At 42.3% G+C, this 72,089-nt stretch overlaps 1 protein-coding gene across 1 annotated transcript; it reads left to right on the top strand.

The window, feature by feature from the left end:
- The first annotated feature begins 42,400 nt into the window (after positions 1-42,400).
- On the top strand, positions 42,401-57,828 carry LOC142303358 (uncharacterized). The gene is made up of 12 exons (XM_075344642.1): positions 42,401-42,538; positions 42,612-42,883; positions 44,837-44,899; positions 46,679-46,735; positions 50,818-50,862; positions 51,880-51,945; positions 52,128-52,160; positions 54,159-54,188; positions 54,279-54,329; positions 54,446-54,478; positions 56,608-56,696; positions 57,672-57,828. The coding sequence occupies exons 1-11, from the start codon at positions 42,469-42,471 to the stop codon at positions 56,659-56,661; spliced, it is 774 nt and encodes a 257-aa protein (XP_075200757.1). The 5' UTR covers positions 42,401-42,468; the 3' UTR covers positions 56,662-56,696; positions 57,672-57,828.
- The last annotated feature ends 14,261 nt before the right edge of the window (positions 57,829-72,089 follow it).

The raw sequence follows: 72,089 nt of genomic DNA, 5'->3' as shown, positions 1-72,089 counted from the left end.
GGAAATAACATATGTACATAGCCACAATAGTCATATCTTAGCTTTTGTATTGTAGCATCTAATGGGTCTGTACAAGCGTCAATTATGAAGGGCAAGGGAGGAGCAGAGTGTGGTGTGACCTCTTCTATTGTAATTGGGGCATCCTGTGTTATCCACTGTGTATAGTAATGTCATCAGTCATTGTTCTCCTGCCTCTAATAATGTGGAGACTTGTAAACCCATCCTGAATGAACAGGAAGTACAAGTCTAAAGCAGACCAAGTAACCGGTGTAAAATTAGCAGGATTATTATTTTTTGGTAAAGTTGATAATATGATAAAAAAAAAGTCATTTTTTTTAAATACATGTAACAAAAATCTGTTTTAAGCAATAGATCAGTTCTGACTATACACTCCCTTTAAGTGGCAGAAGAACCGCTGGGTCAGCTGATGCATCAATTTCCAAGTAAAACTGCAACCTTGTATAGCGTAAGCTCACACTCAGAAAATGTAATAATCACTGCTTCAGGCTTATTCTTTTAATTAAGACAGAATAGAGATAAGGCATACAGTAATATCTCAGAACAATGATAAACTCACAGTACCAGGAAAATAGACAGTAATATCTGAAAGTATTTATGTCACAGTATATAGGTAGAAAGTTATAAAAGTGAAAAAACACAGGAATGTCAGTCACACTCATGTCACAAAAGTGAAATTAACACCGTGACTAACAGTATATAATTAAAGCCTGTTTCACACGTCAGGGAAAAACACAGACGTTTTTAACTTACGTGTAAAAAACGCATATGTCCCTCCATGTGCCGTGATTCACAGCACAAGTGGGTTGTCCATGCACAATCCGTGATCCATGCTCCGTGATCCGTGATTGCACATGGACGTATACTCACCTGTCCCCGCTCCTGCTGTCCGTGGTGCTGAAGAGTCCTGCGGTGCTGCATTCGGCCGCCGCTCTCTGACTTCTGCATCTACTTCTGGGTCGGCTGTGCTGTGTATAATGAATATGCACAACAGTAATGAGCCAGCCAGGAAGCTGCAAAGAGCAGAGGCAGAACTCAACGTCGCTGGAAAAGGTGAGTTAAAAATGTTTTTTTATTTTCAATGTCCGTGTTTTTCTGGCACGTGTTTCACAGATCACACCATAGTGTGGTCCCTGGGACATCAGTGATGCCAGAAAAAAACAGACTTGTCTCCTTGCGGCAATCACCGACACACATGTACGCTGCACGGAGACACGGTCAGTGAAAAATCACTGATGTGTGCGCAGACCCATTGATTATAATGGATCTGCGTATGTCCGTGATTCTGGTACGTATAAAATCTAGCACATACGTACCAGAATCACTGACATCTGAAACAGGCTTAATATATACTGGACATTAATCATAATAATTATTTATTTTTAAAGCACCATAATTACAGGGTGCTGTACATGTGAAATTTCAATATGTAATTTTACAGGTATAATGTTATTATTATTATTATTATTATTATTTATTATTATAGCACCATTTATTCCATGGCGCTTTACAAGTGAAAGAGGGTATACGTACAACAATCATTAACAGTACAAAACAGACTGGTATAGGAGGAGAGAGGACCCTGCCCGCGAGGGCTCACAGTCTACAGGGAATGGGTGATGGTACAATAGGTGAGGACAGAGCTGGTTGCGCAGTGGTCTACTGGACTGAGGGCTATTGTAGCTTGTAGGCTTGGTGGAAGAGGTGGGTCTTGAGGTTCCTCTTGAAGCTTTCCACGGTAGGTGAGAGTCTGATGTGCTGAAGTAGAGCATTCCAGAGTATGGGGGATGCACGGGAGAAATTTTGTACGCGATTGTGGGAAGAGGAGATAAGAGAGGAGCAGAGAAGGAGATCTTGTGAGGATCTGAGGTTGCGTGCAGGTAGGTACCGGGAGACTAGGTCACAGATGTAGGGGGGAGACAGGTTGTGCATGGCTTTGTATGTCATTGTTAATGTTTTGAACTGGAGTTGTTGGGTGATGGGAAGCCAGTGAAGGGATTGGCAGAGTGGCAAGGCTGGGGAGTAGCAAGGGGAGAGGTGGATTAGGCGAGCCGCAGAGTTTAGGATAGATTGGAGGGGTGCCAGAGTGTTGGAAGGGAGGCCAGAGAGCAGGAGGTTGCAGTAGTCAAGGCGGGAGATGATGAGGGCATGTACAAAAATATATTACAAAACAGGAATAATAAAAGTCACACAAGTAATCATGCCATAACACAAAACTAGTGAACAAAGCACCATACTGTAAGGAATATTAAAAAAAGTGATGTGAACGTACAAAGATAATAATATAGTGATGTTACATTACAGTAAAGTGTCAAAAACACTGTGGTAAAGCTAAATGATAATGCACTCATATATATCAAGAATATATAATATATTGATAATATATTATCAATATATTATATTGATAGTATATCTATTTATAATATATAATATAATAATATCAAGAAACAAAGAATAAACCCTAAAATGTTGTTACAATGCAATGTAGCTGGGGCACAGGTGCTGGTGCAACCCACCAAAGTCCATAAAACTATTAAAAAAAAAACTTCATAGTCATGACAATTACATACTGTATATAGATTAACATATATAGATTTTTTTTATTATATAAGGTAAGATTTCTTTTTTTTTTCCATTGCTAATAAATTACTGCTTTTTTTTTTTAGGTGGGACATTACCTAGCATCTACAATCAAACTTTTTTTTATGCATCTGGGCTTTTTTCTCATTTTGCAAATATCTTTGTACAATTTCATGTTCTACATTAAAATTTGTAAAATCTGTGTGTTTACTTATTTAATGAGGTTGCATTGATAGAAATATGACATATCAAAAATTACTTTCTGTTATGGGTGACTATGTTGAAATGTAGCTGTTTGTAAGAGGGACAATATTTAATTTTTAAAATTAATAAAAGAAACCCAAAGCATACAAAAAATAACAATTCACGGTTTGATGTTTCCATCAACGTCAGGAATTTAGTTGTGACCAATAAAATAAAATGTTAATATAGTATAATTTAAATCTTTCCCAACCAGACAAAAGTTTATTTTTGTGTGCATTTTTTTGCTACTCTTCTTCCAAGAGCCATAATCTTTTTATATTTACATAGCCATATAAGCTCTTCTTTTTTGTTGGATAAATCATAGATTTCAATGACACCATTTGTTTTACCACATATTTCAGTGAAAAACACTGTAAATAATAGTAAAAAAAAGGAAAATAATTTCAAGAGTGGCAAACTGTTATCATGTAACAGGGTAAAGCAGTTCCCTGAAACAGAGAACATTGAAACAATGAAATGGCCAGAGTCCTGATCTAAACCCAATAGAAAACCTCTGGAAAATCCTTGGTGACAAAGTCATGGCCAATAAACCCACAACAGTCAAAGAACTGTGGAAGAGAATGGAGAAAGAGTGAACCAAAATCACACAAGAGCAGTGTGAGAGACTAGTGATGTTTTGTGGCTGCAGATGTGCTGAAGTCATTCAAAGTAAATGCCTGTACACTTCCTACTGATTGGTGACTGTTGTTACCTTCAGAAAATTTTGTATAACCTTTCTTTGTGCTACAGTCATTGTTGTTCTCTAATTATGATCATCACGTTTTGGGCAAAATAAAGGCTCTATGTTGATAAACTTTGGATCTTTTGTAAAACACTGTTCTAGTGGCATGGTGCACCCCTAACAAAAAAACCTTGAAATGCTGATCAACGTAGATTACATTATTTCTGAAAAAAGCAAGTGATCATACATAGTTCTCTACTTTTGATTTCAAGTGTACATAAAAAAATACTGGTATTAAGACAAGTAATATATTTCAAATTGTTGCAAGAGCTACTGTTTGTTAGTGGCCCTGTGCTCTGGCACGGAGCAGAGTATGCCTGTCTATATAGCATATAAGGCTGTTCATATTGCAGCAGCATTAAGGCCACAGTCAATGTGCCAACTACAGCCCAGTACATAGTGGGGCAGAAACACATGTTATTTTCACTAACTTAACTGATAATACAACTCAAGGGATAGTGCCACATTTACGTAATTTGTGTAGAGATGAAGTTCCCCTTCAATTTGGGAGATAGGTGCTACAAAGAAAAAAACAATGTAGTCAGCTCACCAGTCTTGCAGCGATGAGTAGATCCGGTCCACAGGAGCTCCACCCATGGATGGTAGGAGCTACCACCAATACAATGCTAAAAGGAGAAAAAATCCAGAGAAGGATTCACATCCAGGGATCCATAAGATCATGAGGAAGGTGCAGCAGCCGAAACCCGTTATCTTGTGAAACTACAGTACATTACACGAATTGCCAATCTTTTTGTACAGATTTTTATATACATGGAATAAAAGTTACATTTTACTTATCCCTGCATGTGGAGCCTTCGCTGGATGTTTTCTCCTTTCTGCATTGTATAGGTCCTACATAGGCACTAAGGGAAGAGTTATCAGATTTGTCAGTTTTTTTTGGGTTTTTTTTAAGATTAATAACAAGAAGGAAAAATGTAAAAAAAAAATCAATAGAACAAAAGGAAATACAAGTATAACAATATTACACATTTGAAATTGTACAAACACCCAATATGTATACTTAGAAATTAATGTGGGTCTTTTAGTTGACTTATGTTTCAGTGACCTATCAGTCAGAGACAGGAGGCAGCCAATGGGCAGGAAATACGCAGAGAGTCAGGGGAGCTGTAAAGGCTGTGCCCTCCCCACAGTACGTGCAACTCATTAACAATCAATTTCCACTAGGGATTTCTCTAAAACAGATTTCTACAAAAAAGGTAAAGATTTATTCCATCTGCAATAAAGAACCTCTATATTCCTGCCATTAGTTTGGGATGAATTAAAGTGCCCAGTTCAGTTTCAGATCTAAAGCATAAATCACTGTTAGAAATGTCCAAGGATTTTAATCTGACATGAGTGTAGTTCACTTTATGTAGGAACTCATTTTGGATAAAAGGGAACCTGTCATGTCCCCTATGTCCTCCAACCCAGCAGCATTCACATCTGTAAGACTAAATTCCCCACCTAACCAGCCCTGCATGTTATTCACTTAACTCCATATTTACAAAAACATTTATACCCTCCACTATAACTATGCTAATTTGGGCTTTGACTAGTCAATGGGTTAGTTTCCTCAGACTAGTTGGTCCTCATTCCATTTTATCACGCCCCTTTGAACGCGATAACATGATTTCCATGAGGCGGCGACTTTGCCAGCTCCTGGAAACCTCACGCATGTCTGCAGCTCATTTTGGCATTATTACTGCACTTCTGAAGCTGTCTGCATTCCAGCTCCAGACAGATGCACTACGCATGATCGTAACTGCAGAAGCTGTCCAATAATGCACAGTGTGCCTCCCTGAAGCTAGTACGCCTACACCAGACTTTAAGGCTATGTGCACACGCTGCGGATTTACCGTGGATTTTACTGCGGATTTTCTGCAGATTTGCTGCAGAAAATGTGCCTAACATTTCTGCAGTCATTCCCCAGCAAAACCTATGGGTATAAAAAATACTGTGTGCACACTGCGTTTTTTTATACCTGCGGATTTACCCGCGGAATTTCCGCTGCGGAATTAATGTGCATGTCACTTCTTTTCTGAAGATCCCTGTGATTTCACCATTAATTATTGGTAAAAACCCGCAGGGATCAACCTGCCGAAAAACCACAGAAATTGCACACCAAAACTGCGCCAAACCACGGCAAAACCGCATGCGGATTTCATTGCGGTTTTGGTGCAGTTTTTTACCGCAGGTGCCGGATTCTTTCAGAGGGTCCAATTATTCCTTAAGAAAAAGTCAGTTTCTAGTGCGCACAGGTGCAGAAATAAACTGTGCGTATGCACAAAATCTCCATGAGCTGACAATGGCTTTTGGATTCTAGCTCATGGAAATCATGTTATCACACCCACGGGGTGAGGCAACATGGAAAGAGGGTTGACTAATCTAGAGAAACTCACGCCTCATCGACTAGTCAAAGCCCTAATTATCATAGAAAAAGTGGAGCTTATAAAAAGAAAAAATTAACATTGAGTTAATTGAATAACATACAGTGCTGGTTAGGCAGGGAATTTAGTCATATAGATGTGAATGTTGCTGCATTGGAGGGCATGGGGGACCTGACAGGTATCTCTGGCTCAAGCTACAAAGTTAATTTTTCATGTGACTGCAAAGATGTTACAAGCACCAAATGTATTAAAGTGCTTGCACAATGGTTGATATATTTGGCTCATCTTGAGATATTACAATTCTGTTTACAAATGTTGATCCAGTTTTCAGTAACTACTTTTTTCAACCTCCTTCACTCCACATAGGAGTGAGTATGAAATTTTTTTGTGCACTATATTGAAAATTGTAAATACAAATAAGGATAAAAAAGAGAAAATGCAGTGGCCTTGCTTTTCATCAGCTCAAAATAAAATTGACAGATATAGGTAAATATAGCAGAAGCTTTGTACTTAATTGATTTAGCCATATATGAAAAACACTGATGAAACACTGATGGTAAAAGCTGACACATTCAGCAAAAACTGATGAAAATTGGATCTAAATCACTGATGACACTCTAACCATTTTTTTCATGCGTGAACAAACATGGACATCCGAATAAAGCCTAAGAGCTCCTGTACATAAGCATAGAAAACAGACGAGTGGAGTACAATAAAAATCACATTATACATGGACCAATGTTATTCTATAGGGCAGGTCCAATATGGAATCTTTTTCTCAGGCCGAATCAGACTAAAGGGGGCTTTACACGCTACGATATTGTTAATGTTTTATCGTTGGGGTCACGTTGTTAGTGACGCACATCTGGCGTCATTAACAATATCGCAGCGTGTGACACTTACCAGCGACCTTAAGCGACCTCGAAAATGGTGAAAATCGTTCACCATGGAGAGGTCGTCCCAAAGTCAAAAATGGGTAAGGGTTGTTTATCCAGGTGGTTCATCATCATCACTCCTGCGGCAGCACACATCACTGTGTGTGACACCGCAGGAGCGAGGAACGTCTCCTTACCTGCCTCCCGGCCACAGTGCAGAAGGAAAAGGTGGGCGGGATGTTTACATCACGCTCAGCTCCGCCCCTCCGCTTTGATTGGCCGGCCGCTTAGTGACATTGCAGTGACGTCGCTGTGATGCCGAACATCCCTCCCCCTTGAAGGAGGGATTGTTCGGCAGTCACAGCGACGACGCCGACCAGGTAAGTACGTGTGACGCTGCCGTAGCGATAATGTTCGCTACTACAGCGATCACAAACAATCGCATGCGCGACGGGGGCGGGTACTTACACGCTCGATATCGCTAGAAATTGCTAGCGATATCGCTACCGTGTAAAGCCCCCTTAAGAAAAAAATCCCAGTATGCTGTGATTGTCAGCAATGTTATAAAAAAATAGCCCAAGCTCTGAATATCTCATAGAGCACTGTTCATTTTATAATCCAAATATGGAAAGAGTGTGGCACAATATCTTCATGGTAAATACAGTACAGACCAAAAGTTTGGACACACCTTCTTATCTCTAGAACAACTGTTAGGCTGGAGTCACACTTGCGATTAACTAGCACGAGTGCAATGCGAGAAAATCTCGCATTGCACTCGGACCAATGTTAAGCAATGATGCAGCTCCATTCTGCTATTTTTTTTTCAGTCCAACTCGGACTGAAAAAAAAATCGAATCATACTGCGTTTTGTAGAGTTTCACGTGCGAGTCACTCCAATGAAAGTCTATGGGTGCGTGAAAAAAATGGATGTCACACGGACGGCACACACACCATCATAGTGACATGCGTTTTTCTAAATACATTTATCGCATGTTGCAGAAAACACTGGAAATGAGTGAGGTCTGTCGATGTCGGTCAATCTATATCTCTTCCAGTCAGTCTCCCTCTGTCTGTCTCTCTCTCTCTCAGTCGGTGTTTTGCTATATTTTTAGCACTAAGGTTCAGATACAGCTTTAAAGAAGGCAAATAATTAATTTTATTATAAAGGTTAATATAAAATACAAACTTAAAGGAAAAGTATGATATTGCGTACACTTTTGTATAATCAACATACAAAGGTTAAGTACAGTTAAATACTTACAATCACCAAGGAGTTTTGAACATCATCTGCCTGGAACATTAAGAATCAGAGAAGCACACCAAGGACAGAGGACTCCTGAAAATCCCAACACTGACCGGACGTCTCGGTACAGGTAACACGAGCTTCTGTCTGTGCTATATTTCATCTGATCTTAAATAGAGGTTTGTACAATAATTACAAACCTTAAAGTTAATGTGTTGTAGTCTTATTGATCCATGCCAGATACACCACACATCAGACAATGGGGTAATAAACCCACAGACATTCAAATCTCCCAAGAATACACATCAGGTATTTGAGCTAGGTAAATGGATATATTGTCTGTCTGTGTATATAGCAAACACATAAAACATCAGATTGTTGAACTAAATAAATCAGAGTTTCTATTTCAATGGATAGCAAACACACAAAACCATCAGATATTTGATGTAAGTAAATCATAAGGTTTCTGTTACAATGGTATATTGTCTGTCTGTATATTCAAGACAAACACACAGAAATCCTTAAGTATATACAAGATTTTGTAACCATGTACACTTTGTCTGTCTGATTAATCAATCTGTTATAGTTTAACCCCTTAACGACCCATGACGTACTATGTACGTCATGGATCGTGTGCCGGTAAGCCTCGCCCCCTGCCGCCGGCAGGCGGCGGCGAGACGCGCACATATCAGCTGTTATCAACAGCTGATATGTGTGCCTGCTAGCCGTGGGTGGAATCGCTTCCACCCGCGGCCATTAACCCCTTACATTTCGCTGCCAAAGTCTTGGCAGCGATATGTATATGGGCGCCGCCATGACAGTGACTTACCCCGCCCCCACCGGAAGTCACGTGACATGATCACGTGACTTTCGGCGGTTGCCATGGTAGCACAGGGTCATGTGATGACGCCTGTAGCTAACATGAGTCACTTCCTCTCAATGCCGGAATACAGCCGACATTGAAAGTGAAGCAGCAAATCTGCAGTTCTCAGCTCTGTAGCTGAGATCTGCAGATAGTGCAGAGCGATCGGATTGCTGATCGCAATAGCCCTGTAGGGGGACTAGTAAAATAAAAAAAAAAAGTAAAAAAAGTTTTAAAAAATTAAAAAAAAATAAAAAAAATAAAAGTTCAAATCACCCCCCTTTCACCCCATTGAAAATTAAAGGGTTAAAAAAATAAAAAATACACACATATTTGGTATCGCCACATTCAGAAATGCCCAATCTATCAAAATATAAAATCAGTGAATCTGATCAGTAAACGGCGTAGCGGCAAAAAAATTCCAAACGCCAAAATTACGTTTTTTGGTCGCCGCAAATTTTGCGCAAAATGCAATAACAGGCGATCAAAACGTAGCATCTGCACAAAAATGGTACCGTTAAGAACGTCAGGTCGAGACGCAAAAAATAAGCCATCACTGAGCCTCAGATCCTGAAAAATGAGAACGCTACGGGTTTTGGAAAATGGCGCAAAACGTGTGCCACGTTTTTTGGACAAGCTTGTGAATTTTTTTAACCCCTTAGATACAAGTAAACCTATACATGTTTGGTGTCTACAAACTCGCACCGACCTGAGGCATCATACCCATACATCAGTTTTACCATATAGTGATCACGGTGAATAAAATATCCCAAAAACTATTGTACAATCCCACTTTTTTTGCAATTTTTCCGCACTTGGAATTTTTTTGCCGTTTTCTAGTACACTATATGGTAAAACTTATGATTTCATTTAAAAGTACAACTCGTCCCGCAAAAAACAAGCCCTCATATGGCAAGATTGATGGAAAAATAAAAAAGCTACGCCTCTCGGAAGAAGGGGAGCAAAAAACAAAAACGCAAAAACGGAAAGTGCCCGGGGGCTGAAGGGGTTAACATAATGTATAGACTCAAAAAATAGCCATTTTTATATTTGCAATACATTCCACCCTTGGCTATTTTGAGCCATAGATTATTTATACAAGGTACCATATCCTAAGGGCATGGTTTTAGCAGATGATTGACATAAGGAAAGTGTACACTGTATACAACAACACAAAGCAATGCATTCACAAATTATAGCAAATATTACTGCTAATATATAACGAATATATCCAAAATCAGGTAACCAAGAAAATAGCCAATCCCACCATTTACCATCATCTTGTCTAATGTGATTAATATCAACATATAATTGATCTGTTTGGGATTGAAGATCTTTACTGTGATCAGATAGGTTAAAGCAACACATACCTTCAAATTCTTGACATCCATGATTATGGGCTAACAGTAAATAATCTATTGTTGCTCTATTTTGCAAAATAGCCTTTCGATAACTTTGTATATCTAGTAGAATGTCTTCCAGGGCTCTACTCGTGGTATTTATAAATTTAGCCACTAGACAAGACAATCGGCCTACTGTTTTAGCAGCATATGCTGCTACAGCGGGTGTCCCTACAATTATTATGGATAATCCTAGGATTTCTGATTCAGTTAACAGATTGACATCATAATTACAATCTTCAGGTAAACTTGAAAAGTCTCGTATTATACGGGGAGTTTTATGAGCTGGGAATAAGGGATACATCATTAAAGCTAACCTAGAAATAGCACATGGCCCACCAGTCATGTTAGCTGGAATGTAATTAAAGGTGATATTTCCACAGGAAAACATCCACCCTTTAGGCAATTTTACATGTTTTGTATATGATGGAGAGGTCACTATATTGTTACATTTCATATCTTTTCCTGCTGTTATACTTTTACAATTCTTATCTGAACGAGAGCCACAAATAATAGCAATCTCTCCATCCCCTATCTGTTTTTGTATTTTTAATTGTTGACATTTCCCTATTTTGTTTTTATCACAAGTCATTTGATAACATAAATCAGCTGGTGTAACACTTTGAGTCTTCAGGGTAATCATCTCTTCCGTTAGAGAAAGTTCTCCAGTGCAATCCACACAAGCATAATACGGATTGTATGTGAAATTTTTGGTCACATCTCCTTCTTCTATGTCCTTATCTTGAGTCGATATCCCGATCAGCTTTGTCCATAATTGTAAAGGGGTTGGTACTGCCACCATACAAGTTTCTAATATATTGGTAGCAGTAGCAGTCTTTGTCATATAAAATGGCTCGTGTTCATTAGCTGAGCCAGGTAAACCCATAGATTCTGTTTGGTTTCCCATAAGGCCACATTTTCCATGGTTGGTGTTTCTGTTTTCGGTCTGAAGATTGCTTGGCTACTGACGGATGTGGAGAGGACCATGGATATGGTGGCGCCAATGATGCAACATTTCCAGATTTTGATCTGATGGGACAAAAATACACATATTATTCTCTGAGATAACATCTGTCAGTTGGGACATGTTCCCACTTGTCTTGTCCGGGTTTCATAACTATCAACACATTGTCTGCCCCTTGAGCAGTGACTTCAGCAGGTTCTGGATGACCTTTCTCTCCCAATTGTTTCACCCAAATTTTTGCACCATTATTGATAGGATTTGAGGATCCAAAACATATTAGCATGTCATTGTCTCCGTTATTCATTAAAAGGATCCTAATTTCTCCCTGATAATCCTGATCTATCACTCCTCCCATAACCTGAACTCCTTTTAAAGCCAAACTTGATCTTGGGGCTATGAGATCAAAATGCTCTGATGGCATTTGCAAGCCTATAGCAGTCCTGACTGTCTTTACAACTCCTTTTTCCAATGGTAATTCCTCATGGGAGTATAGGTCTAATCCTGCTGCTTGTGGATTAGCTCTATGTGGTCCTAGAGCTCCCGATTCCAGTTCCCAATAGACTACTGTCTGTTCTGAGGGCATGGCCTTTAAAGGCAAGATCTGCAGATTTGGGGTAATCATTCGCATTAGTGGGGTTTCTTGTTCTCCAATTGGTCGGTTGTTAAGGATATGGAGAGCCTCATTCAAGCTTTTTCTCCACCCTTTATAGGTTCCACTGCCTAGTTTCTTTAATTGTTCTTTCAATAATACATTCATCCGTTTAACCAAACCGGCGGCCTGCGGATAATATGGAATATGAAAGATCCACTCAATATTATGTTTTGAGCAAAATCCTGAGACTTTCCTGTTTTTAAAATGACTTCCATTGTCACTTTGAATCTGTATTGGGATACCATAGTATAATATCATTGTTTCCAAAGTCTTAATAGTACTGTTGGCATTGGCCATTTTACAGGGACAAACCAGCATATACCCAGAATACGTATCCACCGCCGTGCATACGTATACACATCCTCCGTCTTGTGGAAGAGGGCCAATGTAGTCCATTTGCCAGATTTGCCTGGGAAGCTTTCCACGAGCTATCTGGCCTCTCACCACATGAGGGATTGGTCTCTGTTGTGAATGTTGACATACTGGACACTTTAGGATGGTTTCCTTTATCAAATCTAACCTGATGGGCACCCCTCTGGTCTTTGCCCATTGATAAGTAGCTTTTTCTCCCAGATGTCCACATTTCTGGTGTGCCCACTGAGTCAATCCAAGCAGCCCCTCAGTGGTATCAGTCTTTTCAGTGGATTCAGCAACTGATATTTTGGAATGTTCATCTGCTACGGAGTTGAAGAGTATTTCCAGGGTATCTGAAGCACAATGAGCATCAACATGAAACACAGTCACTTTAATACTTTGTACAATTTCCTAGATGTCTTGCCACAATTCTTTTCCCCATACTTCTTTGCTATATATTCTCCAATCATTTTGAGCCCAAGTTGGTAACCATGTGGTCAATCCATTTGATACTGACCAAGAGTCAGTATACAGATGACATTCACTCAATGACTCTTGCCTTAAAACACTGTAAATTGCATACAGTTCTGCATATTGACTACTCCTTCCTTCTCCAGTTGTCACCTGCATCCTGTTACTCAAAGGTTGATACCCTACTGCCTTCCACACCTGGTTATTACCTTGGTATCTAGCTGATCCATCTATAAACCATGCATGTTTTCTCTGTTCAGGACTCAACTGTTCAAAGGGGACCCCCCATTTTACCGGTGATTCTTGAATTGACTTCTTTGTCTCCTGCGACTGAAGTCCTGTAGGGAGTTTGCTTACCTTCTCATGTAATGTTGAGATCCCACTAACTCCCGGCTTTGCTCTGTCCTGAATGTACCATTTCCACTTTATTACTGATGATTCCTGGGCATGTCCTATGCGGTGAGTTTTTGGGGAGCTACATACCGACTGCATAATTGGAATCTCTGGCCTGATCGTTACCTCATGTCCTACTGTTAACTGTTCTGTGTCAATTAATGCCCAGTAACATGCCAATAGCTGGCATTCAAAGGGGGTGTAATGCTGGGCTGCATCAGGCAATTTTTTATTCCAGAAACCCAAAGGTACTTTATTTCTTCCCTGCTTTTGCCACAGACTCCAATTAGCATACATTTCTTGCACTGACACATTTAGTTCCATAGGTTCATCATCCAACACTGGCCACAAGTCCAGTGCCTTTTGCACTGCTTCTTGTGCCCTTTCAAATGCCATCTGTTGCTCCGTTCCCCATTCAAATTGATATTTCTTACGTGTAACTTTGTAAAGGGGTGTGAGAATCTGGCCAAGGTGTGGGATATGTTGCCTCCAAAATTCAAAGAGTCCTATAAACTGTTGTGTTTGTGTCTTGTCTTTAGGAATCGCAAAGTCAAGAATTTTTTGTCTAGCTTTTGGTGTCATTTCTCTATGTCCCTTGTTCCATTGGATACCAAGGAACTTCACTGTTTGTGCAGATCCCTGCAACTTGTTAGGATTAATCTCCCAGCCTTTACTTTTCATGTGTTCACAGAGTGCATCTAACTGATGTGCTACCTCTGCTTCAGTCTCCCCCTGTACCATGATGTCATCAATGTAATGGGATATTTGCATGTGTGATGGAAGGACAAAATCATCTAAATGTTCAGCTACCACCCGATGACAAATGGTGGGACTATGCAACCAACCCTGAGGAAGGCGTGTAAAGGTATTTTGTCTTCCCTTCCAGGTAAAAGCAAATTGATCCCAGTATTGCTTTGCAATTGGAATGAATTAGCTAAATCCAAAACACCATACCAGGTTCCTTTGTGTTTCTGTATTTGTTCAATTAGAGTGATTGTGTCAGGTACTGCAGCTGTGAGGGGAGGTGTGTGTTTGTTCAATTCCCTGTAATCCACAGTCATTCTCCATGAGCCATCACTCTTTTTCACTGGCCACACAGGATTGTTCCATTCAGTAGTTGTAGGCACAAGCACACCAGTCTATATTTGGAATACAGTCGGTCTCTCTGTCTCCCTGTCGTCAGTCTCTCTCTCTCTGTTGGTCTAACCCTCTCCCCCCCTCTCTCATACTCACCGATCCCCGATTACCAATGCGGCGCTGCACGGCTGTCACAAAGCTCCGGCGGCTTTTCCTCTTTTGAATAAGCCGGCCGCTCATTATTCCATCTAGTATTCACTGCTTTCCCCGCCCACCAACACCTATGATTGGTTGCAGTCAGACATGCCCCCACATTGAGTGACAGCTGTCTCACTGCAACCACTCACAGCTGCCAGTGGGCGAGTCTATATCGTACAGTAAATTAAATAATTAAATAATTTAAAAAAAAACGCGTGCGGTTCCCCCTAATTTTCATACCAGCCAGGGTAAAGCCATACGGAGGCTGGTATTGTCAGGATGGGGAGCGCCACATTATGGGGAGCCCCCAACCCTAAAAATATCAGCCAGCAGCCACCCGGAATTGCCGCATCCATTAGATACGACAGTCCCGAGACTGTACCCGGCTCATCCCGAATTGCCCTGGTGCGGTGGCAATCGAGGTAATAAGGAGTTAATGGCAGCAGCCCATAGCTGCCACTAAGTCCTAGGTTAATCATGGCAGGCGTCTCCCCGAGATACCTTCCATGATTAACCTGTAAGTTAAAGAAAATAAAAACATACGCCCAAAAATCCATTATTTGAAATAAATGACAAAAAAAACACCCTCTTTCACCACTTTATTCAAGTCCCCAAATACCCCTTCAGATCTGACGTAATCCACAGAGGTCTCACGACGCTTTCAGCTCTGCTACATAAGAAGCTGACAGAGAGTGGTCACAGACCACGACCGCTCTCTGTGAGCTCCCCGCAGCGACTGAAGTGAGTCGCGCTAGCAGCGATGATGTCACTCAAGTTACGCCAGGCCACAGATCTCAGCGGGGGGACATCAGCTGTGACTTCAGCTGGTAACCTCAGTGACGGCACCGCTGATAGCACAGATCACTTAAGTCACTCAGGGGATTTGCGGTCACCGGTGAGACCTTCACCGGTGACCGAAAATCAGGCCATGATACACAGACAGAGCTGCGGGATGACAATGAAGTCGGGTGAAGTTCATCCGACTTCATTCTGATCATGCGGCTCTGTCTGTGTCTGCTGTCAGCGACCATGTAGCAGAGCTGATGGCAGATGACATAGCTGCTGAGAATAAAAACGGATCCGATATGGATCACACACGGATTGCACATGGACTACAATCATGAGAAAAATCACAGAATCGCATTGCAGTTGCATTGCAGACGCATCAACACTCGGACAGAGCTCATGCTACTTTCTAGCATGAGAATCGGTCCGATTTTCCAATCGCAAGTGTGACTCCAGCCTTAAGGACTCTTCTCCACTGGCGTGTAAAAAATCACAGCGATACACGGCTCAAAATGTGAGTCGAGTATCCTGCGTGTGATCTGCGTGTGATCTGCATACGGTGTGTGTTTTTTTTCCTAACATAGCATCCGTATGACATGTGAGCGTCATGCGGGTGCGAGGTGAGTTTTTTGGCAAGCAGCATAGGACTGGCTACGGGAGAAATCTCCTGTAAAACCAGGCCTGACCGCGGTTACCTGCACTGCACTCCAGAGCTGTAACCTGAGCTCCAGCATTCTGCCTGATCTGTTTGCAGCTGTGCTGACCTGAACAGCAATCGCCTGGGAATCAATCACTCGGCGCTCGCTGTTCAGGCTGCACTCTGGAGCTCAGGTGACAGCTCCCGGGTTCAGTGCAGGTAACCGCGATCAGGACTGGTTTTACAGGAGATTTTTCCGGTAGCCAGTCTGACGCGGTATGCAAGTGTCAGGATCCATGTGACATGCGCATGCCACCCGGATTCTGACTTTTTTCTCACCCCCATAGGATTGCATGGGGGTGAGAGAGCTGAGAATCACATCAAATCGCAGCATGCTGCGATTTCAAGGAGAGCCCGTGTAGAGTCTGAAAAAGACGGGAAAATGGAGACTGCATCATATGAAACCCTTTGACAGATTGCAATCTGTTTTTCCATGTGATGGAATTTGGAGAAAAAAAACGCCAGTGGAGAAGAGCCCTAAGAGGAGACTCTGTGCAGCAGGCCTTCATGGTAAAATAGCTGCTAGGAAACCACTGCTAAGGACAGGCAACAAGCAGAAGAGACTTCTTTGGGCTAAAGAACACAAGGAATGCACATTAGACCAGTGGAAATCTGTGCGTTGGTCTGATGAGTCCAAATTTGAGATCTTTGCATCCAACCACCGTGTCTTGGTAGAAAAGGTGAACGGATGGACTCTACATGCCTGGTTCCCACCGTGAAACATGGAGGAGGAGGTGTGATGGTGCGGGGGTGCTTTGCTGGTGACACTGTTGGGGATTTATTTAAAATTGAAGGCATACTGAACCAGCATGCCTACCACAGCATCTTGCAGCGGTGTGCTATTCCATCCGGTTTGCGTTTAGATGGACCATCATTTATTTTTCAACAGGACAATGACCCAAAACACACCTCCAGGCTGTTTAAGGGCTATTTGACTAAGAAGGAGAGTGATGGGGTGCTACGCCAGATGACCTGGCCTTCACAGTCACCACACCTGAACCCAATCGAGATGGTTTGGAGTGAGCTGGACCGCAGTGTGAAGACAAAAGGGCCAACAAGTGCTAAGCATCTCTGGGAACTCCTTCAAGACTGTTGAAAGACCATTTCCGGTGACTACCTCTTGAAGCACATCAAGAGAATGTCAAGAGTGTGCAAAGCAGTAATCAAAGCAAAAGGTGGCTACTTTGAAGAACCTACAATATAAGACATATTTTCAGTTGTTTCACACTTTTTTAAGTATTCATTCCACATGTATTAATTCATAGTTTTGATGCCTTCAATGTGAATCTACAATTTTTAGAGTCATGAAAATAAAGAAAACTCTTTGAATAAGAAGGTGTGTCCAAACTTTTGGTCTGTACTGTATGTCCCTCATCCTTAGTCCCTTCATGGCAAATATATCTCCCATCTTGAGACACTTCATGGTAAATATGTCCCCAATCTGATTCCTGACCCCTTCCTGGTATAAATGTCATGCATTCTGGTTTATATGTCCCCCACCCTGGTATATAGGTTCCTCATCCTGGGCCACTTCCTGGCAAATATATGTTCAATTCTGGTATATATGACCTCCATCCTTTTATATATGTCCCCATCCAGGAGACCTTCTGGTATATATGTCCCCATCCTGGTATATATGTTCCTCATCTTGGACCCCTTCCTAGTAAATATGTTTTCCATTCTGGTATATATGTCCCCCATTTGGGTATATATGACCCACTACAGGCCCCCTTCTTATATATATATATCCACACCCTGGCATATATGTCCCCATCCTGGACCCCCTCCTGGTAAATATGTGTCCACTATAGTGGCATACATGTCTCCATCCTAGGCCCCTCCTGGTATATCTACCCCATCCTGGTAATATGTTCCCATCCTGTTATATAGCCCCCATCCTGGCATAGATGTACTTAAGCTGGGCCCCTTCCTAGTATATATTGTACGTCCTTATCCTGGGCCCCTTCCAGGTATATACAGTTCACATTCTGCTTCGAACTCATAAAAAACCCCTATTCTACTTTGTTTCCACCGCTGACATGTAAAGTAGCATCTTCCTCTGTAGATGGTACAGTGGCTGGTAGCTTACATCAGCATGTAAGCTATGGCGACACATGACTACCATTTACCCCCAGTCACAGGCACACTGACATCAGCTACCAGCTTTAGTTTTGTTGGCAGTGTGTATTGCAATGCATTTCAGCTGAATCTAGCTGAAGTAGTTACTGGGGAGGGCGGGCCTCTTCCACCTCCAAGCCCAGTCTCAACCTCTGTGACCATGATTATTACGCGCCTGCTCATGATTAGTGTTGAGCCACCCCCCTAGTGTTTGAGTTTGGTTCGGTTCGTCGAACGGCGCCTTAGTTCGGCGAACGTTCGACGATCGTTCGACGAACACCTTCGAACCCCATTGATAACAATGGCAGGCAAACAAAAACACATACAAACACATTATACATGTACACATACAGTTAATAAACATTGCCATTACACTTACAGGTCCCCGCGATGCATCCTGCACTCTGTCTCCCACCGCTTTTCCTTCCGATCATCGCTGCGCCCTCCCGGTAACCAGCACTGAATAAAGGACCTTCCGTGACTTCGTCATAGCATGTGACCAGTCACATGTCTATTATCTCATTGGCTACAGGCTGGTCACATGGCTAGACGTCATGCTAGGTCCTGCCAGTGCATCTCTCCGGTATGAGCATCTCCGTGTACCAGCAAGATGCTCTGGCACATGGTCCACTCCCTGTCCCTGTATGTCGGTGCTCTTTACAGAGTCAGCCCACATGCAAGTACTGGATGCCACCGCCGGTAAATAGTGGCACTGGGAATCACATGATCGGAGATCACCGTTGCTATAGAAACCCACCTGTCAGATTACTATTTCAATGGTGGCAGGGGTGACGTCACCGCTTACAATCCACAGCCTCTGCTCACTCACTGAGTGATTAGACTGCATCCATCCATCCCTCCATCCCTCCATCCCTCCATCCATCCCAAATGATTATGACTAAAGACCCAGCGTCTGAAACGCGTCAATCATAGGAAATTTTATCCTCACTATGTATTTTATCAATTAGGAATTAAAGATGTTTTTTTAATCTTTAACAATTTCTGTCTGCATGGACGTTTTGTGCCGGAGTACCTCCTCACTTTGATTGTCTACTACAGGGTCTGCCAGGGAATCAGTTATCCTGTTCGACAACAGGTGCAAAACCTGTATAGGGACTGGCTAGGATTGTAGGGCACAGCTGCAAAAGAGTGAAGGAGGTATCCCATCTATCCCCACACTAGCATTAGGGCCCACCATTGTTAAAGTGCACCGGTGTACCCCTTGTGTTGTTGTGTGTGGCATCGTACAGCATATCTTCTTGTCACCCCATGTGACAGTATATTTTATTGTCAGTCCGTTAAAGTGGCGTAATACTCTGTCAATATTGTTTTCAACAGTGACCTGGGAGTCAAACATGCATCAAGGCATCTTCCCCATGCTGTTCCCATCCCACTTCAGTGGTGTTTTTGTTTGTATATAAATAAGCGACTTCCAGGCCCCTCTCAGACCTCCCGAGGGTATGATGGATAAATACTCGAGTTTTCCATTTTTCATTATACTCTTTACTGTTTACTCGAGACGAGCACCCAAGCTTTAGAAATTGCTTGGCTCAGGTAACCTGAGAATTTTAGTACTTGTCCATCACTAATTGTTGTCTGACCCACTGGAAAGGGTGATATGTTAACCTCTTCGTGACACATGATGTACTGGGAATGTCATGGATCGTGTCAGGTTATTCCCTGCCTGCTGCCACCGAATGATTTGAACAGCTGGCATGTGCGGCTATCAAGCACAAGTGGACTCACTGCCCACTCATGTCTGTTAACCCCTTACAGCGCGCTGTGAAAATGTCACAGCGCGATGTAAGTGTTGGAGGCAGTAAGCGGTCACTTAGCCAGCTCCATCGGAACTTATGTGATGTGATCACGTGGATCCGATGGTTGCCATGGTAGCACAGGGTCATGTGATGACTCCTGTAGCTATCATGAGTCAGTTCCTCTTACAGCCGGCAGAGGGCCATGTGTCAGAGGAGAGCTACTTGTGTGCAGCTAAGAGGAATGCTGCTCTGATCTACAAGAAAGAATGAGTGATCAGTCTGATGATCGCTATATTCCCCTAGGGGGACTAATAATAAAATAATAATAAAAAATTAAAAAACAAATTAAGTTCCTAAAAGTTGAAATTACCTCCTATTTCCTCCAATGAAAAGTAAAGGGTTAAAAAAATAAAAAATATACACATATTTGGTATCGTCACGTTCAGAAATTCCCGATCTTTCAAAATATAAAATCAATTAATCTGATAGGTAAACAGTGTGGCGGCAAAAAAAATTCCAAACGCCAAATTTACGTTTTTTAGTCGCCACAAATTTTGTGCAATATGTGATAACAGGCGATTAAAAAATGGTACCATTAAAAAGGTCAGTGCAAGATGCAAAAAATAAGCAATCACTGAGCAATAGATCTGAAATATGAGAACGCTACAGATCACGGAAAATGGCCCAAAAAGTTCACCATTTTTTTGGACAAACTTCTCAATTTTTTAACCCCTTAGATAAAAATAAACCTATACATGTTTGGTGTCTACAACATGTCTGACATGAGGCAGCACTCCAACACATCAGTTTTACCATATAGTGAACACTGTGAATAAACTATCCCAATAATAATCATTCAATCAAACTTTTTTTGCCATTTTCCAGTACACTGTATGGTAAAACTTATGGTTTCATTTAAAAGTAGAAGTTGTCATGCAAAAAAATAAGCCCTCATATGGCAAGATTGACGGAAAAATAAAAAAGTTACAGCTCTCGGAAGAAGGGATAGCGAAAAAAAAAAATGGAAATTTGCCCGGGGGTAAAGGGGTTAAGGATCTTAGGCTATGTGCACACTTTGCGTTTTTTCATGCGTTTCCGCAGCGTTTTAATGCAAAAATGCATGCGCTTTGATTTCCAAGCAAAGACTATGGGAAATAGGGCTTTCTTGTGCGCACAATGCTGTTAAAAACGCAGTGTTTTAATTGCAGAAAATTTGTCAAAATCCCTGCGTTTAAAGAAGCAACATTTCAATTTTTTTTGCCATTTTGGCAGCATTTTGCTAACTTTAGAGTCAATGAGAACTTTCAAAACGCATCCTTAATCAAAATCCTAGCGTTTAACATGCTTTTTTGACAAATTAAATGCATGCGTTTTTGACATTATATTAAGGGCATGATATGTCCCTTTACACACACATATAGTCCGACAATTAAATTAATGAAAATCAACAATTTAACGTTATTTTATACATAAATATTAGAACACAGTTAGCATTTTAATAAAATTAGCTATTTTGTGTATGATTTTAATCATGATATTTGTTATCATTTTTTTCCTTTTTTTTCGTAGTTTTTGAATGTTTAAACTTTATTTAGTAGTGTATTTGTCTTCAAAACGCATGTGACTTTAAGCAATGAAAAAGCATGTAAAACGCGGTAAAAACGCGGCCAAAACGCGGTAAAAACGCGAGCGTATTTTTAGTGTTTTTGTGGTCAAAACCAAATTTGACAAAGACAATTTCTGCCAGAGGATGCGTTTAGAACTGCAACGAACTCGACGTAAAGTGCGCACACAGCCTATTACCTTAGTCTCTGATCTATTCCTCTACTGTGGGGGGAGGGGGAAGGTGCCTCATTGATTTCATCTGCCTAGGGCACCACAATACCTTTTCCTGGCTCTGTAAGAAAATGTTCTATTGCAGCTTTTTTCTGGAAGTGTATATTTAGTGCTACAAATTCTACACTTTTTTTTCTCAATTATCTTTAAAGAACTACTTTTAGGTGTCATGTGACCTGATCATTTCAATTTTTAAAACACTGTTGAAATATTAAGGACATCTGAGTCACAGCTTCATTCGACGACTATATTTGCAATCCAAATGTAATGGATCTCAAATACATTGTACATTAGTACAATATCTAAATCTCAGCTTTTCCTAAGTGAAGTGTTCACCAAATTTCATCTACCTTACTCAAGCAATGCAGTTCTTTCTTTTAATTCAGTATTCCCATTAAAAAATAACCTTTGCAAAAAGAAATAAGATAACAAAAGACTGCGTAGGTAGACGATAAATTCCTGGAACAATGCCTTCTAATGCATTAATAAAATAATCTTTTGCAAATATTTAAATAAGCAATATTTTACTATTAAGATTACAGATTCCATTGATTATTATATAAGAGGGATTTTCCGTGATATAAGAACAAAGCTGAAAAAAAAAATAAAGTAATAATGTATATTTTTATATATATGTATATATATATATATATATATATATATATATAAAAAATCTATATATATACATATTTAGATACATATATATATATGTATATATATATATATATATATATATAATGAGAAAACTTTCTGATCATGTACGATTCCTGTTCCCTTTTTGTTAGGTTTTATTCCTCATATTATCTTGTATTGTTACCACAGTTCCCAATTCCTCCTGCGTGGTGTTTCTATGCAGCAGCTATTCTGATCTAGAAATAGGTTATTTTTACTCACATCTAAAAACTAACTGATCGAGACCTAAAACATATACACACGTGGTCAAAATTGTTGGTACCCCTCGTTTAATGAAAGAAAAACCCACATTGTCACAGAAATAACTTTAATCTGACAAAAGTAATAATAAATAAAAAAATCTGTGAAAATGAACAAATGAACGTCAGACATTGCTTTTCTTCATCCACAGAATTTAAAAAAAAAAATAAAATTCATTAAATCGGCCTGGACAGAAATGATGGTCCCTTAACTTAATATTTTGTTGCACAACATTTTGAGGCAATCACTGCAATCAAACGATTCCTATAACTGTCAATGAGACTTCTGAACCTCTCGACAGGTATTTTGGCCTCCTCCTCAAGAGCAAACTGCTCCAGTTATCTCGTGTTTGAAGATTGCCTTTTCAAGACGGCATGTTTCAGCTCTTTCCAAAGATGCTCAATAGGATTTAGGTCAGGGCTCACAGAAGGCCACTTCAGAATAGTCCAATGTTTTCCTCTATTTGGCTGTGTGTTTTGGGTCATTATCCTGTTGCAAGACCGCTGACCTGTGACTGAGATCAAGCTTTCTGACACTGATCACATTTCTCTCTAGAATCCCTTGGTAGTCTTGAGATTTCATTGTACCCTGCACAGATTTAAGTCACCTTGTGCCGGATGCATCATAGCAGACCCAGAACATAACAGAGCTTCCTCCATGTTTTACAGTAGGGACAGTGTTCTTTTCTTGATATGTTTCATTTTTCCGTCTGTGAACATAGAGCTGCTGTGCCTTGCCAAAAAGTAAATTTTTTGTCTCATCTGTCCATAGGACATTCTCCCAGAAGCTTTGTGGCTTTTCAACATATAGTTTAGCAAATTCCAGTCTGGCTTTTTTATGTTTTTTTGGTTTTTTTTTTTAACAATGGTGTCTTCCTTTGTTGTCTCCCTTGAAGTCCACTTTGGCTCAAACAACAAAGGATGGTGAGATCTGACACTGATGTTTCTTAAGTTTGAAGTTCACCTTTAATCTTTTTAGACGTTTTTCAGGGTTCTTTTGTTACCATTTATATTATCTGTCTCTTTGATTTGTCATCAATTTTCCTCCTGCAGCCACACCCAGAGAGGTTGGCTACATGGATCCCATGGATCTTTAATTTCTGAATAATATGTGCAACTGTAGTCACAGGAACACCAAGCTGCTTGGAGATGGTCTTATAATTTTTACCTTTGACATGCGCATCTATAATTTTCTTTCTAATCTCCTGAGACAACTCTTTCCTTTGCTTCCTCTAGTCCATATTGAGTGTGGTACACACCATGTCACCAACAGCTCAGTGAGTATCTGTAGTCCTATATACAGGCCCACTGACTGATTACAAGATTGTAGACACCTGTGATACTAATTAGTGGATACACCTTGATTTAACATGTGGCTTTATTTTAAGGGGTACCATCAATTCTGTCCCGGTCTATTTCATGAGTTTTATTTTTTTAAAAAGTCTGTGGAAGCATGGTTGGAAAGCAATGTCTGACTTTCATTTTTTCCTTTTCATAGATTTTTTATTATTTATATAATTACTAGAGATGAGCGAGTACCGTAATATTCATAATCGCTACACTCATAACAAGTACTTTGTAATACTTGAGTATTTATTCCAAATACCAAGTACAATGAAAGTCAATGGGAAATGCAAGTCATTTTCTGCTGGACTCAACAGAGAGGTCTGGGGGCCTGAGGAAAAGGCTGAAATGGATAGGAAAGTGATGAAACTGAATGGGGAGAGCCTGGAGAATATGCCCTGCATGCATTTCTGGCTCACATGTGATTTCTAGAAACCCTTGAAGCCACACAGAAGAAGTTCTGTGTGGCTTCAGTCTATTGGTGCCCTTGCAGTGTATGTCACACTGACCTCGCCAGCCCTCGCCAGTGACTCACACAGCAGTGTGCAAGCAGCTGCGGGACGAAGAAGCGCTGACATCATGAGGTTAGCTGAGACCCGAGACTGTGACTAGCGGTGATGTCATGGGCTTATGGGACATTTCATGTGATAATGCGGCGGCCATGGAACTCAGTGACTAGCACCGCTGACCTCACAAGTTCATGAAGTCATGAATGACGAGTTCATGATGCGGTTGTCATATGGATGTGCATTGTTTAAACAATTAGCCCTATGGCCTGAGTCATGGTTGACGCAGGAAGTCCCCATCACAAGGGCCTCCAATGTCAATTAGTAGTTAAGCTGGAGTAGGAGTACTGTCCTGGTTTGCCTATTGCACAATGTGCATTGTGTTTATGTAGCGGGCGGGAAGGACGCTACCGCTGCTGGTCGCTCACTAACGCTCGGGTCCGGTGCTGCTGCGGCTGCTCGGTGGCTCGAGCGGTGGGCCGGATCTGGGGATTCGAGCGGCGCTCCTCGCTCGTGAGTGAAAGGGGTGGTTGGTTTGGGGATTTAGTCCGTGACGCCACCCACGGGTTGTGGAGAAGATGGGCACCACCGCCGCTGGTGACGGGGATCCCCGGGAGCGATGGTTGGGAGCAGCTGGGATGTTGTTTTCCCCCTCCGTGGGTAGGGGTCGGTGGTCCCAGGGCCCGGTGAGGTGACGGGGAGGCAGGATGGCTGGGATGCAGGGTTGCAGGGGCAGCGCAGCGCGGTGCCGGATGGCACTGGTGTACTCACTCAGGCAGTCAATGACAGAGTCTCTGGTAAACCAAACCGCTGGATGGACGGGTCCCGCAGCTGACTGTAGTGTCTCTCCTCGGACAGGTGATGGTGGCTGTCTTTCCCTGCACCTTGATGTTCTCAGTTGACTACTATGGATCTCCAATGGTAGTCCGCTCCCCGGTGGATGGATGCCGGAGGAGCCCGTTTGCCCGCAGGCGCTGGCCCTTGGGTCTCTAGCCTTAGGCGGTAGCTGTATACCCTCACGGTGTGGGCGGTTGCCATCTATCGGGTCTTTGGTTGTTAGGAATCCCCTGGGGTTCCGGTCACATTCGGATTTGACTATTGACTCCAAGCCTGGTCGGGGTCCGATGGCCCTGCCTGGGTGTGCTGGCTTCACTTCGCTCCCCGGTCGGTACCGGCGGGCCAACGCCCGACCCCGGTCCTACGGTTCCGCGTTGCTTCACCACTCCTGCAGACGTCCACCACCATCTGCCAACCTTGCTGTCAGTGCCTGGGCCACAAACCCAGACACCCAAGTGCTTGCTCCTCTCACTTCAAACTCCAGCACTGAACTGTCACTTTTCCCCGCCTCCAGGCCTGTGAACTCCTCGGTGGGTGGGGCCAACCGCTTGGCTCCGCCCCACCTGGTGTGGACATCAGACAATGGAGGGAGGCAACAAGGGTTTTTGTTTGGCTGGTGTCCCTGTCTGATGGGGGTGGGGGTGTTTGTGTGTTATCTGTGACGACCTGGCTAGTCCAGGGTGCCACATTTACAAAATTAACCCTATGGCCTGAGTCATGGTTGACGCAGGAAGTCCCATCACAAGGGCCTCCAATGACAAATAATAGTTAGGCTGGAGTAGGAGAACTGTCCTAGTTTGTCCACCACTGCACAATGTGCATGGTGTTTACAAAAATTAGCCCTATGGCCTGAGTCATGGTTGACGCAGGAAAGAAACGGCTTTGTGGCAAGGGGTGGATGTTAAGAGCAGAAATCAAAATGAACAATTTGGGGGAATTTAGTTTGGCTTGCTCTCATCTGGAGGGATTGCAAACTGTGGAAAAATCCAGTCCTTGTTGAATTTAATCATAGTAAGTTTGTCTGCATTATCCGTGGAGAGGCGTGAGCATCTATCATGGATGATTGCCCCAGCAGAACTGAAAACACGCACTGACATCACACTAGCATCACACTTAAGTACCCCTTGACCATGTTGTGTAGCTTCTCCCTCCTTGGTATTGTTACAGGCACAGATAGCCCTTGCTGATGTCCTGGTTTATTGAAAATAGCCCAGTTTGCACGCATTTTCCCCCAACCTCTGTTGGACCTGGTGTTGATGTCTCTCCCCATTAATCCTTGGTGTTGAAAGAGCCGGTAACTCTGCCGCCATCGTTGCCTGAGGGTGATGTTTTCATCAACTGATCTACAATAACCCTCTTCAAGGATTCCATTGTGCAACCCTTTGGTGTCTCCAAAAGGAGAGAAATAAATTTCTCATTGTACACTAGGTCCAGAAAGGTGGCCAACCAGTAAAGGTTGTTGGATAAAATGTGTATCAAGCGAGGGTCTTGCCACAAACACTTATACATGAACAGTGCATGTGGGCCAAGCTGCAAACAGGCAAAAGTTCAGTATCCCCACCAGGAGAATCAATACCCATCCTCTCTTCACTCTGACTCGCCTTCAACTCCTCTGCCTCCTCCTCTCCAGCCCATCCATGCTGGACAAACATGAAGCTGGGGTTGAGAGTCCTCTGTGTAGCATTGGGAATCCCCTGGGTAGAACACAAAAAAAGTCTTCTTCCTCCTCATCCTCCTCATCATCACCCAATGTTGCCTCAGAACATTGGCTGGGCTAAGTAGTATAACCCATTGGGAACTCTGGCTCCATAGCCACATGCTGGGCACTCAAAGCTTCCTCTTTGACATTATGCAGTGATTGTTTCACAGCAGTGGGATGGTTAAGCTGATAACAGCCTGATCATCAGTCACGAGCTTGGTGCAGTACTCAAAGTTCTCAAGAACCTCACAAATGTCAGAAATCCACATCCACTCAACAGTTGCTGTCTGTGGTAGCTGACTTTCAGTCTGACGGGCATGTTGGAGCTGGTATTCAGCCACTGCCCTCTGCTGCTCAGTAATCCTGCCAACATATAGAATGTTGAGTTCCACCGTGAGGGCAGGTCACACATGAGTCAGTCATTTGGCAAATTAAAGTTACTATTGGTGTGGGTAGGATGTGTGATTTTCCAGTTTGCGAGTTTGTCCCAGCCTCCACCAGGTTCACCCAGTTAGCCATGACAGATATGTAATGTCCCTGTCCACAACAATTTGTCCACATGTCTGTTGTTAGGTGAACCTTCCCGGTTACGGCATTTGTCAGAGCATGGTTGAGATTATTTAATACGTGCTTGTGTAACACGAGGACGGCACAACGGGTAAAATAGTGGCGGCTGGGAACACTGTATCTTGGAGCAGCCACAGCCAAGAGATCACAGAAATACTGTGTTCCCACAAGCCTAAATGGCAATATCTCCATGGCTAGCAATTTGGCAATGTGCGAGTTTAGGTTTTGTGCCTGTGGGTGCGTGGCTGGGTATTTACACTTCCTTTCCAAGATCTCAGGCACAGACAACTGGACGCTTCCCTGGGAAATGGATGTGGTTGATGTTTGCTGTGTTTGTGCAATTGCACCTTGTGGGCAGGATGTATGAACGCCTGCGTCCTGGAAGCAGATTGTGAAGGACGTAGCACAGGTGACATGGCAGTGGTTTGACCCGCAGACACAAATTTGGTACCCTGATGTTCAGCCTACCTACTCGGGTGATTGGCTGCCATGTGGTTCCGCATACTGATAGTGCTCAGGTTACTTTTGCCCTGGCTTCTGCTCAACTTGGTATGGCAGATGCTACAGATTACAATGGTTTTCTCTGAAGGACTTTTAAAAATAAACCTCCAGACAATGGCTGACTGCCCTCTTGCTCTGACTTGGGCCACAGTGAGGGTGCTGTTGGGAACACTTGACCCAGTTCTCACTGTGGGCAAACTACTACCCCTTGGTGCCTGTGTTGGTGCTGCATATCCATGTTCCTCTGTGTTACTGTGCTGGCTATGCATGTCAACGGTCCAGATCGGATCAGTGGACTCATCATCGACCACCTCGTCTTCCAGCTCATCCTCCTTCCCACTTGGCAACTGTATCTCATCATCATCAGCCTCCAACTCTGGAGAAAGTAAATCAGGTTCCTTAAAATGGCTTTCTTCTTGTTGTAGGTCCTCAAATACTTGCGTATCAATGCATGAAACTTCCTCATGTTCTCTTCCATGCTGCACGGCAAGAGGCCAGAGCCAACCAGTGGGTACGTACAAAACAGATCCTCAGAGTGGTCAAGATTGGGTTCATATGTCTCCTGTGACTGATGAAGGGGGGAGGAAGGAGGCCCAGCTTGAGGATTGGTTGCGCCAGCTTTCTGTGTATCCACAGTAGACTGTGTGGTTGTGGAAGATTGGTTGCTGTTTGACAAATGCGAAGAGGCCTTGTCTGCCATTTAAGACAGAATCTGCTCTCGCTCTTCTGGCTTCCACACTCGTTTACGTTCCAGACCGGGAAATTTGGCAAGGAACATATTGGATGCATGAAGCTTTTTCTGATCTGATACAGACTCAGTGCCTTGTCGCCCAGCACTGACAACACCATGCACACGTCCACGTCCCTTAACAGCTGCCTTTTTTGTCATTTTGGGTTTTGCTGACATATTTGCAGATGTTGATAGCCCGATAGCCCAAGCCAAGAATACTTTGACCCCAAAAATATTGTGCAGAATGTGCAAGTGAGTACTCTGTATCAGGAACCACAAAATGGTAGAGTCTTGTTTTGTATTTGCAAAAGACACTAGTAACATATGAATGTGGCTATAGCGGACGGACGGCACAAGTCAGGCTGTGAAACCCTGACTATTGTGGAAACAGGTCCAGATTCCCTATCTAATCAACAATCTCTGCCTCCCTGCTGTGACTTTGTTCACTCCTATCAGCTTTTAAAAGAGCTATTGTATTATGGACAGTACTATGAAGGTAGTGACACACACTGCTTTAAACACTCTCCATACTCTGAAATCTGTCCCTCTGAATGCTACACTGACCTATGCTGCAGGCAGCCCTGAAAAGGGCTTTTTGTGTTATTAAGAGGCCTACACTCTCCCTAGCAGCTTCTTGCTCTATCTCTACACTGATATTATACAGGCTTTGGGGGCAATGTCCGCAAAATGGCTGCAGAAGGTCTTCTATAGATCCTATGATGATGAGCGGCCAGACAATCACATTAACGCCACAACCAAGATGGCTGTGGCATTACTGTAATGGTTAATAAGCCCAGCATGTTTATTGGCTGCAAATCAGGCACTAAAATGGCTGAGCGGGACATCCAAATATAGCGAGGCGAATGCGCTATTAGTCGCAGTATAACAAATAGCCCGAGTACCTTACTATTCTGCAAATAGCGAATAGGGACGAATACACTTGCTCACCCCTAATTATTACCTTTGTGAGATTCAAGTTATTTCTGTGACCATTGTGGGTTTTTCTTTCATTAAACGAGGAGTACCAATAATTTTGACTATGTGTGTATGTGTTTGGATAATAAGAGATAGAGATATAATGAGTTGTTTTGCTTGACATGTAAACAGGAGAGCAACGTTAGTTGTTTCTTAAGTTCTTCTTAGACGGGGTAAAAATTGCAGGGACAATCACAATGTCATTCAAAACAGAGTGTGTAATAGCTGATATTGATCATAATATTGTTTTATTCTTGCGAAACTAGATGATGCTAAAAACGCTTGTGGCATAACATTTACTTACTGTAGCTAGCAACACTTAAATCCCCAAACCTTCGAAAATGAATCTATCGTAGATTTCTATAAGTAGTTTTGCTGTTAGACACCGTACCCTAAATTTGGGAAGAGTGATCCCGAACTGGATCTGCTACTGACTGGCAGTGATCTATGGAGTCTCGTTCTGAAAACGTTCTCAGAAGGCGGCTACAAACAAATTGATGGGCGTCGCGACACATTACACCCTTGGATTACATCAGGACTTCAAGGATTTTCTAAACTGAATAAATTGTTGAATCCGGGAGTGTGGGGATGTCTTTATTCCCCAAATGGATTACGTTGGAACTTTGAGGATTTTGTTTTATTTAATAAATTGGTCAACAAAGGAGTTTGGGGGAGTCTTTATTCAAATAAACTATTTTTTCCTGTGTGTTTGTGTTTTAAATCTGCACCTGCCAAGATAGTAATAGAGGTGTCTGATAGGCACATATCCATCTGGGCTTGATGCCAATTGTCAATTCACAGCTGACATTAACCCATACAAGTATTACCCGAATTGCCACCACACCAGGACAATCGGGAAGAGCTGGGCAAAGCACCAGAATTGGTGCGTGTAATGGATGTGCCACATCTGGGGTAGCGGCGGGCTGCTATTTTTTTTATATAATATCAGCCTACAGTTGTCTGCTTTAATTTGACTGGTTATCAAAAATTGGGGTGGACCCTATATTGTTTTCTTATATTATATAAATAAATCATTTAAAAAAACGTAATGGGATCCACCCTATTTTTAATAACAAGCCATAATAAAGCAGACAGCTGATGGTTGAAGCCCCCAGCTTTCTGCTTTACTTGCGCTGGTTATCAAAAATAGGGGAAAACCATGTCCTTTTTTTAATTTATTCCCTTTCCACATTTGTTTGTAGGACAATTGTACTGCACTTTTCTCCATTTTGCTTAATTTTACAGCCCCGTAACTATTACTATGACTATTTTACAGACATTTTACAGCACAGAAGTTCAGGTCCCCATTTACTTATATGGAGTTCGTAGTCCAGGGTCAAGGTCAGGTCCCGAACCTAAAATTTAATTAAAGTCCAGTTGACCCTGGAGAACTTGAACTTTCATGGTCTACTCATCTATATCCAAAAGTCAAAATATTTATGGTAAAATAGAAAGGAAAAAAAATATAAAAGGACGGATAATTTCAGGTGCCTCACACACCTGAGGAAGGGGACGGTCTGCCCCCGAAGTCACTAATTGGGCTGTTTGTGTATCCGAACACAGGCAGCTAGTCATAAACATAACCATTTCTGGGGGAGGATGGGAGGGATTTTTTTTTGGTGCCCACTATATCTGATCACGTGTTGTTACCCACAGTGTGAGCCGTTCAAACACTGCAAACAGCTCTCACTGGGCTGAGCACCGAGTACCCAAGCACGCATGAGGGGTTTTGCATACGTAAAGCACCCAAACTCTGCTTTTTTGGGAAAGTCTTTGGTATGAACACCGAACACTGAAACTTAGGTTCACTTATCTCTACTAATAAATACTATGGGCTTGTTTTCAGGCTAAGACTCCTTGGTTCAAGTAAAATAAATGTTAATGTTTCAGCATACTAAGGCTCTGTGCGCACTAGGCCGTTTTGCCCGCGGATTTACCCGTGGATTTGCTGCGGAAATTTCTTGAGAAATGTCTGCAATCTTTGTGCAGACATTTCCCAGGAAATCCTATGAGAAAAAAAAATAGCTGTGCGCACACTGCGGATTTTTCTCAAGAAATTTCCTTGAGAAAATTTTCTCGAGAAACTTTCTTGAGAAAAGGAGCATGTCCATTATTTTCCGCAGGTACCTGCGGAATACCCCCGGAATTTCACTCCATTCACTGTAATGTAATCGCGAAATTCCGGGGGTATACCGCAGGTAGCAAATGATGTGCTGTATACCCCTGGTATAGCCGCGATTTACCTGCGGTAATGGTCATCGCTGCCTGCGGTTTTGCAGGAAGCGATGTCATTATGCCAGGAAGAGGAAGCGGAGCAGAGTAAACACAGACGTCACACTCCCTGGACACCGTACAGAAGCACTTCCGTGCGACCTCCAGGTGCCCGTGCAGTCTGTGTCCCGCTCCAGCCTCGCGGCTGCCTGCACTGCAGTGTGTCAGTGTCTGCCCGCAGTGTCAGCAGCTTGTCACCCTGCAGTGTCAGTGTGTGCCCGCAGTATCGGCAGCTTGTCACGCTGCAGCGCAGGCAGACACTGACACAGGCAGACACTGACACTGCACTGCACGGTATCAGTGTCTGCCTGCAGTATCAGCAGCTTGGCACACGGCAGCGCAGGCAGACACTGACAACCTGCAGTGCTGGCAGCCGCGGGGATGACGATCACTGCTGTCAGGAGGTGAGATCATTACCTGCTGTGACGATCTCCTGCCTCCTGATGTCACCGCTGTCACTGCTGTCTATGCCCGTCTCGCGGGCGGCCCGAGACTGTCACTAGCGGTGACGTCACGGGCTCTCGCGATACTTCTGACAACGCGGCGGGCATAGAAGTCAGTGACAGCGCTGACGTCAGCAGTATAGGAGATGATCACAGCAGGTAATGATTTCATCTATGCTCCTGATGGCAGCACTCGGCATCCCCTGCAGTGACCTGGGCTATTGATGTTAGCTCAGGTCACTGCATTGCTCTCCCAGCCAATGGGGAACATTCTGTTCTTCATTGACTGGGACAGCGACTATGGTATGGAACGCCGTGCCCCCCACCTTATTGGATTACGCCGGATGTGGAATTGATTGTTCTTTTCAATAAATTGGTTAAAGAGGGAATGTTTTGGGGAGTGTTTTTTCAAATAAAACTTTTTTTGTTGTCTATTTTTTATTTCTTACTGACTGGGTTGGTGATGTCGGGTATCTGATAGACGCCTGACCTCACCAACCCCAGGGCTTGATGCCAGGTGACATTACACATCTGGCATCAACCCCATATATTACCTCGTTTGCCAACGCACCAGGGCAACGGGATGAGTTGGGGCGAAGCGCCAGGATTGGCACGTCTAATGGATGCGCCACTTCTGGGGCAGCTGCGGCCTGCTATTTTTAGGCTGGGGAGTGTCCAATAACAGTGGACCTCCCTAGTCTGAGAATACCAGACCACAGCTGTCCGCTTTACCTTGGCTGGTGATCCAATTTGGGGGGGACCCCACGATTTTTGTTTTAAATTATTTATTTAATGTAAAATAACAGCGTGGGGTTCCCTCTATTTTGGATTACCAGCCAAGGTGAAGCTGCCAGCTGTGGTTTGCAGGCTGCAGCCGTCTGCTTTACCCTATATGGAGATAAGGTATGCACACCAGTGACTATGCAAGGGGAATACATGTAATAGCAGAAACTGCTGTGTGAATACTGACATGAAAAATTCAATAGCTATATGTAAGAATGAAATGGGAAAAATGGAACCTGCATTACTGCCTTGAATATATGAATAAAGAGAAATTTAGCTACTGAATTGATCAATGCAATAAAGCCCCAACACTACGCCAAAGTATTTCTCTACGTTGGGGTCCCTAGCTTGTGTGTGTCCTATCATGCAGTTAAAAAACTTACCGTGTATGGGAAGCTGAGACCCAGGCTATATATACGTATCATGTGGATTGGCAATAGGTGTGAGTGGGGTGGGTTCACGAACGAAAAACTACTAACAAATAAGGAATAACGTTTGGAACTCCATTCTATGTCTGAACTGGGTGCAAAAACCTAAAAAAACATCACTATATGGAGATAAGGTATGCACACCAGTGACTATGCAAGGGGAATACATGTAATAGCAGAAACTGCTGTGTGAATACTGACATGAAAAATTCAATAGCTATATGTAAGAATGAAATGGGAAAAATGGAACCTGCATTACTGCCATGAATATATGAATAAAGAGAAATTTAGCTACTGAATTGATCAATGCAATAGAGCCCCAACACTGCGCCAAAGTATTTCTCTACGTTGGGGTCCCTAGCTTGTGTGTGTCCTCTCATGCAGTTAAAAAAAACTTACCGTGTATGGGAAGCTGAGACCCAGGCTATATATACGTATCATGTGGATTGGCAATAGGTGTGTTAGTAGTTTTTCGTTTGTGAACCCACCCCACTCACACCTATTGCCAATCCACATGATACGTATATATAGCCTGGGTCTCAGCTTCCCATACACGGTAAGTTTTTTTTAACTGCATGAGAGGACACACACAAGCTAGGGACCCCAACGTAGAGAAATACTTTGGCGCAGTGTTGGGGCTCTATTGCATTGATCAATTCAGTAGCTAAATTTCTCTTTATTCATATATTCATGGCAGTAATGCAGGTTCCATTTTTCCCATTTCATTCTTACATATAGCTAATGAATTTTTCATGTCAGTATTCACACAGCAGTTTCTGCTATTACATGTATTCCCCTTGCATAGTCACTGGTGTGCATACCTTATCTCCATATAGTGATTTTTTTTAGGTTTTTGCACCCAGTTCAGACATAGAATGGAGTTCCAAACGTTATTCCTTATTTGTCTGCTTTACCCTAGCTGGCTACAAAAGATGGGGGGACCTCACGTCAGTTTTTTTTTAATTATTTATTTATTTTATGGCTAAATACAAGGCTAAGCACCCTTTAGTGCCACATGAAAGTCACTAAAGGGTGACAGCTTAGAAAATGCAGGGAGGTGGGACATTATATAGGTCTTTCTCATCTATCTATCTATCTATCTATTCATCTATCCATCTTTCACTTTATCCATTATCTGTCTATCGATTATCTATATTATTTATGGCAAAACCACAGGGACCAACCTGCGGTAAATCCGCGGCAAATCCGCGGCAAATCCGCGGCAAATCCGCATACGTTTTTCCCGCGGATTTTTCCGCAGGTGCGGAAATCTTCAACTCCCAGAAGTTTCTCAAGAAATTTTCTTGAGAAAAATCACTTTTCTAGTGCGCACAGAGCCTAAAACATTTTGGAGAATAGTATTCTTTTAACTTTGTGGGAAGAGTTTAGGTAGGCTATTTCTTGTTTCAGCATGAGTGTACCCCAGTGCACAATACAAGATTCAAAAAAGCATGGTTGGAGAATTAGGTGTAAAAGAACTTTATAGTTTGCTATGAGACCTGACTTCAACCACAAAGAACATCTTTGTGATGAATTAGAAAAAAAACTGTGAGCCAGTACTTCTCATCCAGCACCAGTATCTAACTTTACAGATTCTTATCTAGATAAAATTGTCTAAAATCCTACTGACACACAACAAAATCTTGCAGAAAGCCTTATCAGAGTGAAAGTTTTTTAGCGCAAAATGGGTATCAATAGCATATTAATGCCAATCTACCTAGAATGACCACCTCTCCCCTGTCAGTGGCGTGAAACAGGACCACCACTCTGTGGAACAATGAAGGTTCCACTGGTGAGACCTTCTGTATATCTACTATACATGTTGTGAGGTAGCAGCGTTGCTTGGGCAAAAACGTGAGGCAGTGAGGCAGCAGCGTGTTCACACCAACAGTCTATTTATTGTTGCAGCATAAATAGATCCAATTTCCCACTGTCAAAGTCTCTTCCGGATCACAGCCGGTGCATATAGACAAATTCTTTGCATCAAAAAGTCTTGTTACCTTAGGACCCCGTTAACCGCAGGGATCTGTGTAAGGTTCTCCTAGGCTCACACTTTGGCCTGTGTTCACTCCACACAGAGCCAGCCCAGCTCACACAGCATGTGTTAGCTTCACCAAGCCTGGCTCTCAACTGAGACACACCCTGCTGTGCTCTGCATGATTTAAACGAAAATGCCGGACATGAGGATTGCTACAAAACCTGGACTGGGAGGAGGGATCTGTCTCCCTGTTACCCTTTGTGCTATACTCCCAGTAATAGCTATAGCAAACTCAGAGGGTTTCCAGACACATTCTGGGGGACACATAGCGGTCTTCAAATATTACCCCTGTCACTGCCTCACATATCCCCCCCCTCAGTTCAAACGGGCGGGGTTGAACATTCGCCAACATACAGGGGGCCCTGGAGAGGGCATCCGCATTGCCCTGCAACCTACCAGCCCGGTGTTCCACAGAAAAGTGAAAGTTCTGCAAGGAGAGAAACCACCTGGTGACTCTAGCATTTCTCTCCTTAGCATTCCTCATCCAGACCAAAGGGGAGTGGTCTGTCACCAGGCGAAAGTGTCGCCCCAGTAGGTAGTAGCGTAGGGATTCCAGAGCCCATTTTATGGCCAGGCACTCCTTCTCCACTATGCTATAGTTCTTCTCTGCCGGGGTGAGTTTTCTACTCAAATAGGTGACCGGGTGCTCTTCTCCATCTACCTCCTGGGACAGAACTGCACCCAGACCCACCTCAGAGGCATCTGCCTGTACTATAAACTCCTTTTGAAAGTCAGGGTTGGCAAGGACAGGCTGACCACATAGGACTACCTTTAGCGCCTGAAAGGCTTCCTCTCTTCGTGTATTCCAGTGGACCATGACCGACTTCTTCCCTTTTAAAAGATCGGACAAAGGCGACGACCTTCCAGCAAAATTGGGTATGAATCGTCGGTAATACCCCATTATACCCAGAAAGGCTCTTACCTGTCTTGTGGTAAGGGGACGAGGCCAGTTTTGAATGGCTTCGATTTTGTTTACTTGTGGCTTGATAACCCCTTGGCCTATCACATACCCCAAGTAACGGGCTTCTTTGAGACCCATAGCACATTTGCTTGGATTCGCCGTCAGACCAGCAGCTCTGAGCGAATCCACTACCGCTTGTACCTGAGATAAGTGGGTGCTCCAGTCACTGCTATAGATGATGATGTCATCCAAATATGCGGAGGCATATGGTTGATGGGGTTCTAACACTATGTCCATTAATCTCTGAAGCGTGGCCGGAGCCCAATGTAAACCAAATGGCAAGACGACATAGTGATAGAGCCCCCCTGGCGTGACAAAAGCGGTCTTTTCTTTTGCCTCCTCTGTCAGCGGCACCTGCCAGTAACCTTTAGTGAGATCGAGAGTCGTGAAGTACTGGGCCCGTCCCAGTCTCTCTATCAGCTCGTCGACCCTGGGCATGGGATACATATCAAATTTCGAAACCTCATTTAACTTTCGGAAGTCATTACAGAATCTTAAAGAACCGTCTGGTTTCGGGATCAGCACAATGGGACTGGCCCATTCGCTCGTGGATTTTTCAATAACCCCTAGTTGGAGCATCTTTTTTACCTCCTCCGCAATGGCTTGCCTACGAGCCTCTGGTACCCGGTATGGCCTCAGGCGTACCCTTACTTGAGGCTCGGTGACAATATCATGGTGGATTACGGTTGTTCGGCCGGGTAGGCTTGAGAACACATTTGTATTCCGCTGTACTAACCTCCGAGACTCCCGTCTCTGCTGTTTTGAGAGAGAATCCCCTATCCTCACTCCCAATTCATCATCAGGGGACTCCTCCTTTGTTGTTGTCAAGGCACCTGAAAAGGTTAGGTCCAACGTTACGTCAGCCACCATACATTCCCTGTCTTTCCACGCCTTCAGCAGGTTTACATGGTAGATTTGCTCTGGTTTTCTTCTACCTGGCTGATACACCTTATAGTTTACTTCCCCCACTTTCTCCCGGATCTCATAGGGACCTTGCCATTTGGCTAAGAACTTACTTTCTGCAGTAGGTATTAGGACTAAGACACGATCTCCCGGTTTAAAAGACCTGATGGAGGCCTTTCTATTATACTGAGTACTTTGGGCTGCCTGAGCATCCAGCAAATGCTCTTTAACAATGGGCATTATTGCCGTGATACGATCCTGCATACCCATAACGTATTCCACTGTGCTTTTGTGAGGGGTGGGCTCCTGTTCCCAAGTTTCCTTAACTATATCCAGCAGTCCCCGCGGATGTCTGCCATACAGTAACTCAAATGGCGAGAACCCGGTGGAAGATTGTGGGACCTCGCGGATAGCGAACATTAAATAGGGCAATAACATGTCCCAATCTTTCCCCTCTTTGGAGACCACCTTTTTCAACATAGCCTTCAGAGTTTTATTAAAACGTTCCACTAGACCATCAGTCTGGGGATGGTACACTGACGTGCGTAGCTGCTTGATCTGGAGGAGTTTGCACAGTTCCTTTGTAATTTTAGACATAAAGGGAGTGCCCTGATTGGTCAAGATTTCTTTGGGTAACCCCACGCGACAGAACATAGAAAACAACTCCCGAGCAATAAGCCTCGCCGAGGTGTGACGTAGTGGAATGGCCTCCGGATAACGTGTCGCGTAATCCATCACTACCAGGATGTGCTGGTGACCACGGGCTGATTTTACAATGGGTCCGATCAGATCCATAGCAATCCGCTCAAAAGGCATCTCTATAATGGGTAAAGGTATCAGAGGACTACGGAAACGGTGCGTTGGTGCGGTCAACTGACAAACTGGGCAGGACTCACAGAACCTCTTAATTTCTGTGCCGACCCCTGGCCAGTAAAACCGCTGAAACATGCGTTCCCGCGTTTTCTCTTCACCTAGGTGCCCACTCATTAGGTGGTTATGAGACAATTCCAAGGTCTGACGGCGGTACGGCTGAGGGACCACCAACTGTTCCACTATTTCCCCCCCGGATTGTATCAACCCGATAGAGCAACTCTCGCTTTAGAGCCATGTAGGGAGTTTCCAGCCTGGCACCAGGCCGCTGGGGTACCCCATCAATTACCTGTACATTTCCACGTCCAGGAGCCAATGTGGGGTCCCGGAGCTGTGCTGTTCCGAAATTATCTGGAGACACGTTCAACTCCGGGATTGCCTCGGGTGGCTCAACCTCTCCTGCCATTACCTCTAGGGGGAACCTGGCAGGGTTACACTCTGTCCCTATACTGGTGACCCCTACGGCAGGTATCCCTGAGTCGGGATCGTCCGGCTCAGGGCCTGGTTCAATCATACACCTCGGAGGGCTAGGTCGCCTCCCACATAATGTCCAGAACAGGGGCAAGTCTCTTCCCAAAATAACAGCATATGGAAGTCTTTTCATCACCCCCACTTCATGTTGAACCTCTCCACATGAGGTAGCAATGGTGACCCTTTCCATAGGGTATTCACGTAGGTCTCCATGAATACAAAGTACCCCTACTTTATGTCCCGTAGGGTTTTCCCCGGAGACCAAGGAGGCATGTACAAGAGTCACTACACTTCCTGAGTCCAACAAAGCCTCTGCTGTATAGCCATTAACACGTACTTTGCAGAGATGGGGCTCCTCACCCATAGCAACAGTGCTTACGGTACAACCAGTATGGGCATACATTGATACCCGGCGAGCGTACCGGCAGTCCATGGGTTCTGATGTGAGTGGGCACTGTGCCATCACATGCCCGAGCTGATGGCACCGCCAGCACATAACAGCAGAGGTGTCCCTGTTTCGGGTGTCTGACTTTGGGGAACCGGGACTCCGGCTGACCTTAGTCTGGGGTTTACTCTCTGCCAGGGCTGAAGACGGGGCAGCACCCGAGGAGGGACGGGAGTCTTTTACCAACTGTGAAGGGGGCGTATCCCTACGGAGTGCCCGCCGTGAAGCAGAGTCCCGGACCAACTCCTGGGTAGCTGTGTAGCGTTCCACCAAATTCACTAGCTGGTCTAGGGTACCGGGGTCCCCCTGTCCCACCCACCGTTGAATGGGGGCTGGCAAAGTCCGCACAAACCGTTCAATCACCACCCGCTCAATCATCTGTCCGGGGTTCAAGGTCTCCGGCTGCAGCCATTTTTTTACAAGGTCCAGTAAGACATGGGCCTGTGAGCGTGCAGGTTTTCCCTCCTCAAAGGACCACTGATTCACTCGTTGGGCCCGGAGATAAGTGTTAACCCCCATTCGTGCAAGGATCTCACCTTTCAGTGTGCCATAGTCCTTGGCATCCTCCGTGCTGAGATCCAGGTAGGCTTTTTGGGGTTCACCTACCAAGAACGGGGCCACGACATCAGTCCAACGGTCAATAGACAATTTCTCTCGCTCAGCGGTCCTCTCAAACACGGAGAGTAAGGCTTCTGGGTCATCCTCTGCACTCATCTTCGTAAGTGCCGCCCTTACTCTGTCCTGGGCCGCAGGAAGGACTGGATGACCTGGAGTTACCGCTGGGAGCGCTTCTCGCAGAGCAGAAAGCTGCTTAGTCAACAAGCTGTTTGTCTCCTGTTGCTGAACTAACACCCGCTGGAGCTGGACATTGGTTTGTTGCTGCTGAGCATTAGCCTGTTGCTGCTGAGCATTAGCCTGTTGCTGTTGTGCACTGGTTTGTGCAAAAGCCTGCTGTAGTTGAGCAGTAGACTGGGCCAGCTGCTTTACAAGATCCTCCATAGTGGCTGCTGAGTTAAACTGTAACTTTGCAGGCTTGATCATAAACATGTGAAAACTGGGTTGTTGCCCCTAGCAACCAGGCTGCAACGCCTGTAAGCTTCGTGGACCCGCCGATCCACCGCAAACAGTAAAAATGTTTTTTTGTTTGTTTTTTTTTCCGGGTAAGTACCTCTTAGGCCATTGCCCTTAGCAACCAGGCTGCCATGCCCGCATTCTCCACCATAATGTGAGGTAGCAGCGTTGCTTGGGCAAAAACATGAGGCAGTGAGGCAGCAGCGTGTTCACACCAACAGTCTATTTATTGTTGCAGCATAAATAGATCCAATTTCCCACTGTCAAAGTCTCTTCCGGATCACAGCCGGTGCATATAGACAAATTCTTTGCATCAAAAAGTCTTGTTACCTTAGGACCCCGTTAACCGCAGGGATCTGTGTAAGGTTCTCCTAGGCTCACACTCTTGGCCTGTGTTCACTCCACACAGAGCCAGCCCAGCTCACACAGCATGTGTTAGCTTCACCAAGCCTGGCTCTCAACTGAGACACACCCTGCTGTGCTCTGCATGATTTAAACGAAAATGCCGGACATGAGGATTGCTACAAAACCTGGACTGGGAGGAGGGATCTGTCTCCCTGTTACCCTTTGTGCTATACTCCCAGTAATAGCTATAGCAAACTCAGAGGGTTTCCAGACACATTCTGGGGGACACATAGCGGTCTTCAAATATTACCCCTGTCACTGCCTCACAATGTATAACATACATTGCAGTATCCATTTCATGACAGAGAACAGATGAGGAAGGCTTTGTTCAGACTTAGCACCACAGTCTCAATGCAATCTCAACAGCCATTTGGGGTATGAAGAAAATGAGCATAAAGCTTTCACAGAATGCTCTGAGATTTCTGTTTAGAAGTCTACAAAACTGTAAATTTAGTTTTGGAAGTGAAGAAACTGTAGGACATATGTTACTAAACATATACAGTAATAATTAATTAAATGTATTTGTGAGGTTGTGTAACAGTTTATGTAAATTATGTAGAATGGAAGTCCCCCATACCCAAACACCTTAGATAGTTGCCAACCAAACAGCAGTCTGTATGGCTAACATCTATCTCCCCGACTCTTTAATACAGGGGAGGGCTCTGCTAGACAAGTGTTTTTGTGCTCTCTATGAAACTGCCAGGCATCTCCATCTTCACTCTTAAAGAAAAAAGGAATCATCAGTCTGGAAACAGACATGCCGGATCCTTCATTCCCCTGACTAAAGGTGAATGAACCTGAATTTTACTGTTTGATTTTCTTACCAAACACAGACTTTACCCAAAAAAACAGAGTTTGAGTTCGGCATTCGGGTGCTCCATCTTTGCTGACCACTCAAGCAAGTATGGCTGTGCTCAGGTACGCTAATGCTCAGCCCAGTTTGAGCCGCTTGCAGTGTTTGAATGGCTCACACTGGGCGTAAAATCAGTGTTATTGGATGTAGTGTGTACAAAAAACTAAATTGGAAAAACTCTGTCCACCCTCGCCTGGTAGTGCTTTGTTTATGGCTGGCTGCATGTGGGCAGAGACCCGAACTGCCAATTAGTGACTTCCATTAGGGCTAGGTCAAGTCTGGGTACCAAACCAAACTTTATCTAAAGTCCGGCTGAAACCACCAAACTGGGCTTCCATGGGTCGCCACATTTCTGCCCCTGACATCATCTATCAGGGGATTCTCAAGAGGCCCCCATAAACAATAGACTGTCGGCCGAACCAGTCAGCTGAACCAGCAGTTATGGCCAATGTTAGTCTATTGTGTACAGGGGCTTAACATAAAAGTCTTATCTATGCTTTAAATAATATGAAAGGATACAATATATAACCTTTGCAAAACAAAGAATAAATAGTTTCTTATCAACAGCCTACATGAAAATAAAAATGAGATGAAACATTTATTGTCACATTTTAAAACCCAGAACCGATTTACTGATAAGAAAATTATAGAGATTTTGGCACCATCAGTATGTCCTTTTCACCTTGCTCCAGTATAAAAGGAGGGAGCTGTCAAACTAGGATTTGCACAGTTCTTGTTTGGTACTGGTATTCTCACGGCTTACTACAAAGAACAATACCACCATGAAGATCACTATTGCCTTTCTCCTGTTGTCTTTAAGCTGCTGCTTTACGCTGCCAGTTGACAAAAAAGGTAGGTAAAATAAATTCAGATTAGCATAAAAATAACAAGAGATATTTCACATTTTTGCTATGTCTTTTTGTAGATGAAGCACCTGCATCTGTGCCAAAACCTGTAGTAAAGCCTGAACAAAAAGCTCCAGAAACTGAACCAAAACCAGTCCCAAAAGTACCCCAGTCTCTTCCTAATCCACCACAGTCTGCTCCAAAACCAGTGCCAAAAGTACCCCAGTCTCTTCCTAATCCACCACAGTCTGCTCCAAAACCAGTGCCAAAAGTACCCCAGTCTCTTCCTAATCCACCACAGCCTGCTCCAAAACCAGTCCCAAAACTGGACTGTCTTATACAGCTGTTGAAGGTATGCCTTACATAATTATAAAGGTTTATCTAAATAGTAAACTTTGAGAGTCCTCAGTGGTTGATACATTTTAATGGCTAACTGAAAAGATGGTAATAAATAGCAAGCATTCAATACTTGGTATTCATTGCCATCTTTTCTGGTAGCTATTTAAAGGTATCAGCCCCTAAGGAATTTCAAATTTTAATATTTTTCTATCTACTGGCTAACATGGAACAAAAATATAATTCCTGTATCTAAATAGTAAAAAATACTATAAAAACGCATAAACTGCTGAAATATGTTACTAATCTTACTTGGAAATAGAAGAATTTTCATGAAAAAGAACCTGTAATTTTGACATAAACAGCAGTAATCAATAAATAGTTTCAAAGGAGCCTTTCTGCATGTTTAGACATATGGAACTAATGGTATGAATGCAAAGGTGCTTGTCAACTGATTAAACCAACCATATACCTTTTTTCATGAAAAATCTATTGTAGAAGACATATGCAAATCAGAATGGAAGTGCACTGGGGGTCTGTCTCTGCACTTGGAGTGCTTCTTTAAAGTGTTCTGGCCCCCTTTCTATCCCCAACTATTTTTCCTACATGATTTTCATATGGCTTCCACAAACTTCAGACTAGAAAACAAAATAGGAGTGCTCCATGGTGAAGTCCTCTTGATAAGAAACCAGGAACAGTAGATCGAATCTGCTCACCTGGTGGAGTTGGGCAGGTCAGGCCAAATGAGAGTAGTGTTCAACTGTAGACTTCTGTTCCACTCGTTAAAGCCAACAGATCTGGTCCTTAAAACAATTGCAAGGCAAAAATATAAGACACAAATGTTGTGGTGGGCGCTGTCACAATGAAAACAAGGATGAAAAGTTATAGAAAAATAACTAACATTTATAAAAAGAAATTAATGTATTTCAAAATTGATCTTCCTTAGACTCCTTCGGACTTCAGAACCATGAGAATGGAGTTAGTGCAGGTGCAGGGATAAATCAGTTCAGGGTCAACCACAGGTAGCCATCAAAGGGTCAGACAGGGCAGTGAAAACATCCTACGTCAAGTATTAGAATCATGACTAAGGTAAAGCTGCACCAAAATAAGGACAAACCTATAACCGGCAAAAACTGATGTCCTTTATTCATCAAGTTCAGCAATTTTTTCTGCCGGTCTTGTGTTGGAGTCAGGTGCTCCTGGTTCATGAAGAGGTGCCCAAGTGGCATGCGCCTCTGTGAGCATCTTACACCAGTTATTGACTGGTGTAAGATTTCTGCAATAACACCAAAGCCAAACACCAAACGCCAATATCCTCGTCCGCCACATCTCAGATCCACCCAGCTTTGCCTTTAGCTGTTGATAAAACATGAAAAGTCTCACTAAAATTTAGTGTATTTTTAAAACAATTTATGCCAGAATTCTGGCAAAATGGCTTTGATGAATTAGGGCTGGAGTGACAAATGAAGTTCTTAATAGATTGCGGTGTTCAAGAATTAGCCTGATGGCCACTCCTGTGGATTAATCAGCGATGCTCGTAAAGTTGCATTCCTAAAAAGCAGAGGCTGATGGTTCTTTGTATGTGGAACGTCTATGCCATTTGAATTATTTCTATCTTTGAAAGATATTGTGGAATTATTCTAGTTCGGAATTAATCTATTTTATTCTGCTGTTATTGGACATTTTGAATTCAGGGTAGAACTGTTTGAATAAAATGAAAAAGACTAATAGATAATGATGGACTGTACCTTTTGTATGTACTATCTAAACCATATGTGACCCTAGCCTAACATTATATGAAATTTAGCAAGTGCCATAGATGCAGTATTCAAAGCTCTGTAGAGCCATTCGTAGACATAGGCACAAGTAATCCTTTGGCATTTAATTATTTTGGTATTATTGTTAAGCAAAATGTCATTTGAAATACTAAACCATATATTAATCTCTCTTTTATAAAAAACAATTACAGAAAGATGCTCCAGCACTGTTGAAGAATTTGGGAACTCTCCTATGCAACTACAAAGTAGCACAGGTAAGGATTTCCATCTATTACAGTGGTTATGGTTATTATTCTCTTGGTTACGACAGATCTTATTACACATACTTGTCATTTCTTTATTTTTTAATTAAAATCAATAGTAGAAGTGAAGAGATAATAAACTTTATACCATTGAGTAGACTATTAGAAAAAAAAAACACTTTTTATTCTCGGACTCATATTTTTCTATCAGATCATGGGTAAATTCTGTGTTCAGTTCACTGAGAAATGACGACAGTTTTTGCCTGTAAGAGTTTCTAGAGAACAAAGGGAATGGAGTATGGACCTGTTATAGAGAAACAGAGACTGGGATAGTCACAGAAAGGTTCACCTGAAAGGACAATTACACTTTACAAATTCAGACTAATAAAGAGTTAAGTCTAACAAATGATCTATGTTATAAATGTGTATAAAAGAAAATCACAGTAATGTTTCACATAGTGCAAACATTGGTTTAATTTTTATTACATGCCATAAAATTAATTAAATAATTACTCTGTCACAGGTAAAATAATGATCACAAGTATCTGTCCTCCTTGACTTTTGTTCATACTTGTAAAAGTAATAAAAGATTAAAGATGTCTATAGCAACATGTTTTATAATACTGTTGCGATATTCCTCTCTTTGGGCATCCACAACCCCTCACCTGCCCTTTTTCCAGTGTCTATGTCCTTAATATGGTCTCTATTAGAATTACTATGTAGACGCAATATTCAAACTCAATTCCAAAAATGAGGAGACACTGCGTGAAATGTAAGGAAAACAAGAATGCAAAGATTTGGAAAACTCTTATAGTCATATCTTATTTGCAGAAAAAAGAACATAGAACATATATCTTAAAGAGGTTACCCCTTTCTTTAAAGGGAACCAAACATCAGGATTTTGGTATATAAGGTAAAACCAGTGCAGTACTAGCACTATCAGGCACAGGCTGTACATACCATTAGTGGGCAGCTCGGATGTTTAGGCTGTGAAATCCAAGTTTATGAAGTTTGAAAATTCATCCACTTTTTGATTGACGTGTGCACCTCTGCTGATAATATCCAGGCGGGTTATGCACATGATTCCTGCCCCCTCCCTCCCCGTCACCTGTTCCTCCCTCTCTCTGGCTGTATGCAAATTTATCTCTTCAGTTACACGGCGTCGGAGTTGGCGCCTGCGCATAGCGCTTATCTCCGGCGCCATGTTTTTGAAGCCCGCATTACACAGTTTGGTGTCTGAGAGGGCGGCGCAGATCTCGTTGTGACAGCTTTCTAGCTGGTCAACAGTCCATGCACCACCTAAAGTGCATCTTACAACTGCTATGCACATCTGCCACAAATTGTACTTCAGGCGGGAATGATACATTTTGTGTATAATTATGCCACATTTGTGATGCAAATTTTGCTGAATTTGACAGGCAGTCTTTGCTATTTGGTACCCCATCACAATTCTACCCACTTTGGTTGGCAAAAACTGGTGTAAAAACTCAAAAAAGTGAAATATTTTTTGCCCAACATGGAATTGCACAAAGATTTTGCAACTTTTCAAGGTGTTTTATTACAGACTTATGGCACAAGTATCTTAATTAATTTGGTCTTTGGCGCCAGTGCCAGAGTTATATTTGGTTACAAGGCTGCTTACTAATTTATAAAACTACATCACACTCAATGTGTGCAGGAAAAGCAACATAAATGGTATATACACCCCTAACTGCTTTTTAGTATTACTCTTTTTGTGAATTGTCTCAAAAGAAATGTTTTAATGTTTTGTTATTGGTTTTTTTTTCTTAGAACAGTCAAAATGTTGAATACTTTATGTCCTTCCTGGAACAAGTAGACAATATCCTGGTAAGAAAATGTTATCTTCAAAATTAATAATAGGTGGTCCACAGGCAGACTTTGTACTGTATACCAGCCCTGCTGCCAGAGGGAACCCAGTTCCTCTGCCACATAATAGTACTGAGCAGCTGCAGCAAAATAAAAAATAGCTGCAGTGTGGTTACCTAGCTGGTGTGGATGCAGTCCTTAGTATGGTTAGTAGTCAATCTATATGGACACAGAACCTCCCTAGAGCATCCATCCCATATAGCAGTCACATCAGTTTCCTTATAACAACTTTTAGAAGTCACTAACCCAGGTTTACTTTAGGCCCCAATGGGATCATTGTGATTACTTGAACAAGACACTCTGCAGTACTCATTCTTTTTTACGTGTATATCTGAGATGAGAAGTAAGTGGCGACTTGTACTATAGTACCTAACAGGACAAGTGATTGCTGGGGTCCTATTTAGGAGTTCGCACCAATCTAGCATTTATTACTTAACCAGGTGAGGACATAGACAGAAGAGGGTACCTGTGACCTGTGCAAGAATAATAAATGGGCCCTTCGTAGTCCAACAGCTTATCATAATGCACAGTTCTGCCTGCTTTGGATGTATCAGTGGGCACCTGTACCTATTGGGTTTCTGTGCAGCTGCACAGATTGCACCAATGGTGTATTCGGCCCTGACCGAAACAGTTAAAATGCTGTTTATGGGAAATTAAATCTTTAACTTCATCCTGGTCATATATTATATCAACTGTTGGAAAAGCTAGATAAAGACAAAATAAAGACAATGCAAAGAAGTATCAGTCTTATAGGGCAAATATTTTCTAATTCATATCATTTAGCTTTTATTACAGACTAGATATAGTACCCAGCATTGCCTGAGATTGTAACTAAGTCCCTCTCTCCCACACTTTCCCTCTCTTCCTCTCCACCTCTCTTTCATTCTCCCTCTCTCCCTCTCAATCTCTCTCTCTTCCTCTCCTATTCCCCCCTCTCTCTGTCTCTCTCCCTCTCTCTCCCCCTCTCCCCCTCTCTCCCTCTCCCTCCCTCTCCAACTCTCTTCAACTCTCCCACTCTCCTTCTCAATCTCTCTACCACTCTCCCTCTCTCTTTCCCTCTCTCCCACTCTCCCTCTCTGCCTCTCGCCCACTTTCCTTCTCTTCCTCTCTCCACCTCGCTCCCTCCCCCAATCTCTTCTCTCCCTTTCAATCTCTCCCACTCCCCTCTCTCCCTCTCTCTACCTTCCTCATGCCCACTCTCCCTCTCTACCTCTCTCCCACTTTCCCTCGCTCCCTCTCTCACTCTCTAACTCTCTCTCTTCCACTCTCTTCTACTCTCCCTCTCTCCCTCTCTCCCTCTCTAACTCCTTCTGTCCCTCTCTCCCTCTCCTTCCGTCTCTCCCTCTCTACCTCTCTCTCCTACCCCTCTCTCCCACTCTCCCACTGTACCTCTCACCCTTTCTCCATCTCTACCTCCTCTTCTCCCTCTGTCTCTTTCTCCCTCTCTTTCCCATTTTCCCTTCCACTCGCTCTCCCACTTTCCCTTTCTCTCTCTCTCTCTTTCCCTCTCACTCCCACTCTCCCTCTCACCACCAAAATTATATTAACTGACACATAAGATGTCTTATATTAAGAATGTCCTTTGTTGCCTATAGCAACCAATCAGAGCTCATATTAATTACCTGTAGCAAAATGGAAGCAGAACTGTGATTGGTTGCTATAGACCACCTGATAAATATATGGGCTGACGGTCAAACAAGCCAATATATTACCTCATACATTCAAACAGTAAGTAACTGGATTTTTTTTAGGCGAATAACTGTAAAATGCAGGATTAAAATTTCCCCTTAAAACATAGTCTATGACGTTCCCTAAGTCAAATGAGGTAGTAGTGTAAAATTTCATGATTGTAAATGCAATGGTGTAGATTCCTTTAGCGGACATACACACACTCAGCTTTATGTATTAGATTACATTATTATTCCAGAATTTCATAATTACATATATTGTGTTTAAAAAGGATGTTATAGTTCATTTAGTAACTACAATATGAGAAATGCAACTTAAATATGCATTTTAATATTTGATATACAAAAACAGAGGTAGTGGTCCATAACCATATCACTTTTATTCTAGTACTAGCTGTAGTACCCAGGCGTTGCCCGGGATAGTAACTATCTCTTTTCGAGTTTCTGTCAGTCTCGGTCTGTATCAGTTTCTCTGTCTGTCTCTGTATCAGTCTCTCTGTCTGTCTCTCTCTATCTCTGTGTCTCTATCTCTGTGTCTCTCTCTTTCTCTGTGTCTGTCTGTGTCTGTTTGTCTTTCTCTATCTGTCTGTCTGTCTTGTCCCCCATCTGTCTCCTTCCAGGGCTGTCTCTTTCCAGGACTGTGTCTTTCCCCGTCTGTCTCTTTCCCCGTCTGTCTCTTTGCCCGTCTCTTTCCAGGTCCCTCTCTTTCCAGGTCTGTCTCTTTCCCATTCTGTCTCTTTCTAGGGCTGTCTCTTTCCAGGGCTGTCTCTTTTCCTGTCTATCTCTTTCCTCGTCTGACTTTTTTCCCTTCTGTCTCTTTCCCAGTCTGTCTCTTCCCCAGTCTGTCTCTGTCCCAGTCTGTCTCTTTGCCAGGCTGTCTCTGTACAGGGCTGTCTCTTTCCAGAGCTGTCTCTTTCCAGGGCTATATCTTTCCCCGTCTGTCTCTTTCCAGGTCTGTCTCTTTCCAGGTCTGTCTCTTTGCCCGGCTGTCTCTTTACCCAGCTGTCTCTTTGCCCGGTTGTCTCTTTGCCCGGCTGTCTCTTTCCAGGGCTGTCTCTTTGCCCGGCTTTCTCTTTGCCCGGCTGTCTCTTTGCCCATCTGTCTCTTTGTCCGTCTGTCTCTTTGCCCGGCTATTTCTTTGCCCGGCTTTATCTTTCCAGGGCTGTCTCTTTGCCCGGCTGTCTCTTTGCCCATCTGTCTCTTTGCCCGTCTGTCTCTTTCCCCATCTGTCTCTGTCTGTGTCTCTGTCTGTCTGTCTCTGTCTCTCTCTATCTGTCTCATCACCAACATCATATTACCTCATACATAAGCTTCTTATATTAACTGTTTATTTTGTTCCTATAGCAACCACTGACAGTTGCTATTAATAACCAGTAGCTCCCACCTCCATTCAGATTAATGGAAGCTAGATTTTGGAGACTAACTGTAAAGCGCGGGGTTACATTTTCCCATCCAAACATAGTCTATGACGTTCCCTGAGTCACATGAGGCATCTGTGCAAAATTTCGTGATTGTAAATGCGCGGATTCCTTTAGCAGACATACACACACACACACACACACATACGCACATACACTCAGCTTTATATATTAGATAGCTCCCAGCTCCATTCAGTTTAATGGCTGCAGGATTTTTGCAGAGTAACTGGAAAGCACAGGGTTAAATTTTTCCGACAAACATAGTCTATGACGTTCCCTGAGTCACATGGAGTGTCTGTGCAAAAGTTCGTGATTGTAAATGCGACGGTGCGGATTCCTTTAGCGGACATACACACACACACACACACACACATACACTCACACACATACATACACACACACACATACACTGAGCTTTATATATTAGACTAACAAAGGGACAAACTTATTCATGTGACTGTGTGCGGTATTGTGGCTCAGTCCTGTTCACTTGAATTGGCTTTGTTGCCACTGTGTTGGGAATGAAGTGACATCACTTTGTTGATCTGAGGGTCTTCAGGGGCAGGGATCCTACAATGAATGAAGCAAAGTATTACTACAATACTTCTCACTGTAATGCTGTGTTCAGCACTGTGTTTATTCCTATCACTCATATTGATGACCTAAAATAAGATTATACCATCGCTATAAATCCCAGAAAACTACATTAACTTGTAAGTTATTTTATAACTTGTACATGTCAATGTTAATTAATTTAACACATATTTATGCATTTTACAGTTTTATTACTTTAATAGAAAAAAAAAAAAGAATACAAACCACCATTTGGATCAGTCACTTGAGACAAGCATTTTACAGAAGTCAATGTACCATACTGAAATGATAATTAATGATGTTTATAGGAGGCTGCTAATACTTTTCCATTTATTTTACTTAGAAAGAAGTTGGCTGCACTCTTAGCAACCTTCTGGGCACTTCAGTGGTAAGAGGATCTCATTTTTCTAACATTTGTTAATATTTGCTCAGATGTCAATGCTGGACAGATTGCCAAGATATGTCACTGATTGCTCATAACATATTACATTGCAATAATCCAAAGGGCAGGGTAAATAAAAAGTGTAGAAATGGAAAAACTTGATGAAAGAAATGTTTGCTCGGTATTAACCCAAGAGCCATGCCATGATGATAAAATTACACTATGCCAAATATTTTTGCTGAGAAATCTTAAACTCATTAGATCTGATAACAACTAGACAGCTGCATTTTTTATTCTAAAACAGCAAAAAAAAGATAAAATAAAGTTAAAAAAAACCCCGAAAAAATTATGTGATTCCAATAAAATGGGTTATGATTATGAAGTCATGCAGTCAAGAACAAAAAGTGCAACTGAAATGAGAAAGAAGAGGGGGGGGTTGCACAAATGATGACTTATCGGATGATACCATAAATAATTTAATTAGGTGCACTAATCTGGTGCGGTTGTGTTATAAACACAACCACTATAACCATGTTTTAAAGAAGGCTTCTGCAGAACACAGGACGATAGCGTTGGAGGAAATTGAAGAAAAGGGTTAATCCGCGCTGCCAGAAGAAGATCACTCACGATCAATGGAGATTAAGACATCTGATTTTATTGTTCGACGCGTTTCGGAGCAATATGGATTCTTCTTCAGGAACAAAAATCAATAATGTACCAAATGGGTATATTATTGATTTTTCTCCTGAAGAAGGAGTCATACGGCTCCAAAACGCATCAATAAAATCAGATGTCTTAATCCCCATTGATCTTCAGTGATCTTCTTTTGACAGCGCAGATTAACCTTTTCTTCCATCTCCTCCAAAAATATTACTTATAAGATGAAATCTTTGAAACAGAAAGTTAGCATATTGAGGAATTAATCTGTTGTGACATCTTTTCTTACCAGAAAACCATCAGATTTTAAATGGAAGGTGACATTTAATATTCTCATACAAACACAATTTTGACTACTTTTTACAGAAAATCGATGCTCAAGATGCTGCAAATCTAGCTAATGAGGTTTCCATGATCCTGTTCCAATTCCTGGTAAGATTTATCTTTGAGTCTTACACATATATTTCTGTCATTTAATGTTTCTTTGCCTTATTTAATTTACATTCTTTGACAAATACTTAAAACTGAGTATAGTCATTCTATTGTTCTGCTATTTTTGCTGTTGAGTGCACATAAAATACAGCTTATACAATTCTTTTTCCTTTACTATATAGCAAGACATCATTGCCAATGTTATGAAGATCTTGGTAAGACGCAGTCTTTTATGAATGCTACATTTTTCATTTGAATATTTTTTATTCTTTTATAACTGATAAACAAAGGAAATGATCATTTATGAGCCCAAATCTCATTATATAAATCATATTTTGACCAGCAAAAAAACTTTCAATTTAAAACCACAAAGTTTTCAAAAGTTTCAATAGAAATACAGATCTTTAAGATTCCATATATCTGCCAATTAAACTTAAAGGGAATTAATATTTTGCAATCTAATCTGAGAGTAGCATGATGTAGAGAGAGAGACCCTAATTCCAAGTATTTGTCACTTACTGGGCTGGTTACAGCAGCTTTGATCAAATCACTGTTTTATCAGCAGAACATTATCAGTAAAGTACTAGTAAACCTGCTCCATGTAGTCCTCCATATTCATGTGACTCCGCCCATTCCACTCAATGCCGCAGAAAAATAGGTATTCTATAAAAACTGTAGCACCAAGTTAAGTGATATATTGCTGGAATCAAGTTCACTGTCCATAGATCATGGTGGTCTTAGATGTGTTAGCAAAAACCTAGTGACAGATTCCCTTTAAAAAAGGTAAACCAGGCTGTATACAGTTTATTTTGCAAAATGTTATATTGAAAACCTATGTTTGTCCATATTTTAGAGGCAAGGGTATACAAACATTAAACTCCTTGGAGAAATATCCCTTTTCAATGCATTACATATGGTGCCATTATCAAGTAGACAGAAAGCCACCATCACTCCGTTGACCAGGATTGAAGGCAACTGTGATCCCGGCCATTCAAAAATTTAAGAAAAACTACATATAAGTGATATTGTCATTTATCGATTACATCGATCTGGGCTAGTTACACCTTCCCAAAGTGTTGTAATGGTATGGCACATGTCAGGTTTCGAAGTCTGGAGCAAGATTAAGTGCTGATTTTGCACAATTATCATGGAGATGAATGCTGTGATGCACATGTACATGCACATGCACATCCCAGCACAGTACATGAAAGAAGGAGTCCTGGCTGGGTGTGTAGACTTGTTTCAAGGAGGTGATACCCCTTTGAAGGCCGTATGATGTTGATAGCTTTGGCTGGCCAGGATCAGATGTTAATCAGTTCAATTAGAGAGACCATCCCTTCTTAACACATGATACTTTACTGTAGAACCATGTGATGATCCCTATACACAGTCTCTTCACTTCTTCCCCCTTATTTGTTCCTGCCTCCAGCAGTTCAACTTTTTTCACAACAATACAGCTTAGTACCACTGTACAAGCAATAAAAGTCATCTCTTCCACCCATGATTCCATGTTTTCTCATCTTCTTAAAAGGGTCTGGTGGGCCATTATGGACAAACTCAGTTTTAAGCTTCCTTACACTTAGGGAACTCCCATCCTGCCAGGTGTCCTCTTTCTGGACTCATCTCCCCTCAGTCACTTAGTCCTTTAGTCAGTCCTCTAACCAGGCTCCAATAGATTACTCATAACTTGGTCCCTCTCTCTCCAGGAACTCACTTCCCTCTGTCTCAATCTCCTCTACTCGAATTCTTCTCGCTATCCCCATATCGAGCTTTTCTTTATCTTTTTCTCTGGGGACATCCACATTCTACCACAGGCTGAGCTCTATCTGATGTTCTGACAGGAAACTGTCACTGTACCTGTGCTCAAACTTCTCCCGCTATGGGCTAGTCCCAAACAAATATTCTTGCCCTACTGACGGCAACATACAATCTATCACTAACTACATGTTACAATTCACATTATACATTACATACCATAACAATAACGCATGACATAAAGTACATTGCAAATAACAATTCACATTACACATTATAGCAAAAATATTGGTGTCTTCAAGGGGGAACGTGACAATATGTCCACCTCATTACACACAGTTGGAATGGTGCTGAAACAGCAGCAACCAGAGCTTATTCTGATAACGAATGCTTAGCAAAAAATATGCGGTAGAACAGTATTTAACACTGCAGTCATTCTATTTAACATTATTTTTTAGGAAGAAATTCCCATTATTGGTGACCTAATCGTAAGTCAAAGGTCCTAATTTTTCAGAAAAATTACAAACATTATTTAATGCAATCTGAGAATATAGTCTGTATTTTTAATATCATTTTAGAGTGATGTTCCTCTTACACAAGATGTTCAAGATCTTGCATGCAGTGTGCTGGTAAGTATATTCAGTCTCCATCGCTATAATTTCACAATTGGGTTAAATTCTTCAAATTGCTTACATGTGCATTATAAAATATTTAAATCTCTGAAATTTTCTTCTTATCAATATAGAACCATTACCTTACAAAGATTGCCCACATTCTGGTAAGATTTTTAAGTTGTGATAATTTTGTGTTTTCAAAGAAATGTATGCCCATAACTTGCAAAAGTAGTTTATGTAGACCCATACCAACACTGGCCTCTGGGTGGACATGTTACTTATGTTGGTCCACGCAAGGATTAATACTGTAGATATAAATACTTGGAGAATAAAAAGATTGGCCTGTGTTATGTCTACTAATGTGATATCGAGCTAAAATGATCAGGTCTCTTTAACAGAAAGTTCTACATACAGCAGTATCTGAAGTTTGGAGTTTTGTGTTTCCTTTTTGGGTTTTAGTACAGAATGTTTCCCTCCTAAATTTGGTCATTGCTGTAGAAACATGTAGTGTCATAATGAAGTCATCCAAACCGGTGTTATTATTCTCTTTTCATTACACATGTAATTGTGGAAAACAGTGTTGCTTAGGGGCGTACATCAACTATTTTAGCTGTTTTTGCTCTATTGTCGTGTTATGGCTTCATGCAATATCATACAGTCATGGCCAAAAGTGTTGGAACCCCTGAAATTGTTTCAGAAAATGAAGTATTTCTCCCAGAAAACTAATTTAATTACACATTTTGTTACATACACGTTTATGTCTTTTGTGTGTACTGTAACAACACAAAAAAACACCAAAGAAGAAAAAAGGCAAATTGAACATAGTTTCTTTCTCCAGGTCCCTCATATTTGAGGGATTCATTCTCCCAACAGAAATGTTAAGATCTCTCCTCAGGTTTTCAAAGGGATTTACATCCGGATTTAGATTCTGACCACTTCATAATTCTCCAGTGCTTAATTTACATCATTTTCTGTCCTCCTGGAAGACCTAGGACACAAACCAAGCTTTTTGACACTTCACACTACATTGTGACCTAAAATCCTTTGGTAATCTTCAGATTTCATGATGTCTTGCACACAGTCAAGGCTCCCAGTGCCAGAGGCAGCAAAACAACCCCAAAACATCTTTGAATTGCCACCATATTTGACTGTAGGTACTGTGTTACATAGTTACATAGGTTAAAAAAAAGACCTAGGTCCATCTAGTTCAACCTTCTTCCACCAATTATACCTTTTTGTCCCCTTTTGATATTTCTCCACAATTTTGGTTGTCTACTCCTCAAAGTTCTCTTTCCTCTTTCTATTCTATATGCATAGTATGGCATATATAGACACACAGTGCAGAGAATCAGTCAACGTTTCCCTTTTTTATCTGGTTTTATGTGTAATTTTCATTCTGCTAGCCACAGGTGTTTGAATCAGCATCACATACTTAAAACAAAGGTGTTTACCCACAATTTTTGAAAGGTGCCAACAATTTTGTCTGGCCCATTTTGAGGAGTTTGTGTGAAATTATGTCCAATTTGCATTTTTTCCACTTTTTTTGTTGTTCTAATATACCCAAATTAAATAAGCATGTGTATAAGAAAATGTCTAATGGTAATACATTTCTGGAATAAATACTTCATTTTCTGGAACACTTTCAATGGTTCTAACACATTTGGTCATGACTGTAATACACTATAGTTGACATCACACAGACTCCTTTATGTGATATTGATATGAGGCCATACATTCATTAGAAGACTAAGCATTCATTGAATATTTAGCACCAGGTAATATTTGAAAAAAAAAGGTAAAACACTTAAATTTAAAGAATATTCCATCTGTACAAAAATTGGCCCCAATTCATCAAGACTAGCATTTTTCACACCAGTATTGATGAGGAGGTGTGTGCAGCCAAATGCCTTCAATTCATTAAGAGGACCACAAATGAATTTGGCGCTTCTAAAATTTGTCAAACACCTCCAAGTGCACCTAGCCACAAATTTTATTGCAGTCTTGGACTGGAGTTTGATTTAATGCACATATAAAGCCATCAAGAATTTTACTTGAAGGTAGTAACCTTTCCCCATCACGCCCAAGTTCTGCCCACTTTAACTGAGCTGGGCAAAAATGGTGTGAGACTGCCAAAAGTTGCAACATTTTAGCACAGCCTTTCAGTGTGACAAAATTTTACTACTTTTCAAAGTTTTGGGTTTTTTTCACCAGAATTCTGTTGTAATAGCTTTCATGAATTGGGTCCTTCATGTGCATAAAATAAAAATACATTTTTGATCTTTCTGTTCTGCAGACCATTGTAGGTGATATTACTGGAGGACTCACAAAGATCATCGATGGACTGTAGAGAGGCACAAAGCATTTAGAAACCTACCATGAAAAGTAAGTTTGATGCTTTCAAAAAATTTAACATCCACTGTATAAGCAAATTTTGATTTACATTGAAAAGTATACTTAGGTGCAGAAGACTACCTTCTAAACAAAAACATCCGATATAAACTATTAGGCTATCCAAAGCCTATCCAACAACAAAGTCATTAATGCTAAGGTCCAAAATGGAATCTGTTCTACACAAAAAAGAGGCTGCTCTTCCATGCAATCAGGACCCCTACAATGTGATCGCGGAGGCCTGATCATTGCCACAGCAACAGGTCACAATGACTACCGCTGGGTTACCTAGCCATAGCAAGGCTGTTTTACCATGCAAGGAGCATGGTCTAAGAGGCTTCTGTCAGTGTCTCAATGACATAATGTATTGCAAAGTATCTGCATCTCTAATTCAAATCAATAGGAGGCGGATGTACAGTCATCTGCTGCGGCTGCAATCAGAAGACATTGCAGCTCCTGAACTGAGCATATCCGGTGCCTGCTGCCATCGGTGCACCAGGCATCCTGAACTGTGCATACCCAGATGTTTGCTCCCGCAGGTGACACCCTGAACAGCTGAGCAACGAGGGTGACGAGTATAGGATCTCAGCCGATTAGATATTGATGACCTATCCTAATAATTGGCCATCTATATAAAAGTAGTGGACAACCTCTTTAAATGTTGCTCATGATTTGCACACCAGAACTCCAGCTAAATTGCATTTTTGCTAGTAAATTTTCCATGATGCCTGTAGAGTCTTGGTACTTAATGTTAATACTGTACCTATTCACTAATGAATATAAATTGTTTGGAGCCTTTACAATGTAAGTTGCAACATTTCACATATTAGTATTTAGAATTATTTGAAAATGTGACACTTCACATTTATAGAGATAGCTTTTGTTATTGATAGCCTCTGCCTGCTTAGACAATTTTGCAAAATTGTGTTTAATAAGCTATTTGTATTAACTGTAACAATTCTTTTTCAGACAGCGTCATGGTGGCTGATAATAAAGTTTCCAATCTTCATCCCATTCTATTTTCACACCTGACTGTCTCCTATTTATGTATATCATATAAACTGTATATACATGTATGGTAGACCTATGTTCTTCAATGTCATAAATAAACAAGCCTCTATGCAAACGTGTGTCCTTAATTTCTGAAAAGACCCTAATGTGTATTTCTATTAATCTTGATGAAATGTAATTCTGTATTATTCACAAAGCTGCATTGCTGTGCTAATGTTTTATAATGTTAGCCTATGATAGTTATTTCCTGAATGAAGTGAAGATTACAAAAAAATCAAAACTACAATAATTTTGAACTACTAGACAAAGTGGGACCTTAAATAAGAAAATAATTTAGAAATTATTTTCTTATTTAAGGTCCCACTTTGTCTAGCAGTTAGAAAAATATCATTAGCACTTAAGCATTGATATATTTGTTAACTAACCAGAAATGAAACATACCCATAATAATAAAAAAATCTGTAGCTCCTTAGTGTTTTTTCCCTAACCTAGCTTTAATCTCACAGTTAGTATAAATAATAGGGAATTAACAAGCTTCTCAATAGTATTGGCATACCACCATGAGCTGGGTGACCCCAGTGCCTACTTCAGCTGGATGTGCATCTGGGGGCACACATCCGGATGAAATGGATTTCTGCACAGAGACCTCTGGGTCCCTGCACCGCAAATGTTCCCACTGTTCAAGTAAATTAATATTCGCTGCTCCCTACACCCATAATTACACTCACCTCTCTGCAGTGAAGCTGATGCTCAGAAGTGGGTGAAATTATGGGTGTGAGGAGCAGTGAATATTCATTCTCTTTAATAGCAGCACATGTGATCACCTAGCTGACAGCTTACTACAACTGCTGCGTGATCACGTGTGTCCTCTATTAAAGAGACTGAAAATTCACTGCTCTTTATGCCCCTAATCCTGAGCATGGGAAGCAGCGGATATGCCGGCAGCTGATGTCAGTGTAAGTGGGTGCATATGGCAGTGACATCATGCACTGTGCCACTTACATGCTGAAGTTAGTTCCTGGGATCAGAGGAGGACACTGTGCAGATGAGGGCCATATGTACCAGGATGGGGCCATGTATACCAGGATGTGCCCGGGATGGGGTCATATATACCCAGATGGCCCCATGATGAGGGCATTATATACCACAGTGGGGTCATATATATCAAGAAGGACCAGGGATAGGCCCGTATATACCAGGATTGGGCCATATATACCAGGATTGGGCCATATATACAAGGATTGGGCCAAATATATCAGGATTTGCCCATGATGAGGGCAATATGTACCAGGATGGTGCCAAGATAAGGCCATATTTATCAGGATGAGTGCAGTATAAGGGCCATATGTACCAAGATGGGGCCATATATACCAGGATGGGGACATATATACCAGGATATGCCCATGCTGAGGGACATAACTATGTACCAGGATTGGGCCATATATATCAGAATGGGGCCATATATATAAGGATGGGCCTAGGATGAGAGCCATATGTACCAGGATGGGACCATATAAATGTGGCGCCCCTGACCTGGTCAGGCACCACTGAGTAATGCACCCATGCTGGGGGCAGTACAATACAGGTAATCCAGAAGGCTGAACGAGGTGTGATTACACAGGCGCATAGTAATCAGGTCTCCCACATCTACCTTTGAGTGGACCCCTGGGGAATCCAGGAGGGGGCGTGGCCTCCATTTCCACTCAAGGGGTGCGGAAGAGAGCCTGGTTGCTAAGTTGTGTAGGCAGGCACAGTGGGGAGGAAGTAGTGAGCCAGTCTGAAGTGGAGCTCAGGGAGAGCAGATGCAAAGAGGAGACCTGAGGCTGCCACTAATCAGACAACGTATGTGCAGTGACTACTGACGGGGGAGATTGGTCACCTGGTAGTGCCACCCGAAATCCACCCAAGGCTAGAGAGAGCAAAGGGGCGGCAGAGTAAGGGGACTGCCAGGGAGGTACCAGGCCCGAAAGGGTAACAGGTCCCAGTGCAGAGATTTATTCAATTTTCTCTGCCAAACCTGCCGGTGGGGGCATTTCAGACCCACGCCACAGCACCACAGAGTCCACAGCCACGTAGCAAAGAGAGGGCCCATAGTTCACAGGAGGCAAGCAGCCAGAGTGACCTGGTCCAGGCTACAAGCAAACGGGCCAAAAGAAGGGGAGAGAGGCATCAGCAACTTCCCTGAGCGACCCCAGCAGGGCTTAAAGTAGGGGTCACCCCAAAACACACAGGGCTAGAAAGGCGAGTTGGTAGTCACCCGCATCAGCCAGCCGGAAGGATACCTGGTTCCAGCCTGGTTCATCCCAGCTACGCATAAACTGTGAGTAAAAACCCTGAAAGACTGCCTGGACTGTGTTTGAGTCATTCTGCGCCTTGTGGTTCCACCCACTCAAAACGGGCCCTGGGGCCAGCCCTACTCTTGGGGGGCCACACCATCTAACTGCACCTACCAACAACCCCAGGCGGCCCTTAACCTGCAGTGGCGGTCCCCTGACCGCAATACCGAGAGTGGTATCACGAAAATCCTAAAGAGACGGTTCCCTACCTGTGACCAGACTGTTCCCTCCACGAGGAGTCCCTGAAGGTAATGCACCGACACAACACCTATGGGGCTTCACATATACCAGGATTGGGCCGTATATACAAGGATGGGCCCATGATGAGGGCCATATGTACCAGGATGGAGCCATATTTACCAGGATGGAGCCGTATTTACTAGGATGGAGTCATATAAACCAGGATGGGCCCAGGATGAGAGCCATATGTACCAGGATGGGACCATATATACCAGAATGGGGCCATAAATATCAGGATGGGCCCAAGATGTGGACATATACCAGAATGGGGCCATAAATACCAAAATGGGCCCAGAATGTGGACATATAGCAGACTGGCCTGAGGATAAGGACACATATACAAGGATAGAGACATATTTACCAGGATGGGGACATACTGGATTTACCAGAATGGGGAACCTATTTACCAGGAAGTGACTCAGGATGAAGGAATTTAATACAGGATGGGAGACATTACTATATAAATAAGAGGGGCAATACTTATGTCCTTATAGGATTTAGGACCTCATTAAAGTACCTTACTTCTTTTGTTTGTGTTTAGCCCAATATTGAACCTAAGCCTTTTAGTGCATTATATGAACCACTAGTGAACCATCTTAAGCTATTGCACGTTATAGATGTATATCTTGACATGTTGTATTTTTACCTAGATATTTAAAACATGTGAATATTATTTTACATGGTGTTATGTTTTGCTATAGGGGTATTTCTCTGAGCTTTTCATTTTGATTGTTATTGGGCTTGGTCTAGTGAATATTTGGTGTTTTACATTTACGTTTCATGAGTCTGGATTTATTCTTCCATATAGGGCTATTCATAGATTTTGGAGTAATAATAAGTTCCAAACTGGATGTGTTTAAAAAAAGGTTCCTGTGCTGAGATAATCTTATATAGGCCCCATGTAATAAACTGTGTAATGTCTGGGTTTGACCGTACAGGTACATGTTTGAATATATCACATCTCCTTGGCAAGGGAGGATGCCAAAGAGTGAGATCGCATCTGACTCTTTTTTGAGTTAAAGCATTTCCTTACTTGTTTTAAAAAAAGGTTTCACCTCCCCCCCCCCCAAAAAAAAAAGATAATTTGCAATCCCATGCTGTAATGTCTGTGTATTTTTACTTCTTCCCCTGCCCAGGAGAGGTTGTATGATCAGACCATGCTATGTAGACGGTTAGACACATCCATTACATAGGAATATTTTGTTAAACACATCCAATTGTTGACATTATTATACCAAGACCTATTGATTAAAGTCAACATTGTTTGTGGGGAAAACCCATATACAAAGTGAGGAGTAAAGCTGGGTTCACACTAAGCGACAGCGACAACGACGTCGCTGTTACGTCACCATTTTCGGTGACGTAACAGCGACCTTGTAAGTCGCTGTTATGATCGCTGCTTAGCTGTCAAACACAGCAGAAGCAGCAGCGATCATAACGTCGCTGTGCTACATGTGCAGAGAGCAGGGAGCCGCGCTTAGCACTGGCTCTTTGCTCTCCTAGGTACAGTACACATCGGGTTAATTACCCGATGTGTGCTGCAGCTACATGTCACAGTGCAGAGAGCAGGGAGCCGCGCACACTGCTTAGCGCTGGCTCCTTGGTCTCCTTGCTACAGTATACATCGGGTTAATTACCCGATGTGTACTGCAGCCACATGTGCACAGAGCAGGAGCCGGCACTGGCAGCAAGAGCGGAGGCTGGTAACGAAGGTAAATATCGGGTAACCAGGGAAAGGGCTTCCCTTGGTTACCCGATGTTTACGCTGGTTACAGCTTACCGCAGCTGCCAGACGCCGGCTCCTGCTCTCTGCTCGCTTCATTTCGTCGCTCTCTCGCTGTCACACACAGCGATGTGTGTGTCACAGCGGGAGAGTGACGACCAAAAAATGAAGCTGGACATTCAGCAACGACCGGCGACCTCACAGCAGGGGCCAGGTCGTTGCTGGATGTCACACACAGCGACAGCGACGGGACGTCGCTGCAACGTCACAGAAAATGGTGACGTAGCAGCGACGTCGTTGTCGCTGTGTGTGACACCAGCTTAAGCCACTGGTAGCCAACTTTCCAGTGGAAGTTCAATTAGGTAATCCATGTCTTTCTTGACATCTTACATTATTTCAGAAAATAATGCACTGCTAGTATTACGTTTAGAACCGATACATAGAAAAACAGCCAACAACCAATAAAATGAATATTTCTAATATTATTATTATTTATTAATAACATAATTAAAACAAAAAATTCAAGCAATGAAAATAGTGACAAGAGGAAGCCAGAGGCACGGTACAAATTGATAACAATCCTATAAATACTAAAATAGATAAAAAATTGTTTAAAAGAACTGAAGTCCTCAGTGGTTGATACCTTTTAATGGCTAACTGAAAAGATGGTAATAATAGCAAGCTTTCCAGACTACTCAGGTCTCTTCATCAGGCATTTGTTTAAAAGAACTGAAGTCCTCAGTGGTTGATACTGGACAGTGACATATTTTTCTTATACTGGACAGTAAAATAGATAATGTAATTTCATAAAAAGGCCACCAGATGGCAGCAAGGAATCAAGACAAACGGGCACACAAAGAAAAAACTGCCAAGTATGTTAATACAGAAATACAGATACAAAGTGCATGTGCTACATAATAAATATAAAATGCACAAGAAGTACTGTAAACAATTCAATGAAAAAGTGCACTATAATTAATAATAGTAATTTAAGTCATGGCAGTAGATTCCATGCATGGCCACATGTAAAGACACTGAGCCAGCCACTGGGATACTATCCACTGATACTAGTTTAGATAGAATATATAACATGCATAGTGCAATCAAACATATATAACTTCATTATCTAGATGGATATACCTGAGGCCATCAGGACCGTGTGTAGGCAGCCTCCAACCCATTAGAGTATTACATTTATTTTCTTATTGGTTTAAAGTCTCATGCTCATTTTTTTCTTTAACAAATGTAATCATAATTTAGAAATGTTTTTTTATTTCAAAATTATTTAAAACTAGCTGTAGCACCCGGCGTTGCCCGGGATAGTAACTGTCTCTCTGTTTCTCTCCCAGTCACTTTCCCGTCTGTCTCTTTCCCTGTCTGTCTCTTTCCCTGGCTGCATTGTGAAATTCCAACATTACATTTAAGGAATGCCAAACAAAGACCAATTATAGTTTATAGAAGGTGTAAAAATCTAGAGGATTGTTCACAAAAGATACCTCCCCCCAAAAACATGGTTGCATACAATGGGCCCCACAGGGAACCACAAATGCGGTAGTTGCTCCTTCTGTAAATTCCACCTTACAGATAAATACCTAAAAATAGGAGACAAGTGGCACACAACAAGTCAATTAATTATCTGCAGAACAAAAATGGTTGTTTATATCATCTTTTGCCCATGCGGGATGGATTATATCGGCAAAACCATTCAGAACAAAACTCTGTAATTACTGGGGTAGATGTGACTAGGATGATCAAGCATTTTAGAGAGACACAAAACACAGACCGCAATGTGTTAAAATTTGCCGGGCTAGAGAAAGTTGAACCTACAGCAGGAGGTGGAGACACCCAAAAAATCTTGCTACAAAAGGAATCACAGCATATCATTAGATATAATGCAATGGGCCGGTTGGGATTTAATGAGAGAAATGATCTATTGGTATTCTTGTAAAAGTAGGCACTGTGTATATATTCTGTACAAAAAACTAACAGGCTCTTTTGTAATTTTCCTGTTTTGTTTTTAATGTTGTTTTTAATTGTGTGATGTCAGTTATGGTAACCGGAAGGTTAAATAGAGCTGAAAACGACATCACAATGTGTGGACCCATAGAAGCGTCGAACAAAGACGCGAAACGGCCGTCGTCCGACGTGCTCCGTGAACCCCCCTCCCCCATGCCTTCACTTTTTGCCAGATGATGGAATAAAAGGTTTTTGACACAATCATCCCGGTAAGTGCTTTTCATTCTACTATTTTCTGTTCAGCAGAAAAAACTGTGAAATGAGCACCACGGATTTTTTTTTTCTTTTCTCTGCTGCCAGTACTTAACCTAATGGTGGATGGATTTGGTGTATATTCACGGGTTTACCGTTCTAATGATCCATACGGTATGCCATTAACCGCTGAGTGTGGATAGTGCCCAGTATTTCCTTCTCTTATTCATCACTAATCCGATCATAACACTTTGTGGTGAGAAAGAAATTCCAAATGCCAAAATCATGTTTTTTGATTGCCGCAACATTTCTTTAAAATGCAATAACAGGCGATGAAAATAACACATTTACACAAAAATGGTATAATTAAAAATGTCAGCTCAAGATGCAAAAAATAAGCCATCACTGAGCCCAAGATTCAAAAAAATAAGAACGCTGCAGGACTCGGAAAATGGCGACAAAAGCACTATTCTTTTTTGGACAAACTTCTGAATTTTTTTCACTACTTAGATAAAAGTAAATGTTAGTATGTTTGGTATCTATGAACTCACACCGACCTGAGGTATTATACTAACATGTCAGTTTTACCATGTAGTAAACATTGGGAATAAAAAGAAACAAAACCATTGTGAAATTTCACTTTTTTCACTATTTCTCCACACTTGGATTTTTTTTCCCATTTTCCAGTACACTATATGGTAAACCTAATGATTTCTTCAAAAGTACAACTCATCCTGCAAAAAATAAGCCCTGATATTGCAACATTGAAAGAAAAATAAAAAAGTTATGGCTCTCGGAAGAAGGAGAGGAAAAAACGAAAATGAAAAACGGAAAATTGCCCCGGGGTGAAGTTGTTAACAGGATCCATATTGATTCCTCAGCAAGCTGTAATAGGCTGCCTATAATGTTGTGCATGTAACAATTCACACACTGGTAAAGGGAGAGCCTTAACCTTAACTACTCCTTAACCACTCCTGCTACACCCACAACCTAATGGTTAATGTACAGACTAGAATGTGCTTAGGCCAGTTTTACACATCCGGCATTTCGCCTGATGCCAGATCCGGCACACCTGCAGTACAGTACATTCATTTACAGTGGAAGCGCGACACCATGCATACAAATGCGGTTGTGCATGAAGCACACAACCGCTTCGTGTCGCGCTTCCACTGTAAATGAATGTACCCTACTGCATGCGTGCTGGATCTGGCATCTGGCGGAATGCCGGATGTGTGAAATGGGCCTTAGCTTCACAACTAAAAACCACAGCTCGGACCTGTTTCCCTAAAAATCCATGGAGTTGATATTCATTCCTCTTCAGGAACCAGAGGGGAGGTCGCTACAACAAACAACTAACCAGGGTAAGGAACGTGTGAATGAGTAGACAAATGAAAAAGGTGAGCAAACTTAAGGTATGTGTACAAGGGGAAAATGGAAAATAATAAATGCAAGCAAGGGTGACCTCCTACCAACCTAACAGAGAAAAGAGAAAAGGCGTAGGGAACACAAATGAGAAAACACAGAAAAACAACAACACTGGTCTCTGCCTAAAAGACAAAATTTCTAAGCTGCAGGGCTGGAATTCCTTAGCAGAAATTCACCTAAAAATATAGCCAGCAGACAAGGTAGGTATACATAGCCCCACTTGGGATGTGATGGACATACACAATATAAGAAAGTGAGAACAGCTGACTAGCAGCAAAGAAAAGGAAAAAAGCAAAAATAAAAGAACCATCAGCATTTACAGTCACTGACAGAAGTCCTGTCGCTTAGCCATGCTATGTCAATAAAAGCTTATAACCTGACTTTAAATTCACCCATTGGGTTCAGAAATTACTGTTTTGAAAGCTGAAACCCTCCAAAATTTGGTTTAGGTTATGCAAATAAAGTTGCTGCAAAGCTGAAATATTGATCATTTAATGAACACAGAAAGGTCAGATTTATGCAAGACAAAAGTTTTGTCACCCACCAAAAGTAATGTGAAATTCAAACAAATAATTAACTTCTAATACAAAGATATGTTGCACAACATTGGTTAATGAAGTTCTGGTGCTATTAGAGCCATATTTAATATTTTGTGTGACTTCCATGAGCTTAAAGGACTGCATCCATGCGGTTCAACAATGATTCATACAATTTATTGATTAAGTCATGAGGAATAGTAAAGAATGCACTCTTACATGCCTCTCAGAATTAATCTAGATTCTTTGGTTTTATCTTCCAAGCTTCCTCTTTCATCCTACCCCAAACATGCTCAATGATGTTCATGTCTGGTGACAGGGCTGGCCAGTCCTTGAGCACCTTGATCTTCTTTGCCAGGAGGAACTTTGTTGTAGAGATGAATGTATGAGATGGAGCACCATCGTGCGGCAGAATTTGACCCCTTTTATGATTGGGAATGTAAGAGGTAGCTAATACTTCTTGATATTTTAGGCTATTGATATTGCCTTTCACCTTGCAAATGTTTTGCACACCCCCATACTGATTGTAACCACAGACCATGATCTTTCCACCACCAAACGTAACTGTTTTCTGGATCCATACGGGCTCCAGTAGGTCTCCTGCAGTATTTGCAGGGGCTGTGGTGTAATTCAACTGAAGATTCATCAGAGAAATCCATCTTCTGCAAATTTTTAAGCGTCCATCTGTTTAGCAGGCTGTGGGACTTGGCAAATCCCGCACGGTTTTTTAATTGCCTTTTGTTTAGTGCTGCCTTCTGGGTACTGATTCAACCATGGAGGCCATTTCGAGACAGAATCCTACAATCTGTTTTAGTTGACACAGGGACTTGAGGTGACCAGGCCTGTTGGAGCTCTGCTGCAGTGGAAGAGAGGCTGGCTTTGGATTTTCTAACCAACAAATGTTCTTCCTGAGCAGTTGTCTTGCGGGGTCTGCCGGACCTGGGCTTGTCAAAAACATCTCCCGTCTCTTCAAATCTTTTTTTAATTCTTTGTACTTGACGCTGAGACACATTAAAGGTGCAAGCCACCTCTGCAGTGGATCCGTTCATCAGCGTTTTGATAATCAAGACTTTGGTCGCAGGCTGGATTTTTGGCATGTTTTCAGAGGTCAAGTTGCAGTTCAACTGAAGGTCTGGGGTGCTGGGTTTCATTTTATACACACCCACTAATTAACTGATCATTTAGTGAGTACAGGTGAGGATGTAAACTAGGATTGGCTGCATTATATGACAGGGCGACAAAACTTTTGTCTTGCCAAAATCTGACCTTTCTATGTTCATTAAATGATCAATATTTCAGCTTTGCAGCAAGTTTATTTTCATAACCTAAACAAAATTTGGGAGGGTTTCAGCTTTCAAAAGAATAATTTATGAAACCAATGGATGAATTTAAAGTCAGGTTATAAGCTTTTGTTTACATAACATGGATAAGTGACAGAACTTCTGTCAGGGACTGTAGACAGAGAGCAACCAGGCTATGGCTCTGCAGGGAAGGAAACTGACCACAGAGCAAAAATCCATAGGATCGTGTCCCAAGACTGAGGCATTCCAATATAAAATTTTACCTCATTGGCTAGGGTTATGTTCCATTTTACTTTGCCAGTTCAGCATACTCAGATCCAGTACTAGAAATTAAAAGAGACTATAACAAGAAAGCTAATCTGAGTAGTTTAGCCAAGATATAGTAAAATATGAAACAGACAAGAAAATGAAGACTAATAGTGGGTTTATATCAACCAATTTACAACATTAAATGGCAGTCATATGATACTTCTGGTATAGCTCTGAAAAGGCTGCATGTGTGCAGTTCAATTTTGTTGTTTTTAAATTTTCATGTTTTGCCCTGTGGATCTGTCCTATTTTTCACTTTATGGAATAAAACTTTTGAAATCAAATTTTTAAGAGAGCTGAAATTTTCCCTTTTTCTTGCTATGTTAATAACTGCAATGCATCCATAAAATACAGAAAATATACAAGTGAATGGGAATTTTTTTTTTGCATGCCTTTAAACTTGAATAGGTAAGTCTCATCCAAAATATGGAAGAGATAAGAGTAGGCATGATTAGGCACAGGGGTGGAGAAATACTGCCAGCCAAACAGAGGCAGGCAGCTGATGAAGGCATGCCAGGCATTAGCACTGCAATAGCAGTGATGTCATGCATCGTCGTAGCAGGCACATCGATACAACCTGCAGGCTAAAGAGGAGGACGCCACGTGAAGTAGGAGTGGGGGAAGGTGAGAAGAATGTTTTTTATGGGAGTTAGAGGCAGAACTAGGGAACATGTATAATAGGAAGGGGCCCAGGATGGAAATATATATACCAAGATGAAGGACATATTTACCAGGAAGGTCCTGAGAATGTGGACATATACCAGGATGGGGGGCATATTTTCTGAGATAGGGCCTGAGATGGGGATATATATATCAGGAAGAGGCCCATGATGGGGGAAATATTCACCATGAAGGGGCTCAGGTTGGGGGCATATTTACCAGAATGGGAGACCTATTTACCAGGAAAGGAGGCCCAGGATGGGGCAGATTAGAATGCTACACGGGTCCGTACTCCTGACCAACATGAGGGGGGACTGTGGAGACATGAGTGTCAGTGAGTACTCTGGTCTGCTGGCCTGGCTGTCTTCAGAAAGACTGCACAAACCAGGGCTCATCCCACTGAGTGAACCACACATTAGTAAGACTTTATTGGTTCACCAACAGGCAAAAACATGTAGTACATTGCAGGCAAAGACATAGGATGGTACAAGAAACAGTCTTATCCTTCTGCTTAGGAAGCAGTTCTGTGTTTCTTCAGTCAGAACCGAAGCTCCTCAGCTGAGACTATGTAGAATCCTGTACTTAGTGCAGTTCAGTGATTCCCCAGCTGAAGACAACGTTCCTCAGCTCGGGGAATGTAGAATAATACACTAGTAATAGGAGCAAGGCCCTTTTATAGCTTTCAGTTCTCAATTCCAGGGTATTATGTTTTACACTATTGGGTGGAGATGATTGCTCTCTCTTTGGTCACAAGTTCAATCCAACTGCATAATTTCCTCTGAATTATGTATTCAGAAGAGCTGAGGGAATACACATTTAGGCCTCCAACACACTCACGTGCCGCCGGTCTGTGTGTGCCATTTTTTACACGGACCGGAGACATGTGCACACGGGGACCTAGGTAATCCCTATGGTTAGGAGACACGTAAGTATTTTGGAACGGAACGTGTGTCTGTTCTGTACTTACATGTCCCCGTGTGTTAAAAATGCTGACATATCTGTGTTGCTCCGGCAGCACACGACACGCGCCGGAGAAAACACACATGTCAGAGTAAAAAAAAAAAATCTTTACTCACCTTCTCCAGCCCTCCTGTCTCTGCCGCTGCTGTCACTTTCTGCTGACCGCCGCTCATTATACTCATTTAATATTCACTTCACTGCGGCGGGCAGCAGCAGCAGCGGGGAGATGGCAGGGCTGGAGCCGAAGATCAGCACCACGGACAGCAGGAAGGACCACGTGAATATGCAAATTACCAGTTCTCCGTGTGTTATCGCGGATAGCACACAGAGAACACACGTGGCTCGCACGTACCAGAGACACATACTCACCTACACGCAACACGCAGGGTAAATACGTGTCTCGCTGCACGTGCGTGATTTTCACGTGAGTGTGTCGGAGGCCTTACAGACAATAAGGCACCGATCAGTCTGGGAAGAGACAATGGTTAACTTCTCTTGATTGAACAAACATAGGATGCATACGACTGGCCTAATTAAGAACAGTTCATCCCCCACAAAAGTGGCCAGACACTGTCATCACACGAACAAGTCTAAATTTTGCAATGGGACCTGTTGGACTTTTGTTATGCCACTGGACAAGAGCATGCTGTAATTTTTTCACACCGACAATTCTCATATGAATGAGCCCTTAAACAGAAGATGGAAATCCACAGCATTTCCACTACAGAATGAGAATGCTGTAAACTTCTTTTTGCTATGAGTCCACTCTATTTTTTATGTTGATCACTGTTCTCTGGATCCACTATTATAAAAGTAAATCTATAATTAGGTGGACAGACAGGGTCATTTGCCACCAAGACTATGAATGCCAAACAGTGTGTTGCGTGTCGGGTGCTCGGGTTTGGTATATTGCAGATTGGATAGACAGATTGCTGGATGGGGCTAGGAAAAACCCAATGGTCATGGCACACATTGGTACCAATGACAAACTTAGACGGAGGTGGAAGGTCCTTAAAAATGATTACAGAGATCTAGAAGATAAGTTGAAGTCCAGGATCTCGTTATGGTTATATAACATTGAATGTTCACCCTATGCCAATTACGGAGATTGTAAAGACCATTCATATATATATGTCTAGTTACTCATTCTTTGTACTTTTATTGCGCGTGTTTCTGGCAAGGTTTTGCACATGTGGCACTTTACAAATACATTGTATTCAATTTGAGAAATCTCTGGAAGTGTTATTTTGCATTGACTATTTTATTTTGTCATCCATGTGCAACGGCACTTTATATGCACTTTTATTTTTACATACGGTATGTACTTTTCCCCTCCAATTGGAGTGAGTGCTGCCCACTAGTGCCACTTTGTTTTTAGAACACCACATTCTTGTCTTCACCACTGTTTCATGTTAATAAAATTATTTATACTTTTGCACAAATAACTCCTGTTTCTCCTGTTTTTTCAACTAATTAAAACGGCAGCAAATAATAATTATAGTCGGGTCCTTATTATGGAGATTTCAACTATCCAGACATTCAATGAGACATTGAATCTTCTAGTGGTGCTAAAAGCTGCAAGTTCTAATCCAAGGCAGATAATTTGCTGGATTTGGTTCTGTCAAATAGACGAGATACAATGTTAGATGTAAAGGTCTGGGCGCATTTGGGATGCAGTGACGACAATCAGGGGCTGGCTGGCCCTTTGGTTTGTTTATCTCTGGCCGCTACATTAAAGCAGCAGTGGTGGTAACAGGCTTTATGAACAGACTGGTACACATATATTATATATATTATACAGGGCCGTATTTACCGTTTGGCACCGGAGGTCTGGTGCCTGGGGCGGCAGGTTGCGGGGGGGTGGCGCCAAGGGCGAGAGTAAGACAAACAAAAACATTTTTTTTTTAAATTTCCCTTCCCAGACTCATTACTATAACCGGAGTCTTTAAGGGGGGGTGGGGGGTAGTTAGTTGGTCTCGTTTTAAATTTGTATTAGCGTCTTAAACGCTAATACAAATAATCCTCCATATCTGCTCCTGCGTGCCGGCACTTCCGGGGTCACGACAAGAGATGAGCGAACCGGTCGCGGTTCGGCTCGAGGTCGGTTCGCCGAACGGGGATCCCGTTCGAGTTCGGTTCGTCGAACATTCGACGAACCGAACTCGAACCAATAGGCTATAATGGGAGGCAATCACAAACACATAAAAATGCATGATAAATGTACACAAACCGTTAATAAACATTGCCATAACACTTACCGGTCCCCGCGATCCCTCCTGCACTCTGTCTCCTGCCGCTATTCCATCCGATGATCGCTGAATCCTCCCGGTGACCGGCACTGCCAGCAGAGAAGCAGGACCTATCGTGACGTCAAAATAGCCGTGTGACCAGTCACGTGGCTATTATCTCATTGGCTACAGACTGGTCACATGACTATGACACGTCATGTAGGACCTGCGAGTGGATCTCTCCGGTATACGGTGCACATTTGTGTATCGCCGTGTACCGGCGATATGCTCTAGCACACGGTCGACTCCCCGTTCCGTTAGGGACCGGCTGACACAGCCGGTCATTAACGGAGATCACCGTTGCCATAGCAACGCAGTTAGCGGTGACGTCACCGCTAACCGCGGCTCCGGGAGCACCGTTGCTATGGTAACGCGTCTGTCAGCGTTACC

Source organism: Anomaloglossus baeobatrachus, chromosome 4, assembly GCF_048569485.1.
Source record: "Anomaloglossus baeobatrachus isolate aAnoBae1 chromosome 4, aAnoBae1.hap1, whole genome shotgun sequence".
NCBI lineage: Eukaryota > Metazoa > Chordata > Amphibia > Anura > Aromobatidae > Anomaloglossus > Anomaloglossus baeobatrachus.
This window is presented reverse-complemented; position numbering and strand designations above follow the sequence as displayed.

Excerpts from the sequence above, each read along its gene's own strand:
- LOC142303358 (XM_075344642.1), top strand. The coding sequence starts at position 42,469 with ATGAAGATCACTATTGCCTTTCTCCTGTTGTCTTTAAGCTGCTGCTTT. Across the intron at positions 44,900-46,678 it reads GCAACTACAAAGTAGCACAG|AACAGTCAAAATGTTGAATA; the intron begins GTAAGGATTTCC and ends TTTTTTTCTTAG. Across the intron at positions 51,946-52,127 it reads TGATCCTGTTCCAATTCCTG|CAAGACATCATTGCCAATGT; the intron begins GTAAGATTTATC and ends TTTACTATATAG.